At 38.3% G+C, this 71,544-nt stretch overlaps 4 protein-coding genes and 2 long non-coding RNA genes across 10 annotated transcripts in view; 2 read left to right on the forward strand and 4 right to left on the reverse strand.

Annotated features, from left to right (window-relative positions):
• Positions 1-6,469: 6,469 nt before the first annotated feature.
• On the reverse strand, positions 6,470-8,161 carry LOC144707057 (uncharacterized). Its single transcript, XR_013582394.1, has 2 exons — positions 8,023-8,161; positions 6,470-6,691 (listed from the first exon to the last, which is right to left on the reverse strand). It is a non-coding gene; the product is annotated as an uncharacterized LOC144707057 (long non-coding RNA).
• Positions 8,162-8,182: 21 nt separating this feature from the next.
• On the forward strand, positions 8,183-9,054 carry LOC144707056 (uncharacterized). The gene is made up of 3 exons (XM_078580180.1): positions 8,183-8,671; positions 8,773-8,834; positions 8,907-9,054. Exons 1-3 carry the CDS (start codon positions 8,183-8,185, stop codon positions 9,052-9,054), a joined length of 699 nt encoding a protein of 232 aa, XP_078436306.1.
• Positions 9,055-16,860: 7,806 nt separating this feature from the next.
• Positions 16,861-41,010, forward strand: REV3 (recovery protein 3). Of its 5 annotated transcripts, none has more exons than XM_078579966.1 (23): positions 16,861-17,188; positions 17,274-17,356; positions 17,888-17,939; positions 19,144-19,190; positions 19,281-19,387; positions 24,083-24,125; positions 24,617-24,685; positions 28,926-29,081; positions 29,177-29,315; positions 29,421-29,512; positions 29,591-29,923; positions 32,324-33,275; positions 33,905-34,138; positions 34,218-34,570; positions 34,707-34,852; positions 36,082-36,658; positions 37,196-37,342; positions 37,437-37,712; positions 38,307-38,414; positions 38,493-38,698; positions 38,782-39,085; positions 39,505-40,128; positions 40,657-41,010. In XM_078579966.1, exons 1-23 carry the CDS (start codon positions 17,053-17,055, stop codon positions 40,828-40,830), a joined length of 5,358 nt encoding a protein of 1,785 aa, XP_078436092.1. In that variant the 5' UTR covers positions 16,861-17,052; the 3' UTR covers positions 40,831-41,010. The 5 variants fall into 5 exon arrangements, with proteins under 5 accessions (XP_078436092.1, XP_078436093.1, XP_078436095.1 ...); XM_078579967.1 differs by having other exon boundaries at positions 29,001-29,081; XM_078579969.1 differs by lacking the exons at positions 39,505-40,128; positions 40,657-41,010 and having other exon boundaries at positions 38,782-38,875; positions 38,947-39,084.
• A 2,544-nt stretch (positions 41,011-43,554) lies between these two features.
• On the reverse strand, positions 43,555-47,147 carry LOC144706890 (uncharacterized). The gene is made up of 3 exons (XR_013582340.1): positions 46,979-47,147; positions 43,978-44,049; positions 43,555-43,813 (listed from the first exon to the last, which is right to left on the reverse strand). It is a non-coding gene; the product is annotated as an uncharacterized LOC144706890 (long non-coding RNA).
• Positions 47,148-57,768: 10,621 nt separating this feature from the next.
• LOC144706975 (zinc finger (Ran-binding) family protein) lies at positions 57,769-62,378 on the reverse strand. Its single transcript, XM_078580080.1, has 5 exons — positions 61,686-62,378; positions 61,450-61,567; positions 60,261-60,610; positions 59,674-59,772; positions 57,769-59,595 (listed from the first exon to the last, which is right to left on the reverse strand). Exons 1-5 carry the CDS (start codon positions 62,273-62,275, stop codon positions 57,909-57,911), a joined length of 2,844 nt encoding a protein of 947 aa, XP_078436206.1. The 5' UTR covers positions 62,276-62,378; the 3' UTR covers positions 57,769-57,908.
• A 6,502-nt stretch (positions 62,379-68,880) lies between these two features.
• The window catches only part of LOC144707235 (plant intracellular Ras-group-related LRR protein 2-like), a 2,805-nt gene continuing 141 nt past the window's right edge, over positions 68,881-71,544 (reverse strand). The window contains exons 1-3 of the mRNA XM_078580382.1: positions 71,307-71,544; positions 70,518-70,684; positions 68,881-69,699 (exon numbers count right to left, since the gene is read on the reverse strand). The exon at positions 71,307-71,544 is cut by the window's right edge and continues 141 nt beyond it. Coding sequence (XP_078436508.1) covers positions 69,030-69,699; positions 70,518-70,684; positions 71,307-71,544 — 1,075 coding nt within the window. The 3' untranslated portion in view covers positions 68,881-69,029. The remainder of the gene's footprint in view (positions 69,700-70,517; positions 70,685-71,306) is intronic.

Consider the following 71,544-nt stretch of genomic DNA (forward strand, 5'->3'; position numbering starts at 1 on the left):
TTGCCAATTGAAATGTCCAATCATCAGCTATTAATGATTGGCATGATCACAGAAGACGAGGGGATCACTCACTTAGGAAACACCACGTGTACCTGTAGGACAAAAGTACAAAACACTATTTCTTAACTCTTATTTAATCATGGCATTGCAACGTGTCACCAGGTCACCCTCTCTTTTATATTTCTTCCTTTCCTAATGAATGACATTCTGACGCATGTCATTCATGTCAAAAAAAGGGGAGGATTCCCCAATGATTGCATAACATGGTCTTTGTTTTTAATCAATCCTGATGGTACACGTGCGCCACATGTACCACTACAAATTGTGACTTTTCTTTCTACCTTTTTTTCATTATTTTTTCCTCCATCTATGAATCACATTTATTGCAATGTAAATAATTCCATTTTTTTAATGGTCCACATCGCCTCTTGGGAATAAAGTATACCAGATGTCAAATAACGATTAGAGAATTATAGCATCGTGATTTGTAGTGTCATAATTGCGCTTTTTGTATTGATTAGCACATCTAATCATTGCAGTCCCTTTTGATTGATCTCCATTTGATGAATCGAATGATGACATGTGGTGGGCACTTTTTTAAGATGCAAATACATGAATCATTCATTGTAAAATAATAATAATTTATAAAAATAAATATATATTTTGACATAGAAAATTTATACCTCCATAAATATAAGATCAAATAATTCATAAAAATATATTCCAAATCAGGAAATTAATTTCTTAGAGAATATGATGTCAAAAAATTCACTAAAATTCCATTACATTCAAAAAAATGAGAACATCCCTTTAAAAAATAAATTGAATCATTTAAAGTTCGATAACTTGATAATTTAACCACATTTATAATTTTTCTAATGAAAAAACATGTGTAAAATTCGCAGAAATAATTCAATAATTTACGAGGTTTCAGTAAGGAAGGGAACTTTTTCACTTTTGAGCCTTTCCCACTTATACTTCAGGATCAAATGCCTCATATGAGTGATGATGATTTTTAAAACGTGGATAAATAATGTTTACATGAATTTTCATGGAAATTATGCTTGAAGGATTTGTGGATAAAACATTAAATAAAAGCTTTTTAAATATATTCATATTTTATTTGTAGACAATGAAACTAATACAATTGTTTACAATAAAATTTTATATGAAAATATATGTATAAGAAAATGAAATTATTTCGATATCTTTCATCATTTTGGACCTTCAAAATGATATTTTTATGAATGAGCATGACAACTTTAATATGGATATGATTATCATGGAATGATATTAAGTTCCATTTAAAATTTCCATCCACAACCATGATATTGTCTCTTTGAAATGTTTAAATGAAAATTTAAGAATGAGTACTGATATTATAAACGTGTTTAAGTGGGACATTTACACTCGCTCCACGGCTATAAACGCTGATGAAAAGTCCACTTAATAGATAAAAACCCCGTGGGTGGCATTTAGGGCACGACTAGATAGGTCTGTGGCACAACCTTAGGGCTGGCCATACCTAGCACCATGTTTTTTGACAATAATAATAATACTAAACATTTGCAATGAAAAAAACATTTTTCATCACAAAATTTGAGGTTGATACAATTTTAGGATGTCAACCCTAGAGGGAATTCATAAACATTAAAAAAAACATGAATCTATGTTAATAATAAGAGAAGTGAGAAAAATTTGTTGTATAGTTTTTCATGTGCATTCATTTGTTTTTCATGTGCATTCATTTCTATCCTATCATCCAACATCTATCAAATTAAATTGCTTAATTTTTCCAGGTGTTTTCATAAAAACATAGATATGTATGTTTGTATATGAAATTAAATGATTTTTCATTAGAATCTCATAGCATGATTATATTATCTTTCATAGAAACTTTTATTTCAAGTTGGTTCGGTTCATTAAATAATTATTTTATTTATGATGTCTTACCTATTTTTTGTTTATTTTACCCATATCATCTACATATATTCAATAATCAACTTTTAATCTCACTGATAATGGGTTTTTTTTCTCATTGGCCTGACCATTTCATAAAAATGAGAACACATTTATGATTTGGAATTGATATAAATGCCATGATATTATAACTTATTGATTCATGTGATAAAAATTAAAAAAATAGTTCTTATAAATACAATATAGTTTTATTAGTTTAAATATGTGTCACCAAGTGTCATATCCATATCCATTTATATTTTTTGGGGATAAATTCATGGCACCTTTTTATTGATATATATTGATGATTGAATAATTAATGATTATAAATGAGTTGTCATCCTTAATGAAGGATATTTATTTTGTGGGTTTAATTTCTGTTACATGAAATGTGGTGGTGGAGGTAGAAAACTAAGAAAAAAGAAAGATAGAGTGGGCACCATTGTTGCACTTTACTTGAGAAAAAAAAGTTCCATAATGAGGCCATTATTTAACAATTTGAATGGCAAAATGCAGAAAGATAGAAGCTGAAATGATTCCAAAATAGTCTTCAACAATGTAGCATGAACCAAATCCACACCTGAGTTGTGGAACTCAACACAAAATCATGAGAACAATGTGGACTTATGTGTGGAGAGAAAACAATGACTAACATATCTCTTAAGTTTAGAGCTCAATATATGATGATATAGACGAATTTTTGGGTCCAAAATTTATGGTTTGAATCGTCTGATCAATACACCAAATCCTAGATATCTTATACTCCTTTTGGAATAATAATCACATAAATTCATTGGCGTGACGAGATATATTAGCTTGAATCAAGGGCCCCACCACAATGCAAATAGAGGTAGAGTCGAGACTCGATATAGATCCACCCACTCTTCTATGGGAGCCTAGGTTAATCCGTTTTTTCAATGTCTTCTAGAATGAAGTTATTATATTAGATATTATTAAATAAATAAATAATCAAACCCATATTTGATCATATCCATTTTTCTCCTTCCTCTCATCTTGGGAAATTCGAAGATGTTTGATTTCACACTGAACTGTTAGTTTCTATCATTTTCTTAGTTTAGGTGGCCAAGGAATAACCTGTGGGGGGGGGTTTGAATTAGGTTCTCTATTTATATTATATTTTTGTTTTTAATTAGCCTAGGATTTTTCTACCTAAGAAATGAGGTAGCAGAAATGGGAGACACATTTTTTTTAGACAGCTTAGGATATTCGGGGGTATCCGCCCTGAGGTGATGATGTGCCTAACCGAGTTTGTGTGAATGCCCCCCAAGAAAATCACTTGGAAGTAGGGCTGAACAAGTATACCAAGAAAAAAGGAAAAGTCGATGAAGCTTTTTCGTCCTCAACCCTCAAAGGGTTCCACGGAATGACGTTGCTTGATCTACTTCAACTTGGTCCCCAAAGCCGTCTTCTTATGGCCCCCAAAGCCTTAACCTGAGTCATCATAAAGATATATTAGTAACATTATATTTCTGAATGATGTATTCTCCACGACAACACTTAGTATTGATGGCTACTTAAAATAGAATTCAAGAAAATGATCGATTTTAAGTATTTAACCAAGAATACTTTTATGTCAAAATTTTATTAATTCAGAGATAAATATTCATAAATATAACTATGACTTCCCTTCAATAATAACTCCTTGTTTGTGGCCGTTCTTTCTTCAGGAATCTTCTCCTCCACCTTTTTCTTTGGATTAAATCTTGATTCGCATTTGACCTTTGAAGCTTAGAACTCAAATATCTTTTTCAATCCTACAACAACTGCAATGATTCCACCTGTAATGGTTTTGTAACACAAATTTTCACAACTGTTATCTCACACAAAGTTTTCATAAATAAGTCTGATAAATCTCCAGAGATCAATCTTTCAATGTCCTTAGTTTACCACTCCATTCCTCCGTGTCCAAATTTAATCCTCTGTAACTCTTTCCAAACTTAACCAAATGATGTGATTCAATTTTATTTGGTTTTGTATGGATGTTAGCAACAATTCGTATGTTAAAAATTATGCAAAATATAAAAGTATTTTTTATAAACTTATCATAGGGTCGAGGATGTGCAAAATTTGGATCTCAGCCTTCTTTTCTTTGAATCTTGAAATACCCTGTACCAAAAACCACGGTCCAAAATCCTATGGACTTGGATTGATGTTAGAAACAAATGATCTCTTAAAAGAATGCTCAAAAACTTCTTCAAAATTACTCCAGGAATTGAGAGATCTCTATAGCTTTTGGATTGCGATTTTCAAAGGGCAAGGAGAAGGGGGTTTGAAATTAGTACTCAGACTGTATATATGGACTAAGATATCTGAAAAGGTATTATGGTCATCTGTCAAAATTCCAAAATTCATATGCATTGATTATGATTAAGCAATATAAAATAATAATCATTTTAATTTTGATTTTATATATTTATAATTTTGCCATCAATTCAAAACACCTTTCAAGAGTTAAGAGCAAAAACTAACCATTATGCTAATGATTTGGCTTTTAAAATAATCTTAAACTTTTAAGTATGTTTACCATATAATTTAAATAAAGATATCACCATTGGATAATAATATCTTCATATAATTCATTTTCATTAAATCATTAGTAAATTCAGCCTTAAATACTCGAAGGTAATAAATAGGATTTTGGATAAGTTATTCAGCAAATCAAATGAAGAAAAATTCACACAAATACTTGAAAAATGTTAAAAACTATGCTTATCTTCATGTCATAAAAAATACAAGTCCTAAATGCATGATCTGACTTGTTCAACGTATGGTCAAACTATGTAGCCTTTTAATATATCTAAAGCTCCTATTTTATATTCACATACAATCAGTCAACTACTTGACCGAAAGCCTATTGTGCTTTGACCACAACCCATATGGAGGCATGCATCACTCTGAACATTCATCAAAACACACATTAAAGGAATGTGCCAAAAATGCCCTTAAAGCCTAATCTTCACATTTAATGTGAACAGGAAAATCTGTATCTGGATGTCAAAGCACGATAAAATTTTGATACGATAAAATTTATTTTACTAGATAGTATATTAGTATTCAGATCAATCCAAATTTCAGTATATACATTGCTCTCATTTCTCCCTTCTTGGGTAATTGAAAGGCCTTTAATCACCCACTCCTTTGCACCTTGTCATTTCTATCATTTGCTATGAGCATGATCATTCTTGTATATAGATCAAATGTTATTTTTAGAACTTTATTTCTCTTATTCTTGATGGATCCCCATCTCACTGATATTCTCACATTTGTCATCTCAACAAGAATTTGGAGTTTATAAATATTTTGACTGCTTTCAAACAACAATGATATACAAATGAAAATGGTATATCAAAGATACAGTTGACAGATAAGGTCATTGGGCACGGATGACATCTCACTTATAGTGTTTTTATTTATTCTAATATCCTTTCGTAGAGAAATGTCACCAGGTCAACGTTTTGATTGGGAGGTGTGAGCACTTAGAGACTTACACAAAGAAATGTGGGTCAGTATATTTCCATGACAGAACTAAAGGACTATAGAGTAAATATCTAGAGTAAGTAAAATTTTAAGTGCCAATTTTAGCGTCTCTGACGAGTTATCTTCTTGAGCTAAAAAAATGTAAATGGTATTAATGACACGACAACATGATTCTCCCCTGTACTGTCTAAGGGCGGAGCAATGATGATGGTATCACTTGGAGACAATTGTGCCTGTCTTGGAGGTGGAACTGAGCATTAATGACAGTAGTGGTATTCAGAGTTTCAGGTGGAAACCTATACCAAATTGGGTAAAATTGGGTGAATGGAGTGGGAAATAGGGTGAAGGGCGTAAGAAAATTCAATTGACATTCACCTATATCTTTTATAAATTAGTCCATCTGGATAAGGTATGGATTCTCCCATCCATTCTTATGGGATGACTCATTAGATAGGACACATGACATCAGGATGATATAAACAGCAATGAGGTAATAAATTATGACATCAGGATGGATGGGGTTTCATAATGAACCAAAGGCAAAATGTCTGCCTCATCGTATACCAACATTCCCATTCAGTCACTCAAGTAACACAATTCTGGGAGAATAAGGAGCATAGGCCCAAGTAGATAAGCAAAAATTTAAACCCAAAGCCAATATACCACTTCGCATTTGGCATTGTTTTGATATTGGAGTAACCTACCTGTAATCTATCAATATAATTACACCCTTGTGAAGAGAAGTATAACTTCAACAAGGCTCTTGATCCTATATGAATCCAACTACAAATCACTAATCATAGTTTCGATTCTGTATCTAGAAAAATAATACATGTTTCATAAAAGTCAACTAATGATATCAATAATTTAATTAAACACGTCCTAAATGAACATAGCTTTCACAATACAAACTGAAATAAACTCTATTTTGATCCTAGAAACGAGAAATGAATGAAATGATGAAATGTAATATGTTAGAGAATGTTTTTGTTTTAGGCTAGAGAAAAAAAGCTAAAAAAACATATATGGGATACATGAAAACACTGATCTCTGGCAAGCAAAATGTTCATCAATTAAACACAGAGATGATGTACCACACATGCAAACCTTGATTTTTGATTTAAGATGACCATGGACATCTCTTCTACGGAACTCCCAAAAACTCAGGTCATACCCAGAAACAGAATTCTCAGGCAGGCTGATCATAGAGCAGCAAATTAATGAATTTGTATTCCTACAAAAATTAAATCAATAAGAAAATTATTAAATAATCATGATCATGGATTAAATCTATGATCCATCATGCTATTTGGGGATCAGAGACTGGAAGGTGCTGGGAATGTGGAGAAAGAAAGTAGTGTTGAGATGAGTGAGAGAGATTGTGTGTGATGACTGCACAAGCGGCAATGAGAGGGTGGCTGGCTGATTGGGATGAGAATGTGAGAGAAGTTGGGAAATGGTGGACAGATCGGTCAGAGAGAGATTTGTGTATGCGTGTAGGGAGAAAGAGAGAGAGAGAAAGAAAGAGTGAGTGAGAGGGAGAGAGATAGAGAGAGTCTGTATGTGTGTGAAAGAGAGAGAGGGGGGGAGGGAGAGAGAAAGAGAGCGTGTATGTGTGTGACAGAGAGAGGAAGGTAGAGAGACAGACAGACGCAGAGAGACAGAGAGAGAGAGGAGGGAGAGACGCAGACAGAGAGAGAGGAGGGAGAGAGAGACAGACGCAAAGAGAGAAAGAGAGAGAGAGAGAAGGGAGAGAGACAGACAGACGCAGAGAGAGAAACAGAGAGGAGGAAGAGAGAGAGACGCAGGAGAGGGATATAGGGAGAGAGGGACAGACAGACGCAGAGAGAGAACGAGGGAGAGAGAAACAGAGAGGAGGGAGAGAGAGACAGACAGACGCAGAGAGAAACAGAGAGGAGCGAGAGAGAGACGCAGAGAGAGAGAGAGAAAGGGAGAGGGACAGACAGTCGCAGAGAGAGAAAGAGAGAGAGAGATAGGAAGAGAGAAACAGAGAGGAGGGAGAGAGAGACGCAGAGAGAGAGATATAGGGAGAGAGGGACAGACAGAAGCAGAGAGAGAAAGAGAGAGAGATAGGGAGAGAGAGACTGACAGACGCAGAGAGAGAGACAGGCAGACGCTGAGAGAGAAAGAGAGAGAGACGCAGCGAGAGAAAGAGAGAGAGGGAGGGAGAGAGAGACAGACGCAGCGAGAGAAAGAGAGAGAGAGAGAGGAGGGGGGAAGGGAGGGAGAGAGACAGACGCGGCGAGAGAAAGAGAGAGAAGGAGGGAGAGAGAAACAGACGCAGCGAGAGAAAGAGAGAGACGGAGGGAGAGAGACACAGACTCAGCGAGAGAAAGGGAGAGAGGGAGGGAGAGAGAGACAGACGCAGCGAGAGAGAGAGAGAGAGAGAGAGAGAGAGAGGAGGGAAAGGAGGGAGAGACAGACTCAGCGAGAGAAGAGAGAGATCGACACGGAGGGAGAGAAATATAGAGAGACAGTGACTCATAGAGAGAGAGAGAGAACGGGTAAACTCGCTAGTCGGTTTTCGCGCCGCATGGCGCGTACCTTCACTTCTACGTGCGATGAGATCTTCAACCGTGGCGAGCTGCGAGTGCTTTCCGCCCACTCCTTCGTCATCGTTAACCCCTCCTCCCAAACAATCCCATCAATCACTTAGAAAAAAAAACACCATATCTCTCTCCATCTCCTTCTTCCAACTTCCGTAATGGGTTGCAACGGATCCAAACATGTCCAGCACAACACCAACAACAACGCTGAAAATCCCCACAACCTTCTCCTACGAGCGAATCGCCTCTGTTCTTCCTTCTCCCGCAAGAACAAGAACAAGAACTCCCCTGCAGAGAAGGAAATCTCCGTGGAGGTACACCCAGAGATAATAGAAGAAGAGACGGTGGAGAGTAAGGATATTGACTGGAAGCTCTTCAAGAAGAACAAAGACCTACAGATAGAGAACTTGAGGAGACAGCTAGAGCAGTTAGCTGAAGAACTGGCCAGATTTGAAACCTGGGAATCCGTGGAGGAAGACACTCCTGATTCAAAAGATGAGGTAGAGGATGAAGATGGAGATAACCCGTTTCGGACTCCCAGCACTGGAAGAGAATCTGGTGAATTTGAAGAGGAAGAAGATGAATTTGAAGAAGATTTGACGAACCAGTTCCCTGTCTACGATGATGATCCATTTGATCATGTACAGGTGTGTTTTGATCTTCTCTAAACGAATTTAAATTGAAATTGTTTAGAAAAATTATCGTAAGAAGATAATCAAAGAATATGATGAAACTTATCTAAATGCAGGTTCCGACCGCCCTCGACGGAGATCTCGCCGTTTCTCATCTCTCCATCGAGAAGAGAGGACCGTAAGTTCTTCATTTTTTTCTTCGTTTTCCGCTTCCATGGCGTCGGAAGATTATATAGAGTGTGTCTCGTAGCTGGAGAGGAAGATCAAAATTAGGGTTAGGCGGCAGCGGCGAAGAGATGAAGGGGCGATCTCGCCATCAGCTGCGGAGCGGAAAGATCAAGAAACGCAGGAGAAAGAATCAAAGTAGAGGCGGGAAGATTATCAGCGGAACCGATTGATGAAAGAATATCTGAACAAAGTTTTATTTAAAAATCGTTTTGGCATTTTAGAGTTAGAACGGGCACGCATCTATAAATTATGATAGAACGCTGGTGAATAAAATATGGCGAATGCACACCACATTTTACTGTTTACGCTCTGGTAAGTTGTAAGACACAGGGTAAAACTAGGTTTTACAACTTGAATTTTAACATCATATGTTGGAAGGTAATGTCTTTTGCTTACAACTATATTGTTTGGTTACAAATATACATTATTTAGTAACTGGTAAGTTGGATGAAATGTCTTCATGAAGATATATTATTCGTCTTAACTGATATCTGGATATTGGAAGATAATACTGGATATCTTTTGCTACTGTACCGATATCTGACATCGATATCTGTCCTGATACTGGCATCTGCCTTTGTTAAGGGGGTCGGATGACGATTTCAGATGTCAGCAGTGGGTATCATTTTTTCTAATGTCCTACTTATGATTTTAAATATATTTTAGGTACTTTTTCTTATTAATAGGATATATATAAAAACATAGTTAAGTTAATTAATGTTGATTGTCTTTTGTGTATGAAAACAATAGTTTATTATTTAGTTAATTTTGTCCATAATATAAATAGTTTGTTATGTAATTAGATTAATTTGTGCACAGCATATTTCTTCTCTGTGAACAAAATAGCCCACTCAAGAAATGATGCAAGACATGCCACGGTTAGACTCACTAGGGAGCAACTTATTCCAGTCCGAACACAACTGTGAAGTTCTACATGGCGATTTATCATTCAAGGCAGTTCTAACATACCAGAGGGCTACCAACAAAGAATATATGGAGCTGCTATTTAATTTTCCTCCATATGGCAAATGTCTCATTTTAAAAACACTAAACCATGATATCAGCATCAGGTATCTGGATGTCAATAACCGAAATCTGGTTATCAGTATTCTGTACAATTAAATTTATTAGCAATTATAACCTTCCCAACCACAATTTATTAGCTCTTCTAGTTAGGTCTTCCACTTGAGTGTGGAAAGGATAGTCTATACAAGACTCCCTAAGTAAAGTTTCCATATAATTTGTTTTGATCTCCAAATATTGTCTTCCAATTTCTGGTACCATCATTTTCCACCATCCCAACCCCTTGGCCTCTATCCCAATATCCGATATCATTCAAATTCCCAGTAACCGTCCACTAGTGGATACCGTCATCTGAAATCATATTTACTTTTCAGATATCAGATATCAAACTGTCCCACGCTAGTGTGCATCCACATGATGAATTAAAAACTTATTGTTTGCCTTTAATAATTCTATCTATAAAAGGTTACCGTGATATTAAAAAAATTTCACCAATGACATGTGCATTCTTTTATTGGGGTTACATTCCCTTATCCCCATTTATCACTTTCATTGTCTTAATTTTTTTTAGCCTTATAAATGAGCATGATATATATCCATATTTTCACAAAGATGAATAATAAAGTGAATGACATATAGACCATATGAAACCGAGTATTATTGGGCTGAAAAGCACCAATGATCTTCTAGATCACTTGATCCACGTGTAACACATATCCTAATGGAAATTTGAGTTTATTTCTAGGGTACTGATTCCTACTCATTGTCTTCTAGATCTTGTGTAGACCATAGTGCATTGGAGTCCAATATTCGTTGACTTTGTGTAGGTGAATTTGAAACCCTTCTATTGACAATTTAATATAAATCTTAAATATTTCAATCTATCTGGCCTCTAAAATATTTCACTAATGTAGATGTAGATTTAGTTCTAGGGCCATAAGGCATTTTTCACTTTATAAAATAATCTTTTATCTAATAAATTATGGCATCCAAACCCTGACAAAGATGAACAAAATCAGGTTGTGAATTCAAGGCAGACTTATATCTGTATCAACTTTATTTCTCTACTTTAAAATTAAGTTCATATTCATTAGAATTATAAAAACAATCCTATTAAAAGCCAAAACAGACAAAACAATAATGAAGATGTAGCTAATCAGTCACAAAGTAAGAGAAAATTTTCCAAAGGTAATATAAGATGACGATAGATGAACTTAGGCACCTAGGAGCAAGAAATTCAGATTTGTGTTACGAAGTAAATTCAGATTTAGATTCTAAGAATTAATTTCAGATTAAGATTCTAAGAAGTAAATTCACATTCAGATTCATAACAATGTAAATAAAAACTAAAAAACTTTTGTACTCTAAGTCGTAGAACGGAAATAAGAGATCAAAGCTGATGCTAATTATATACTTATGATTTTAATTCATTGTTTAATTGGTAAATTTCAAATTTCATAAAGCCAAAACATTTATTTTCTTCAAACAACTGATATTCACTCTTGTGATCAGCCTGGATTAAATGGGAAAATATATTTTTTCTACATTAATATCTACATATTTCTAGAAGTGCATTATGATATTATCATATAATGTTGATTTTTAATCTGTAACACATCCTAAATATTCTTACTTATAGAGTAATCAAGAAAAATGAAATATTTGGATAGGATAGTACAATCTGCTCAGATGATATGGATGGTTGATCATGTACCATTGGTTTGGAGACACTATGGGGAGATAGTGGGTGCTCTTATGGAAAATATTTTATTTCACTGGTCCATACTAATTTTTGCATTGTTTTTGTACATATTTTCAAACCAGGTTGTTTTAACTTGATTATGTGTGAGTGGTCCATATTACAATATTTTATGTTGAAGTCAATGATATGAAATCATTTGTACATCATAATAAAATTAAATCAAAACAAACCTTTACAACCAAAAATTGAATGACAATCTAATCACTTTGAACATACTAAAATATGAAAAAAAATAATTCCCTTAATGAGTCTCTTTGAATTGCCCAGATGTTAGAATTCAAGATGTGTCAGCATAGTATTCGGTATGCTGAATCTCCGTGTCATCTTCTCAATCAACATTGTCATAAAAATATGAATACATTCTCACCATTCCAATTACTAAGAGATGGGTTGGGTTTTCTGGGTTTGGTGGATGAGATTGATAACAAAGTTTATTCTCTTGGTAAAAATTAAATTTGATGGTAATGAACCTTTAAATTATAAATGAGAAAACCAATGACCAAATCACCTTTGTGCAGAGTCCATGGTCAAATGATCCGTTGATTGTTTCTCTTTTAGTTGTTTAAATGTACATGTTGTGGGTGTATCCACATGGTCCTCAACATGTCAAATATACTCTATAAGTTTGCCAGTTTATTGGAGAAGGATATCCTTGTCATTCCAGTTTCACCGAGAAGGTAGGAGAGTTTTTTACTCACAAAATGTCTTTGGTATCGGATGTCTTAGGGTCAATTCCCAAACATGTTATAAATCAATCCGATGGTTAGTTAAGTATAATATCATCCATGATCTCATATGTATCCACTTAGTGGACTCTTTGTCTAAATAATACCACCTCTCCTTATCATATCTAGACTAATGGTAACAAGATCAACCATATTTCTCATATGAGTATTTAAGTGTTTTAAATATATTTTTAAGTATAATTAAAATACCTTCTCTTGCGCTTTTGTAGTGCCCTCAGATAGTTGATGGAGGCAAGAGTGAGTGGAGTGGAGCGGACGAAAGTGATACTGCACTGGATGCGACAGAGATGGTGGCAGATATGTGTCGACGAGCGGCGTAGTGGGGGCCAATGATGATGATTTTACCCTTGTCAGTGTGATGTAGATGGACACCAATTCACCACTATCTCAAGTTCATCTCCATCAACCATCACACGCAGTGCGAAAGCAATGGAGAAGGTATTTTAATTAGTATTTTCTATTATAAATTTCTATAAAATTTTCCAAAATGATGAGCGGTGGAGTTGGAGGTCGTGTGCATGATAGTGGAAATTAGGCTGTCAACGATGATAACCTAGGAAAAAGGACAAAGATGTAAGTTGGAAAAAGACAAAGATCACACTAACCTCATCGTCAGTTGCCCAATGGACCGAGTGGTATTTTTTCTTCACACGTCTTGATCTAAATGTCACTCCAACATTTCACTATTGCAAGCACAATAATGGAGCCAACCAATATTTTGAATGAGCAAATCACTTGGCTAGTTGTAATTAGGACCAAATCTAAGGCTGCCTTTTTTCCAAAAATGGGGGGTTTCTAGTTATAGATCCAATATATTGGATGGATAGAGGAAAATGTAGAACTAACCCTCAAAATTTCAGCCTGAAAATCCTTTATCATTAGATATCACCGTTAAATTTGGAGCAATCTAAGCCATCCAATTTTCTCTCTTCTCTGATTTTCTCTCTCCTTTGAATTGTATGGCGGTTTGTTAGCATGGCATAAGCTTCTAGGAGTGAAAAATTAAATTAATTCATTTAAAATATTTAAATAAATATAAAATTATATTTCTGACTTATAAAGTTATTTTATTTATAAATTTAACTTCAGAAAATTCCATAAAATACTGGAATATTTAGAAAAATCAGAATATCATTTTAAAAATATAACAAATCCCTTAAAATATCAATAAATCTAATTAAATATTTTATGACTGGTAAAATTATTTTACCAATGTCTGAAAATTATTTTAAAATATCACATAATCAAGAAAAATTGGAAATTCATTATAAAAGTGCAATAAACGATTTTAACCATAAAGGACATGGATTAATGATCATTCCAACAAAAATAAGCCCATAAAATGTAAAAATCATTATTAAAAATAGCATGTAATTTATGATTATCAATATACCTTCTATCTTGCCTAAAATGATTAGATATATTTTTTTTAGGATGATCTTATGATTTTTTCGAAGATTTATTGGTATTTTATGGTTTTTATCTGACGACATACTCTTAAAGATATTATTTGTCTCAGTCAGAATATTTTTTTTAACAAAATGTTGACATTATGTTCATGGAGATATTAATTCTGATTCAGAATCAATATTTTTATATATATTTATATTTTATTTAATGATTTTTAAATGCTTTTCTGGTCTTATTGTCCCAACCTTTTACATGTCACATTCAGTTTGATACAATAGTGACCGATCATCACTCTTTCATAATGATTAGCACAAATATTCATTGTGAAGAGATGTTATTATTACATCACAAATCACAGTGCCATAACGGCCAATGATTAGCTCACACCTTTTTATTTTTTCAAATCGATTGGGTGAAATAGACCAATTGAACAAGACTGAATTTAAATTCCAATAAATGCGATTGTGAGAATGAGGGAAAGGTACATGCATCAGTGATAAAGAAGCCTCAATTTTAATGCAATGAATGCTATAAAGTAAAAAATAACGACGTATGTATGTGGCATCACCTTATTGGCTGAGAAGGGAAGATACATAGACTATGCTCTACAAAGTGCAAAACCATGAAACACATTTAATTAACTTAATCATAACATTTTTAAACTTAATGGCGACAGGTGGGCCATCATCATTCGACAAAAAAAACAACATGTAGAATGGCATGTGATGATGCATGTCCATGTCACGTGTAATATTTATTTAACTCTTTACTACTTCATAGAGTACACATGCCAACTTTTAAACCATCGATCTTGGATGACGTGGAAAATGGCAGCCAATGATTGTAGTGATTTTTTTGAGAATTTTAAGGTTATTAAACCAAACCCTCAATGAATAAAGGTGAACTGACAATGGTGCTAATGAGGAGAGAGAGTATTTAATCAAATTAATCGTCATGATTGCTCCAATTTCAAAGCATAGTATCTAATGAATGCTCTAGAATAATGAATTTTTGAGAGAAACTTCGTATTCCTCCCCTCTTTCAGTCTTTGCCCTCATATCTAAAAATTAAGGTTATATCACTCTAAAAGTCATACCTAAAATTGCTTCCTATATTTCTGGGAATTTTGAAAGAGACTGAGTTTTAGAGATCCATAAAGTTGTTCTTGTTGTACTGGGTGATTAAGGAGGAGCAACAAAAAAGTGGACAAGCTTACCTACAGCAACAAATCACTCTTGTCTTGGTAGAACGCAAGGACCTAAGATAGATCTTCTTGCCTTATATTATTTCATGCTCATTGTCGTTATTAACATATGTCTATATTTATGTCACATCTCACCCTATCATCACATCACATCCCTCTTTTTCATCGCCTCATACCGCTCATCATCACTTCAGTTTTTCATTTCACTAGTAATCCCATCGGTATTAAAGGCTCACAGCATTCACATCCATTCACATACTAACACTTGCAAGTATCTCTCCGTCCGCCTTTTTCATTCTGTCACCACCTTATGTCATCATCCATGTATTTTTCCCATATTTTATCTCTCAAATATCTATCAAATATCTTCTATAATTATTATTAATATATAAATGTATTATCTTCATCTCTCTATTCCACTCATCCAACTATTTCATAATCTATAAGTATCCTGTCTCAACTTGTTAATGACCACCCAAAGACTTTCAATTCCTAATCACCCGTCCATGTGGAGATGATCCTTATTCATTACTATAGTGATCTATCTATAATTTTTTTTGATTAAACTCAAAAGCCAACAATGATATATTTACCATCCCAATTTTAGGTTTATCATCAAAGTAGTGAAAATATCAAAGAAGTAGTTTTCTATATGAGATAACCCAATATATGAATTTTTTCTTGACATGCTTACTCAACTTCCAACAGTCTTCATTTGCATGCTATAATTTCAAGTTCATCCATTAGGAAAAAAACCTATTTTCCGCCCTAAGTCTTGATCAATACTGATCATACCAGTACTAGTACCTATTGTGCACGAATGCAGGGGGACAATTATTTCGTCCATGGAAGAAGAAATTGTCGCGTCAGGGAGACAGCACAAATGACTGGATGCAAAATTGTCTGCCGGTGTTCACACGAGATGATATTTTTCCACAGGACAAAAAACTTTGGAAGGTGGATGTGACTATTTTTTTGTCCTGTGGAAGTCAAGCGGGAGCCGAGAGGGAGCTGAGAGCCCAAGAAGGAAAGTTGAGGGGGAGCCTAGAGCGCAAAAGGGAAAACCAGTGTGAGCGGAGCGTGAGCCAAGCGAGAGCTGAGAGGGAAAGCTGAGCGGTAGCCGAGCATTCGAAAGGGGTGACCAATTTCTTTTTCCCCTGACAAAAATGTCTCGGATGGGACAGTTTCGGAAGGGACAAAATGTGGTTGAAAATATTTGGGATGAGACGGTTCTGACAAACTTCTAAAAACTGGGACGTGGGATGGGACAACTGTCATCCTGTTTTGGACAATAGTGCACAAGTGTTCGCCCATCCCAATACTGACATCAGATTATGGTATCGGGACGGATGCTGAATCGGATATCGGAATTCACATTTAATATTAAACTCCGAATCCCATTATCCCATATGGAAGAAAACAAAATTTCTGAGGTGTATATATTAAACTAGGTATTAGGAGTTGTTAATGTAAATCATCTGAAATCATGATTAATATTGATTTTTTCTCTTGATGCCAGATATCGATATCCGGATATCGGATTCTAGTATCCGGTATCTGAACTCCGCCTCGTCCTTAACGGTTCAATATCCATCCCAATATCCGTTCTACACATGACTGTCGGTATTCGTTCGATATCCGATATCCGGTAGCAGAAACCTTCCCGATTTTTTCCGGATATCGGATATCGGACGTGCACTATAATGGTACCTACTAAAAAAAAACATTTCAAATAATTTTTACATTTATGAACTATAAAGATGAGAACGAAAGACTAAAACAGCCAATTTAACTGATCAAAGTTCTTAGTATTTATACCTTCTTTCCCGGGTTTACCGACAGAAAAGTCAGGTTTTCCAGTTCGTCGTGATCATCCCTCTTCCCTCGTGGTTTCGAGCGTTGATCCGAGTGCTTGATCCGATTACTTGGCGTAATTTCAACAGCGAAGTGTTTCTTATCGAAATGTTTCTCAGCGATTTTCTTTTTGAATGAATGAAATACGTATCTTTGCTATCAAAAGGAGATGGCTTCTGCAGAGCCCTCGACGCCACCTTCTCCTAGCTCTTCGAATGTCTTCAGCATGCGTATTGTGTCTCTGGACTACTACATGGCAGCGCCAATCCCCGGTTTGGACTTTGGTGAAAGTCCGTGTTTCAAAGGTTATTGCAACCCAGAATTCTTTGCACATTTGTTGATTCTTTGCTCATATGGCTGCTGGCCACGGTTTCTTGCTTTCTCCGGCAGGTAGGAAAGTGGAGGAGGTACCCGTAATCCGGATTTATGGCTCTACCTTGGCAGGGCAAAAGACTTGTCTGCATGTTCATCGGGTACTCTATCTTCTATTCGTTATTTGGCATTCGTAGTATATGTATTGGAGTTATTGATGTAGTATGGTTCCCTACATAATAGGTCTGGAGAGTATCCCGAATAATTGCGATTTTTATATAAAGTTGCGATATTTAAATGTCCATTGTTTTCGTGCCAATCACACAGAGATACGGAGTAGTGCCCTGCTTCCCAGTTTGATTTCTATTCTCGATTGTTTCTTTGATCATTCAATTGAACTTAAAGCAATAGTGATGCGAAATGCAAGCCACCATAACACGGAAATGAAGAATTGATGGCTTAATATAAATGAAATGAGCGTCAGGCCATCATAGAGTGCTCACAACCATGTTATGTGTTTTTCTTCATACCAGTCGAACCAAAACCTAAAGACCAAGTAACCTCTCTTATCTGAGTTGGACCCTCTAAGATTGCTTTGTCGAAGTTACAAATATTCCCTTTTCTTCCTTCTGATGAGTGGATAATTGTGAATTTTATCACTTTCTTAACTGTAACCATTTTTTCTTCCGTAGGCGTTGCCTTACTTATATGTTCCTTTTTCTGAGCTCCAGATGTCAAATGAAGGTAGCCTTCCCTCTTTGATTTTTAGACACCCTTTTTCTTCCTGTATCTTTTTTTAAAAATCTATACATACATTTCTTCCACTATATTTGGCAATCTTTAGAAAGTATCTGTGGATCATGTTTATTTTGTACGTATTAGATTGATTGCTCATATTATAGTATAATACTCTCTGACTGGGTTCCTCATCCCTACATCCAGCATTTGTATACCCTGAACCCTCAGCATTTTTCTGGGCGCCAATCATGTTGATTTATTCGTGTGAATTGATCTTTATTTTCCCCTTCCTTGATACTTAGAGAGATGATTGACCATATCATTGTAGATATTTCCATTCCATTGGTTCAATTGTTTTATATGTCCTGCTACACAGTGACACTTGGGGTCGTATCATTTGCTTAAAACCATATTCTTTTCCCTGAGGATAAGGCACAAAGATCACTGCAACAGATACTATCCTGTCAAGTAGCTTTCTATCCATGCATGGTTTCATAACAGCGTATGGTACAAAAATATTCTGTAACAACTGAATATCTTCATTAGAGGTGTTCTTCGTTTTAGTGCAGGTATGGCTGAGAATTAGTATTGCGTTATAATATATCCTGGGAAATTTAGTGGCGCAAGACTTAAAAATATACCTCATTTTCATATTGATTATCCTGTCCGTTAGATTTCATTTTCTTCAAAAAAATACCTCATTTTCTTTGAGGTTTTGATGTATTTAGAATGTCAAGATTCGATTGATTCAATCTCATGTTACTTTTGGTGCGCAAACTACTTTTACTCGAGCTCATTTCATCTGTCCAGTGCTCCTCCGTACTATTGAAGTTTTGTGACGGGAAAGATCCTTTCATTCCGAGAGAATATAAAAAATGTTTACGTTATTTCAAAAATTATCTTCGTCAAGAGTTTTTTAGATGAAGTATCGGGAATAAGACGACCCACATACACAAGTGGGTTTGCTGATAAATCGTAACACCAGATACAACTTTCTGCATATTTTGGTCGTTTGAGGGATCATTAATATCTAAAAGTCGGGATGTCTTGACACTGATAATATGGAAAATCATCTTTGTTTGAATAAAAGTTGAAGGGATTCATCCCCTATACTGTTGAATCATTGGTTATCACCATTATTCTCGACTCCAGATCAGCGAATAGAAAATTTCATAGAGTCTGATATTACATTTATCTGCGTATGACCTAGAAAATTGCACTCGCGAAGTATCTGGTGCTGTTGAAAAGGCATTGCAGGTATTATATAGTTCTGTGATGTTTTATAATAGTGTTTCTCTTTCTGAGTGGATGGCGACATTATTTGACTGTAACCATGTCTGCTTTTAGGGTAAATATGGATCAAAGAGACAACATGTGCATGGATGCTGTCTTGTCAGAGCAAAAAAGTTTTATGGATATCATTCTCACGAAGAATTATTTGTCAAGATATATATGTATCTTCAGAATTTTATGATTATTTTATTTTGCTCTTTACATGCTATATTGTTGTTTGTTTTGGAATCTCTTTCCTGTACTTCAACGAATTATGTAATTTGATTCATTGATTTTTTTAAATTTGGACATAGCTTAGCTCATAGAGTATTTTGGGGGAAGGCTAATTTACGACTTAAAATCAGTTCTTTACTCTAAATGATCCTCTGGTGGGGACATCTCTTTAAATTCAAATTTGAATTGTTCAGTTCTAGGGATGGATGGAGAGAGCGAGGGGAGAGGGATGAGACACATCCATATCAGCCTTGGGAGTAATTTGAAATTAGTTTTTTTAAAGAAAATAGCGACTATTATCCAAGTACTGTGATCAACCTGATGTTATTAAGATTATGGATGTTTAGCTCACTAGATGACGAGAATGTTCCCCCTTCAATCCGTCCTAAACCAATATGAAACAAGACTCACCACATCATGAATAATGCTGTCTGTTGAGGCTGTCCTTCCTTTAAAAGGCTTCTTCAAAACGGTGCAGCCATATCTCCCATAGCACTGCAGGTCTTCTTCATTATGCCATCCTCTTGGAGCTGCCTCCCATGAGCGAGCACCAAAAGTCTTCGTCTGAGGTGACATCCACCGTTGGGATCTGCTGTGAGGCCCATATTGCCTGACGAACTGGCATGCAAAGAAAAGGTGGGAACAGTCTTCCTTGCCCTTTGTGTACATAGTGCCCTGCCAAGGCATCCAGGAACATTCCCTTCCAGAGGACTCTTGTCAACATTCGCCACCTTGGCAATATCCATCCAAAAATCCACACCTCTAGGGGAAATGTTTGTTTCCATAGAAGGTACGTGTTGTGATGGCTGTTGAATCCTCTGACAGTGCCCCTCTGATCTTCATGAGGGCATCTCAGATGGAAAATAGGTGCCTCTCCACTCGCAGCCATCTTGTGCCTTTCTTGAAGGACTGTTTAATGCCCATCCACTCTTCTACCCTCTGATCAGACAGATCTGTTTAAGGTCAGATTCCATGTGTCATCCCAGCACTCCTTACCCATGGTATGGGAATTCTGTGCAAAGGCAAACATGCTTGAAAACTCCTCTCATAGGAGCAGACCAGTATCTCAGCCAATATCAAAGCAAAGATCCATCCCGAGTTTGGGGCCAAAAATTTATCCCAGCTCATCCCCAAGCCATAACTGTCGTCTGGGATGCACAGGACCATGTCCTCCTCCGAACTCATAATTCTGCGCACCCATTTCATTTGCAGCGGCAGGTTCATAGATTGCATATTGAGAACCCCAACCTCTGTCACTCCTCCGGTCTGCTTACCACATGTCAGGAGATTCCCGGATTGCCCGGCAATCTCCTATACAGATTTCAATCATGGGTGCCAATTTGCATCGGAGAGCCATCAACCCATCAATGGCTGGCCCAGGTAGGGCATAGATAATGACCCAATGGATTTTCCCAGGGCGTCAGAGCATTGCTCCTCATCCGATGATAACCCAAACCCAACATTTGCGAGTTTGGCTCTATTCTTGTGTAGACCTGAAAAATCTGCAAATATATCTAACAATGTGGAGAGATTCCTAGCTTCCTCCTCAGAACTTCTGTGAACACTGGTGTCATCTGCGTATTTAAATGATAGGATGACTGTTGGGTAACTCGCAGTCTGGGAATGCCTCAACAGGTCATGTGCGCATTGTTGCTTGGTACATGTAACCAGGAATGAATCAATTCCCTCTCTGATTACCATTCGCCAAGACTGAAAAGGAATGGAAAGTGTTGAGTTATGTTGTACTAACTATGAGCCTAAGGCCATGTAAATGTAATAAACTAACTCTAGGCTCATAATGAAACTGCTAACACCTCTAGAAGACTGCTAATGGACCACTGGAAGGCCCATTAGCAGCCCTGTAATGGTCCCTTAAGGACCATTACTCTCCCACTAAGGGCCCATAAAGGGTCCCTTAGTGAAGGCCCACTAGGGGCGGAGATATCAGGCCCTTAGTGGGCCTGATATGGTCTGGGCCTGTCCTAGACAGGCCCAGAGTCCAACGGCTATTTAAAATAGCTGTTGGACAGGCCCTCCAACGGCTCCTTTTCAAAAAGGTAGCCGTTGGAGCTTACTTGTAAAACAAGTAAAGGATTACTTGTTTTACAAGTAAGCCTCCTAACTACTTGTGAAAGGGTCTTTTAGACCCTGGATTTATTTGTATAAAAGGGGAACTTCAGTGCAGTAAAAGTCACCTTTTCAGCCTCAACCCTTGTGCACTCTCTTTCTCTCTCTAGACTTTCTCTCTCCTCCGAATTCTGCTGTTCTACAGAAAGTAATGAATCGCCGCAACCATGCCACCCACTTGGATGGGAAAATCTCTCTTCCCCATAGAGAACCACAAAAAATTGTAATAAAGGGAGTTAGATACCTTTTCAATATAGACTTTTCTAATGATGCCCTTGGTCCCCTTTCTCTGCCATGGTGCGAGGACTTCACCTGCTACAGCTGCGCCTTCTGCCAGCTGCCTGGTGGGAATGAAAGCTGACTGAAAAGCGATTACTGTATTGCAGATGCTTTGTTTTGTGGATCTGCACAATGGCCTTGAGAGCTAAAATATGGTATGCTTTGTTTAATGAAATTTCTGTCAATATTCACATGTAGTGCAGCACAGGGATTGGGACAAAGGTAGGCTGCAGGGTAGGAGACATTAGAAAATGGTCACGAGGCAGAAAGCAACGCAGATACATCTAGTCGTCTGAGACTTATGCTGCAACATCGTTCTACATTATTGCAGGTGACTTAGGGAGATGTAGATGTGGATAGTGATTGTTGTGGATGATTCTAGAACAGGGGCACGGGGCTGCTGTTGTTTGAAGATAATCAGTGCAGAAGTGCCATCTGGCAGAGTCGGTGACGGTGTGGTTCTAGACGGTGACAAAGAGTGTGGGTGTTGGAAGGACATTGTCTGGATGCTCTGTATGATGCATTACTGGGCCACATTTGCAAGAAGTGCCAACCCGGCATTGACCCACTAAAGGACAGGCCTTTTAGGAGCCAAGCAATGTCTACAAATAGAGAGGAAGATCATCCTCTCGAGGCAGCCTGATTGTCATCATGAGTTCTCTCCAGCATTCGGCTCTCTTCCTTTCTTACTCTGTAACTCCTCTCCCTGACAACAGACAACCACTCCTGTGGAAGGCGGCAGATGAGTACTCCAGCAATGTGCCATCCTGTGCGCACTCCTCTTTTTCTCTCTTGTCTACCCACGACTCATTCTGCAGACTATTATCACTTTGTTCCTCTCCCTCTCTCAATCATGCGTCTACATTGGAGTCTTGATGTCTTTGGGAATGTATTACATTGTTAGCTGTGCCCTTTCTTTCTCTCCTAATCACACTGTAAGTCGGCCAGATTTATATTAGTGCCCCACAATTTCTTTTATTTTCTTTTTGTATTGAGTAGAATATTCAGTGAGTCAGCAATTTATTTGTCATGTGAGAAATAATACACTTAAGTGGTGGGATCCACATCCAGTGTGATGGTGCCAGTGTTTAAACTGGCCCCAGACTGAACATTGTTAATTTATTTTCAGTTCAAAATCGTAGCCGTCATTTGGAGAAAAGGTGCCAGTGGCCCTGGAGCTTAGGGAAGGTTAGAGAAATGGAAACCACTTTTGTTGCCCAGTATTGGCTGGATTACCTGCTGAGAGTGGCCGGACTGATGGCAGTGCTGCTTGAAGCAACAACACTGGATGGACAGCACCTGTTAGTGGTGATCCAGGACAGGGCAACGCTGGAAGGTGGGCATAAGATGGGTTGGTGCTGTATGGTGTTCTGCCTGATGATTGTGTCTCCAGGGATGATGCTGCCTGAGCTAACCCGTCTCCGATACCTTGTAGAAGGGCCTATACTATCTATGACTAGTGGACCTTAATGGTGGAAGAGTCATGGGCCTCTATGGGGATCCATTATAACCAGTCCGTTCCCATAAGGGCACCACTATAAAACTAAGAACTAGAAAATAGAGAAAATTAGATGAAAAATACAACAAACATAGAAATGAGATATCAAGATAGTTCACAGTCTGAGAAAAATGAGATCAGGATCAAGTTGAGACAAAGCCTTCAAGTGAATCGCTAGATGGTCACCAAACGGTCGGAATGGTGAAAGGGAAAACATAGACTTTCGTAATCAACAGATAGGTTTCATTAAATTTGAAGGAGGAAGGCAAGGGAGTGAATATTTCCCAGTCCCAGCTTGATACACTATGATTGAACTCTTGAGGCAGTTACATCCTTAGCAAAGATGTCGTCATTCTGATGAGGCAAAGGAATATACTGTGTGCTAAAGTGTCCAGTCTCAAGCTTCTCTCTGACAAAATGATGATATATTGCAATTTTCTTGGTATGGTTATTTCGAACTGGAGCAGATTTGTTATCAGTGAAAAGGTGAACTGGATAACCTCAGTCCACATAATTTGGATGAACAGAACCTCACAAAAGCCTTCGGGTAGTGCTTTGAATTTTGCCTCTATGCCATAACCAGCCCCAATCTGTTTTAGTCCCTTGTCGAGTTCAAGTTTAGTGTTGGCTGTTATTTTCTCGACTAACAAGTTGTATTGTAGTAATTTCCAACTGTAGAACTCTAATGCTTCCAGTCCTCTGACCATGTTAGTGATTTCTTCCTTGACGAGTCCCATAGATACCACCCTACAGATGTTGGTAGAGCAGCTGCTCTTCTGCTGGTATGTAGCTGTACCTACTATTGATCTTCTTTGCAGCAATAATTTTTGTAAACCTGTCTTATTGAATTCTCTGTTTAATATAATTCGATCCTTGCTTTTTTTTTTACGTTTTGAATGCTTAAGAAGTTGGTCGGTCAAGCACTTTCCATGTGAGTGTGATATTTATTTCTCAGGATACTTCGTCCTTTCTTGGAAATATCCTAAGAACAATAGAAACTTTCAAGTAACTTCGTGCATAAAAATATTACATCGAAATCCTCATAAACATTATGCAAAGGCTGTAATGAGGAAAAAGGGGCGTGCCTCTGCCTAATGAAACCGACCATTGGATAATGAATGGAGCAAAATATAATGAGTTCTCCTTACGATACCCTTTTTTTCCCTGGAGGCCATCTTTGTTTTATTGTACAAATACGAACGATTCTCTCCTTTGAATGATTGATCGATTATTGAAAGACTTACTTGCACATTCTTCTCTTCTGTTTTGTCAGTCAGGGTCTGTGCTGAACATAAGTATCCAGCCCTACGAAACTCACATTCCATTTCTTCTCCAATTTATGGTATGTATTTGGATTGTGCATGTCTTTCTATTTAAATAGCATCAGGTTGAGCACCATTTGGCTGGTCTTCCTTATTTTCTTCAAAAAAATTGATATGTATTTGGTTGGCATTTGAAAAGCGAGAGGACAATTGTCTGGACTATGATGATTAGATTTTTGACTTGATGAAAGAAGTAAATATCTTTCTTTGCTTCATTTTTTTGTATTAAATTTTTATTGAAGAAAATAAGGAAGACCACTTTTCATATTAATTTTCTTCTTATTTTATCTTTGGGGAAGATTCCAGTTTGTCAGCTTGGCTTTTTTATTTCATTTCCCATTTGTTTTCTATCTTTACAACTTTTCTTGGTCGAGACTGAAGTGGATCCACTTCTTTTTATTTACCATTTGTTTCCCATACTTGTAATTTTTTGGGTCCAGACTAAAGTGGATCCACATATAATTCTTATCTGGTCTGCTTTTTAGATGTGATCCATCTAAGAATCTCCTATACTAAGGAAAACCATTATCTATTGGAACAACTCGTTTTGTGGCTCCTTCTCGTTGGCGGCTATAGTGGGTCAGGTGGACCAACCAGAAAGGGCTATGACACACATTGTATCATATGCCATGCCACGACAAAGAAGACTGCTATTCCTCTCTTGCCTCCCACTTCACTTGCATCATAGCTGACACAGGAAATTGCTATTTTGAAAGAGGGAGGATGTATTGTCATGACTCCCATGGTTAACTCATGTATCAACAAGCTCGACACAACAGGAAGGCATGGCAATTCTGGGAACAGGCGATCTGTTCTAAAGAGTCAGCATATCTTTGAGGAATGTGTGACAGAACTTCTCGAACTGGTAGACGACCTGGTAGCAGAGGGTGGCACAAATTGGGTTTGTGCACAGTGAACTAACTTCACTAAACGTTCAACCCCATATTTTATGGGGTTACAAAGTGGGCCCAATATAAATGGGCAAAACTTGAGGCATCGATCACAATCTCAATCCACAAGACTATTTTGCAAATACTATAAGAAGTCCAACCATAATATTTAGCAGTGTTGGAATTTGCATGGCAGACCAAACCATCAGGGTTGGGCACATCATTAGTTTCATGATGAAGGCAAAGATGATGATATTGAGACAGTAAAATACAAGCCAGTCATAAGACAAGATGGTCTGAAGAATCCACAAAAGCGCAAGTCTGATGAGATAGTCAGCGTGAAAGAGAGTTGTTAGTCTAGATGTTCTGATTGGGTCAACCTCGATGATCTGATCTGGTGATAAACTATTCTCTGACCATATGACGCCCCATTGATCAGAGTTTGTCTCTAATTCTATATGCATCGATTCAAGTAAAGTTATTATGGCAGGTGGGGAGCTCCTTCCAGTTTCTGGTAAGGTTCAATACACATCAATAAACTTTGGTTTCTGAAGATATATTAACATGCACCATCTAAGGGCTCAACATATTAAGATTTAATTCAGCCTGTTGCCTTGAGGAAAGGTTAGAGAACTTCTACTCAGAAGATGAAGCATCCCATGCCCAACATGGTGAGCAATGTCGACTGTCGTCTGATTATCTCATGTTCCTTACAAAATCTGGATGATGGCGTCCTGGCCAGAATGGTGGCTGTGGAAATTGAGATGGATGCCCTCATGAAAGAGACCTAGAATCTTGTACCTCTGCAGGCAGGCGAACGATGGTGGCATGTAAATAGTTGTATAGCCTAAAAGACAACTCAAATGGGTCATTAGAAAGGCATGAAGCCAGACTAATGTCCAAGGGCTATTCCCAGACATTTGTACTGGTGGGTGGTATCAATCCAATAATTTGGCGAGAGAATATGATCGATATGAATCTCAATAATGCCGAATGTTGCAATATCGTTCACAGTCGAGGGAAAATGAAGATGAATGAGAAGTATGCTAGAGAAGAGAAGATAGGAATTTCAGGAGGACTCTTTGAGTTCTCCCTCTGGTTGTCAGGGCCGATCCTGCTCCGCCAGCCCTTGCCTAATCTGGCAACTGAACTTCTTGAAGTTAGCTTGCCCTGCTTATTTCCCGCACCCTCTTATTTATAGCAGATCTGGCATGTGCGTGGTCCATGCAGGTCTTGTCACTCATGCCTCCTCTTCTTCCTTTGATAATGCTTGGAGAAGAATCGTTGCGTATCAGTGGCCAAGCTCAACATTGTTTAATTGCACTTGCATGTCACTTAATATGTCAGCTCCGCCAATGTGATGTTAAAAATGCTTTTCTGCATGGTGACTTGAATGAAGAGATTTATATGGAATCCCCTCCAGGATATTTTACTCAACATACAGGAAGAAAAGTTATCTTTTGAAGAAAGCACTGTATGATCTGAGACAGCCATCCATGGCCTGGTTTGGGGATGCTGACCCCTGCACTGAACAGTATGGGATTCCAACAATGCAATTGGGATCATATATTATTGACCATAATATTTCTTCAAAAAAAAATATTTTTGACCAGAATATCTAATTCAGGGGGGTGGTCGCCCTAATGGTATACGTTGACGATATTACCTGGTAATTATTAGTCTGTGTTGTTCCTAAGTTATTCCTATGTATTTTTTGTTTTTAGTATATCCATTGTAAGTGAGCTAAGGTGTATAATTGGCCCAGAACATTTAAATCTTCTTTTTTGAGTCACTTATTTCCACGTGTGAAATTTAGTGATTAGTTAATAGGGCCCAGGCTTGCATTGTAAAAGCCAGTATATAACTGGCTGAGAGAAATACAATGACGACTTTTGCATTCTTTCTTTAGGGTTGTGTCTAACCCTCACAGGACTGTTGACTGGCAGCTGCTGGAAGAAGAGAGACAGATTAGAACAACAGTGACGGTGGAGTTCAGGCATTTATTGGCCTCTTTCAGAACTTGTTGACATAAAGTCTCTGGGGCATTTAAAATACCTCTTGGGCATGGTGGTCGCCTATTCAGACTATGGTATCTTTCTTTCCCAGATCTAGGGACATGGTGATGTTTGAGTGCAAGCTGCCAATGTTCCAACTGATCCTAAACTCAATTTGAGAAATGATGGAGACAGTCCTGTGAACAAATAAAAGTATCAGAAACTAGTTGACAGGCTTATATATATATGAACCATGGAATACCAGACATTGCCAATGCTGCTATGATTCTGAACCAATCATGCGTAACCCATGGGAGGCACATGCAAGTTGCAAATAGAGTACTGGAATACTTGAAACGTACAGCTGAGGATGCACTGATATTTTAGATTGGTAAGATTAAATCATTGGATGTTTATAATGCTGCCTGACTATGAAGGGTCTATCATAAATTAATCAAACGCTTAGAGATGCCATGTGGTTCGCTTATTAAATGTTGTCGGCTGACTATGAGGTGATAATTTTTTTAAAGTCTATGAAATGTGATAATGTGTCAACAAAGTACAAATTTATCCAATGCTCCCACATCCTACTCTTCCTCTGCTCCACTCCAGTGCGACCAGCTCCTGCCCCTGTTTGCTGGGGCTCAGAAAAAAACACAAGGGATATTTTTTTCTCCACGTTGAGAATAAATAACATTTTAAATGTTTTCCGCTAACAACAAAGAGAAGATAAGCACAAAGGAGGCCAGTGAATCACTTCTCACACGTGGAACACTTATTAACTAATACACCTAAGAAAATATCAAAACGAAGACTGACTAAAAAATTATGAAATACGGTTGAAACGTACCTGTTGTACAAAATGTTATAAATGTGTGCTTTTGTTCAACGACATGAGAGGTAGTTTCCTTTTCTTTCTTTTTCTCGCCAGGTATGATAACCATAGTGTTGAAGTGGAAGGCACTATTCAATATATTTGAAAATAATCTCTTTTTATTGGTTCGTCTCAATTTAGTTTCCTGAAGCATCTTGCTGCATCAAATTGTCTTTTATCCAATGTTTTTAGAGCCCAGACTTTGGTCAATGGGTCCTTCTAGTCTTGGAACTCGTACCCATCAAGACATGATACATATTTTAATTTTTTTCAGCTGCCACTAATAAAGCGAGTCATGATGTTGACCTGTTCTTGGAATTATTGTTGAATGAATGATTTCGATTTTGGGAATCTGTAGGCGTTCCACTGATAATATTGGTCTTATGATATCTGTCATTTCCTCAAAACTTTCTCTCTCTAAATGTTTTTTTTTTGAAAAGTCTCACTCTAAATGTTGATGTCATTGGATGTTTACTTATGTTTTTACTCAATCATTTTTTAGATTGATTGCAACTTGTACGGAATGGGTCTTCTGCATGCATCTCACGTTAAGTTTCGCCTGCCATTACCTGACAAGGTTTTGCCTAAAGTAGCTCTGAATAACTTAAGAGCCGGCTTGGTGATGGAGAATTCCAGCACCTCTTTCGCCAGTTATCAGGTTACCTTTTGGATTCAGAAAATCATATTAGTTATTAGTGGGATGAAAATTCTGTGTTATCTGACGCAATGCTTAATGTGACTACATTTTCTTAGGTAGGTTTTAGCATTTGGCTGTCTTCCACTGTCCCTGAAGCATGGACTTGGACAGCCAGCGATAAAGTCTTTCCAGATGATAAGAATTGCACGACTAGGCAAAGTATTTGTGAACTGGAGGGAGATACTAGCATTGATGGTCCGTATCTTGCATTTCTGTTAATGTCTTTGGTTGCCATCTATGAAATTCTAATATATTTTTTTAAGACATGTTTCAGTACCTCTTTTATTTTTTTACCTGCAGACATTTTAAACCAATGTGCCAAGATCTATACATCATTCTCCCAAACTAGCCCAAGTGCAAAAATGGTTCAGTCACTTGTACCCATTTGGGAAGTAGGTTCATGTCACCTTTTAAACAGCCAACTTTCTATGTATTACTGTTGCTTTGTCTTAACTTTGGACATTATGCAGGAAGAGCTTGAAAGGTCAGGATTGCAAGAGTATATTACATCTCCAGACCTTTGCAAACCTTCCCCTGAATCTGTTCTTGGAAGCATGTGGGATGGGTGCCAGTACGAAAATACTCTCTCTGATATATTTTCCGACGCAGAAAAGAAATCATCTTGCGTGAGTTGTCCTCTGGATGACAAGACTACATTCGAGCTGGCTTCAAAGCTATTTCATGATAGCTCTTTAATGCCTGCAGAAGGTAACATGCTGAGCCCTTCCGGTACAGAGCACGTACAGATTTCCCAAGTGTCATCTTCACAATCATTGGCAGCCATCAGGGAGAGAAGTATTAAGGTGGGGTCATCTGTTAGCTCTAAAATTTTATCTTGGGCATAGATCCGGGAAAAATGAGGGAAAGGTGTCGTGTATTTAGTAAATTAAGTAATAAACCATTTCTTCAAAATATTTTATTTATATGCTATTTATCAATTTTTTACTTTTACATAAAAAAGTTTTGTTCGTTTTATGTTGATTTCTTCTGCGGATTGATGGAATTGGGCAACTCCTGGGTTGAAATGGTTTCCCCCTCGAATTCATGACCCACATTGTTATTACATGAATGCTCAATATCCAGAAACTCTTTTCTACAAAAAAAGCCATAAAATCACCAAAGTTTCAAAGATGGTTTGGCACTACCTTCATCACATTAAAATCTGTGTGGTAACCTTTCTAATAAGTCTATTCTTAAGCGTCCCCTTTCTTCTGGAGAACTGGGAATGGCTGTAGAAATCCATCAGTAGACAGAATGAGAAATTAGTTCTCTTGACGGATGGGTTAGTCTGCTTCCATGTCCATTCATGCCAACCAGATTGAAGGGCTTGCATCATTCGAAAGGAAAAAAAGTGTCAAGGACTCTTCTTATGGAGCCCTAGTGGGACTGCTATGGAGTATTAGAGAATTGAATACAAGAAAAGTCACTTTATTACGAAAATTTATCTGCTTAAGTATTGAATACACAGGGCAATACACGAATGAGATCTGTTTAGATTCTGATGGGCTGGCATCCTGGAAAATATCCATAGCCTACTTCTGCAGATTGAGGATGAGACCTTTTTTGACTGGATTTGTTGAGATCGTCATTAGAAACCTTGTTCTGAAGAAAAAGCTTCCACAGAGAGGCCAGAGTGATTATCCCTCTAAAATAATTTAATCATTATAGAAACTGCAGAAAATATAGCAGGAAGAGGAACTTGAAAAGAAAACAGAATCCTTCGAGCAGGGTGCTCAAACTTCAAGATGATCCTACTCAAAATACACAACCACGACCATAGAGTTTGTTTCAGACCATAACATGACTCCTTTAAGACTAGTCTTGGCGATCAACAGAGATAAACCCAGGCAGCTGTTCCAACTTGTCTTTTTGAAAACTCTGTTCCAACTAAATTTACCCTGGCGGTCATTCCACATTAACTTCTTCCTGTATGTTGTCCTGCAGAGGGACATACATTTGTTATCAATTCACTTGTTTCGAGTCATTTTTTGATGAAGACTATGACAGAGTGCAGCATCCTTAATTTGTTTTGACTGAGTGGTGTTACTAAAATTGCTGACATGCAGTAGGCACTACTAAATGGATAAACACAAGTGTGAAGGATAGTTTCCCCGTCAAACCTTGAATCACACTGTGGACCAGTAAGATCAGGGTGGTTCATCGTGGGGGAGTGAAGCTTCATTCTTGGACCTGAAAACTATCTGGACGTGACAGCCTAGTTAAACTAATACTCATTTAATAATGTACCCAGTGCAGAGGGGTGGTCTAGCCAACTGTTATTCACTTAGACCATCTGATACGAATAATGGAAGGGCCGTTCCAAACCTTGTGCCTTTTTTAAACTGCTGAGGACTAAATAACTGCGGTTTTTTCTCTCTAACAGTTCCAAGAATGTCTCAAAACCAACCTCTTCCCTATTTTATCAGGGGGACTTGTAATGCTTGATTTGGGCACAACTACCAGTGCCACAAAGGGCTTCATAAGCATATTTTGGCCTAACAATCCAAAAACCCCATCATTGATGCCACACCTTTATCTTGCCCCATTAAACAACGTAGTCCTTCAGGTGGTAAGTAGTGATCCCGGCTATTGTCACTAGTACCTCCCTAAATCTCATACTTTGTGTCCAGTATCCAGGACGCTAACAGGCTTTTGTCAATGTCTCCTTTTGGTTTGGTGGTTATTATTATTCATATTGAGACTTGATGTAATTTTTATTCTGTATAACTTTCCCTCAAGAAGGGACAAGGAAACCAAGTGTTTAGTTTGGTATCTCTCCTTCTGCCCAACTCTCATGATTGCGTGGGGGCGATTCCTCCTGCTGCATTGCTGTCTGCTCCATTTTTGTTTATTTGTTATTTGATTTATCATCCAACATGTCTGGTGGAGTTCAACAGTTATGTGGCCTATAAGACGCATCTGGATCCCAGTTGCATTATTTTACACTTAAAATTTATTCATTATACTGAAGTTTGGTTGTCCTCTCGAAAAGCATAATTGGTGGTTCAATTTTATTTTTGTACAAAGGTCCCCTTCTCTTCAGGATAAGTTTTCAAAATTTATTATAATTCCATTTTTAATCGAGATAACATGAATAAGATGCCCACCATTTGTCCCTTAGGGTTACCAGTAATTTATTTCTCGTGAGAGGTCAATGGGGAAGAGTGTAACGTGTAGTTTTCTATTTTGGGATTTTTAAACAGGGTTCAGATGCAGAAGCACTCGGGCTTCTCAGTTGGTTGACATCCTCAGAGGCTGTTAGTACTGACATTTTAGACGATGAGCTCCTCTCTGAAGCTATTTTGAATTCTCAGTTACTCTCAGATACTTATGAGAAAGCATATGAGAAGGCCCATTTGGAAAATGAGGTTGCTTCACAAAAAGAATGCCAAGACATACTTGACTCCCTTGAGGATTTTCAGTTTGACAATCAGGATGAAGCCACCACTTCTGCTGTTGGCGATACGTTTCTAAAAGTGATTCCTCAAATTGATGGCAATAGCGACGACCTAAACGATTTCCCTCGGGTTGGTAAAACTTCCAAACTTGGTCAAAAGAGAAAGAGTGCCTCTACTTCAAGTTTCTCTGAAGAACCCACAGGTTTAGGGTCTGCAAACAAGAAAAAACGATGCCGTTCGTGGAATCATCTGCCCATTTCTAGTCAGCAAATGAGGACTGACGCTGTATGCTATTTAAACGAGCAGAGACATAATACTGATGGTGCTTCTTCTTCGCATATTGAAATATTTGAAGCTTTCAAGTCTGAAACTGGACAAGAGATTGAATTCAGTGAAGAGAGAAGAGATCCAGATGATTTAGCTAGAGACCCGGTGAGAAAAAATTCTTGCAGTCAAAAAACCATCCCTGGTTATGTAAACTTTGTATCGATGGATGTAGATGTAGACCTTAAAACAGATCAACAAGAGCATGATAAGCCCGCTTTGTTGGCTTGTAATCTTGTAAAAAATAACAACACGTCTCCTTATGCTTGTCATACCACTTCGACTTATAGGACAACGACTTGTTTAAACCAACATGGTTTTATTGAGATGACCTTGAATCAGAGGCCTCCAATTATATTGAGAAGCAGTGATGTCTTCGGAGGTTCAGAACTCCCAAGGGATATTATTCAGAATACCTCTAGCCTGTCTCACAGTATGTGAAATTTTACATTTTATCATCTTTTTTTCTTCTGAATGTGACATTCTGAACACCTCAAGCCTGTCTCTGAATTGTACATTGTAATGTATTTTCAGAATCTGTTTTCTTGCTTTGGTATGGATATTGCCGTCATACAGTCATTTGGTTGGACTTGAGGATTTTAATGTCTCTTTCATCTGAGCCAACCGACAAATATTTTCCATGATTCATACAAATATAACATTTTTGGATCCAGGAAAACATTGGCCACAAATACTTAATAAATCTCTGTAACCTTTTCTTTTCTGACTCTGGGCTAAAGAGCTTCTCAGTGTAGATGAGATATATTGTTTAATTTATTTTTAGCTTGACCATGCAAGTTGATATCTTTTATAAAGTTACTTTTGAACATCTATATTATCTTCTTTCATCTGCTGTCTTCTTCAATGGGGGGCTTTTATACTTGCACTTGGTTCTTTCCACTTGGGACACTATATTTGTCCTACCATGTATTTTTTATTTCAGATGAAGGTAACTAAAAGACATTTAATTACGAAAACATGCTTGTTGCTGACGCTGGGGATTTTCATTGTGAGTTGTATGACACATCTTCTAACTCCCTAAGACTTGCCATTTTTTCTCAGTAATTGATGAAAGAAATCAAGTCCTTGGTTTTCCACCGTTTTTTGGCGGGAGTGACGTTGATGAAGGGGTTCATATGTCTTATGCGGGAAACCTAGATGGTATTCCCTTGAACTTTAGGAATGACGGTTCCTTCTCCTACCTGTTGACCTTTGCTCTCAATCCTCCATCACGAAAATCTGTTGACCAATGGCTTCTGGTACAAAAGAAAAGTAGTGGATCAGACCCATTGAACGGTATGAGGAAAAAATTCTGAATGTTAAATTTGACTTTTATGGCGTTTAGTTGTCCCTAAATCTTACCCGATGTGTACAGTTTCAGAACTTCCGTCAATTAAGGATGATTGCCCTGGTAATCTCAGTGAATCTTGCGATGGTTATTATCATGATAATGAAACGATGGAGGATGAGGTTCTAGAAGATACTGTCTATCCAGATTCAAAAGGATCTTTTAAGTTCTCTAGTCGCTCTTGTGAAGAGGACATGATGAATCATTTGGGTACTGGCGCATATAATGTTGAGTATAAATTATCGGCAGAAAATTTCTGTGACTTCTCACAGATTACTGGGCAAAATGAAAAGGCCAAACTTACTCCTTTGAGTCAAATCGGGTTCCGTGATCCTGCGAGCTGTACCAGCAGGCAAAATCTCACACTTCTCAGCTTAGAGGTATGAATGCTGTGATGAAGATTTCTCAACTGGAAGATTGAGGCATATATGTCCTTTCATTTATCCAGTTAATTTTGGATGTTTGCTATGATTGATAGAAATTTCTCTGTTATATGACAAATGCTTCTTATCACAGATTCAGGCAGAATCCCGGGGAACACTTTTACCTGATCCGAAGATTGATGCGATTAATCTAATTTGTCTTGCAATTCAGGAGGATACTGGTGATAAGATTAAATTTTATGTCATTTCAAGGGGTCTCGATGTGGCAACCTATGATAGGTACGGAAAAAAAGTTTCTCAACTTTGTTCCTCTTTTATTGTATCTTAAGTTGTTCAACCGTTGTTATTTTCTTGCACCTATTTGGTTATGGTTGTGAAAATTCCTATCGATTGAGTGATAAGTTCTATTCAAATAAATACATGAGAAGGAATAAGAGGAGGGTGGTTGACGATCACCGTTGACCGAAAACAGATCAAGACAGCAGAGTGGGGATGTGTCCCTATAAATAAGGTCGGGTGACCAGGTAATAGATATTGAGTAGTTTCTTGGAGGACAGGTCGACGGTTACATCGTCATGAAGAGTCTGAGGCAGGGAATCGACCTGCCCATGGCGAGGGAGTCTTGAACAAGCGGGAGTTTCACCAAGGCATGAGGACGTCCAGATCAGATCCAGGATGGAGCTACCGAGAGGAGCGGGAGCCGTCCAGATCAGATCCAGGAAGGAGCCTAGCTGAGGGAATATAAGACGTTCAGATCTCGTTACTCTGTCGCATTTTCCCTTATCGTACAGAAACCTTGTGGAACATCGTGGAATTGAAATCAAATATTACATTGATACAAAGTTAGCGTATCATAGAGCTAACCTAAAAATACAATTTTAAAGTTTATTTTCTAAAATTCACGTTGTGCAAAATTATTCACTGACAACCAACTTCCATTTTTTTGTGATGCCACTATTTCTTTCTTATATCTTTTCCTTTCTATTTGAGGTTGAATTAGTTCCTTTTCTTGTTAGCATAACGTTTTTTATTACTCCATCTGGATAAATTGAATCCGAGCCCTTCCATGTTTACATTCACAAGAAACCTTTTTCCTATTTTTCTTCTTGGAAACGATTCCTTTTTTCGTCACTGGCGTCAAATCAAGAATCTCTCCCCTTTGTTTGTGATATTTATGCTTGACAGTTGAGGGCGTATAGAATGGCTTTATGCATTTGACTATCAGATATTTTTACGCGTGGCTATATAGCTAGAAAATGAAATATTTTGCATCTCATGCTTACATCGATGAGAAAACTTGGATGTTTCATCTTTTGATGCTTTATGAATTAATCTATCAAATTGCGCAGCAAATACTTTCACACTTATGTTAAGATTTCCAATAATCAGCGGTGCAAAGCCATGATTGCTGCAGAAATGAATAGTCGTTTAAATTTTGGCCCAGTTATTTAAGTCAATTAATTAAATTAATGCCGACGATGCATAATAATTTTCCTTTTTATTTGCAGAAATATTGTTGGTATTTGCGGCTGTGAATTCGTCTCATTTCCAGACGAACAATTGATGTTAGATCACCTGGTGAAAACTATAAATTTTCATGATCCTGATATTTTCCTTGGCTGGGAAGTTCAGGGTAGCTCCCTCGGCTTCTTGGCCGAGCGAGCTAGGCATCTTGGCATGAACTTGCTGAAGAACATTTCCCGGACACCTGATTTTGACACCAAGCGTAAGGTGAATAAATCAAAAGAGAATTATAACTCCTCTGCTGCCAATGAAATCACCTCAGAAACTGTTATCGAGGTGGCCATTGAAGATGAGTGGGGCCGTACGCATGCTAGTGGTATACACGTGGGAGGAAGAATCGTCCTTAATCTTTGGCGGCTGATGCGCTCTGAAATCAGGTTGAATTTATACACAGTTGAATCAGTGGCGGAAGAAGTCTTGCGGCGGAAGATTCCTTGTATACCCTGCTCCACCCTAAACAGCTGGTTCTCGAGTGCTTACCCCAGGGCGCGCTTCCGTTGTATTACATATGTTTTAGAGAGAGCTCATCTTAACCTTCTGATATTGAATCAGCTCGACATGGTTCGTTTTCAACACCACGTTTTTCGGTTTGTTTTCATATCTTAGTATGATTTCAGAAGTTTTCTATGATTTTAGCCGAAGGTCAGTCCATTGTAAGAGATTCATTCCAAATTGGTCTGTGCTTGTTGGTTGTTTAATGCTAGTTGGTAGGATCCCGTACTCTTCGATGTCAACACATTTTCAACATCATCAATGCTTGTTGATATTGACGAATTTGCGGTTGATGATGACGATAACTTTGACAAGGTTAATGATGGCAGTTGATACTGACGATGACAGTGTATCAATGATTGTTGCTGCCATCCATTAGCTTCCAATTTAGTGAAATGTCATCACCATTGTCATTATCAGCCGACATAGTTGACGTTGATGTTGATGATGACAATGACATTGCGGGAGATTTTCTTAAAGTATGGACGGTTGGCCAGGAAATGTTGAAACATAATAATAAGACGTAGTCCAGTTTATGAATGTGACCCACTATACTAAAATACTTCTCAAAACTCACTCATGCTATTGAGCGCCTCTTCACTGTAGGTCAACCGGACGTCTGAGCTTGCTCGGGTGTTTGGAATTGATTTCTTTTCTGTGATCTCCCGAGGCTCTCAGTTTCGTGTGGAATCCATGCTTCTACGGTTGATGCACAGTCAAAACTGTCTTGCCCTTTCTCCTGGATACCAACAGGTCTCTCTCTCTATCTTTTTCTGTTGCTCTACAAGAAGTGTTCCAACTTCTGTTGAAGTATAAGTAATATTGAAAGAGATTGATTCTTTCCCAGGTGGCTGCACAACCTGCGATGGAGTGTCTGCCTCTTGTGATGGAACCAGAGTCTGGCTTTTATGCTGACCCTGTTGTTGTCCTCGATTTTCAATCACTATATCCCTCGATGATAATTGCCTACAATCTCTGCTATTCCACGTGCTTGGGAAAAGTGTTTCCCTCCACAGGCAACGTACTGGGCGTAAGCCCTTTCTCTCTTGATCCTCATGTTCTTCTTGGTCTCAAATCGAACACAATGCTCTCTCCAAATGGAGTCATGTATGTCTCCAAAAAGGTATATTTAATTGGGAATGTTATTAGCATTTGTCACCTATGCTTTTCTATTAGAATATAAATTTGATTGGGAATACTATTAGCATTTTTATGCTTTCATACTATTCCACTTGAGAAATGTTGCGAGTGATACGGAGAGATTTTATTTTTATTTTTTGAAGTCATCACAAAATGGCGGAAGACTGCATGGAAGTTAGTTGATGTTTTTATTCCACACTCTAACAGCAAAAAGCGGGTTAATAATTGTTAGTTTTCCTAATCTCCTCTCTTCTCGACAGCCATGAGCCATCTGTACTTTTAGAGTCAGAAAAACAACCCATTAAAAAATACCAAAGGTTCTATTCTTATTTTTCTCTATGCCAGTTATATATACTGGCTATTACAAGGGGGGCCTGGTCCAATTTAACTTAAGCTGGCCTGATCCCATACCAGAGACAAAAAAGGTTTTAAACGTTGTGGGCCACTTATCATAAACATACAAAAAACAACAAACTAAAAATATATATATATATATATTTTTTCTATTTCACTCTGTTATCGTGGATACCATTTCTACATTTGGGCTATGTGTTTTAGTCTTTTTACTGAATTCCAGGTCCGCAAGGGCGTGCTACCTTGTCTGCTGGACGAAATCCTATCCACCAGAGTGATGGTGAAGAAAGCAATGAAGAAGCTTACTCCGTCCCAGAAAGTTCTCGAGAGGGTAGAGGGTTGTTTTTCCCGTGTTTTCGTATTGCATTGGCTGGAAAAATTTAAGATACCAGTTTTATTTATTTTGCAGATTTTGAATGCCAGGCAGCTGGCTCTGAAGCTCATCGCCAATGTCACATATGGATACACAGCTGCCGGCTTTAGCGGTCGCATGCCATGTGCAGAACTCGCTGACAGCATAGTCCAGTGTGGCCGCAAAACCCTAGAAAGATCAATCTCCTTCATTAATTCTCATAGTAAATGGAACGCTAGGGTGGTGTACGGTGACACAGACAGGTTCCTTTCATCTCTTTTCTCTACTCTTAAACATAATTTGCTGTAATTGCATAAATAACACTAGAAAATGGGTCTTTCTGCAGTATGTTTGTTCTTCTTCAGGGAAGGTCAAGGGAGGAGGCGTTTGATATTGGGAAGGAGATAGCCCTGACCATCTCCTCCATGAACCCAGAGCCGGTACTACTGAAAATGGAAAAAGTCTACCACCCCTGCTTCCTCCTGACCAAGAAACGTTATGTCGGCTACAGCTATGAAGGCCCCGGTCAGGACAAACCCACCTTTGATGCAAAGGGCATTGAGACCGTCCGGCGCGACACTTGCCCCGCTGTCGCCAAGACTTTCGAGAGATCCCTCCGCCTCTTCTTCGAACAACAGGATACCACCCAGGTAGGGTTTGGCAGTGTCAACTGTTGCATCAATGTCACTGATCAGTTGACGATGGTGACAAATTTTGGATGATGGATGGGTGATGGGAACAAAATGCCAATTGACATTGACGATGATGGTGTTGATTCACAGTCAATGCTGTCCATCAATGTCCACCATTGCTTGTACTAAGTTTGTTCACAAATCAACCACATCTACATCATCAACTGACATTGACAATGACCGAATTTTTAAATAGTCAAATGTGGGCCGATAACTTTGATGGTTGTTGACATTGGCAACTGAGAATACATCAACTATCATCGTTAACCCCATACATCGTCATCATCATCTGGACATGCAAAACCCTTCAAGGGTTTTTCACCCATTCTTTCTCTATTGACGTTAACGATTGACATTCTATCCTTGTTGGTTGGCAGGTCAAAAAGTATCTCCAGCGTCAGTGGGGGAGGATCCTCTCTGGGAGGGTCTCTCTCCAGGACTTCATATTTGCTAAGGAGGTGAGGCTTGGGACTTATAGCTCGGCCCCCACTGTGGCCCTTCCTCCGGCAGCCATCGTTGCCATCAAGGCCATGAAAGCTGATCCGAGAAGAGAGCCTAGATACGGGGAGAGGGTCCCGTATGTGGTGGTCAATGGTGAGCCTGGGGCCCGCCTGGTTGACATGGTGGTTGACCCTTTGGAACTCCTGGAAGTCGACTCTCCTTACAGGCTCAATGACCAGTACTACATCAACAAGCAGATCATCCCTGTTCTCCAGAGGGCATTTGGGCTCATCGACGGCGTTGACCTGAGCCGCTGGTTCTCGGAGACGCGGCGTCCGCTGAGGCCTACAGTGGCCAAGCGGCTTCCCCTGGCAGGCCCACTGAGAAACAATAGAATCGATCGGTATTATCTATCCAGGGACTGTGCTGTGTGTGGCAGCCTGGTCAACGGGCCTGCTCTGTTGTGTCATGGTTGCTCCAACAGAAGCCCATCACCTGCTGTAGCCATCTTGACTGGGAGGACATCCAGACTAGAGCGCAATCTCTGCCATCTGTCTGAGGTTAGATGTACCCAGATGTTTCAATAATCCGTATCTGAACTCTCTCTCTCTCTCTCTAGATTTATCTCTCTTTGTCTATGTTTATGGTAAAGTCCCCACTAGGACTACCATATCAAGCAGAGGTGCCAAATCAGAGTCTCATGCGAGTGGAGACTCAGAAAGGCATGAAAGGCCATTATGAAGTAAAGGTGATCTATGTCTGAGCTATAAATAAAGGTGCTGGTTATGGAATAACCATGTTTTGGATCATCTGGCAAGAAAGGTTATTAGAACCTGAACGGGAGATCTGCCTGCCATATCTTGGAGGATGAAGCTGATGCAGCATACCTCGACTCTGCCAGGCGAAATTGATTCGCCCCTCCATCATTTCTGAAATTTCCGTTCTTGCTTCTTGTCTGTTACTCTTTGAGATTGTACACGGACGTTTCTACCTTTTGGACTCATTTCAGAATCCACATTTTAGAAATTATACGATGTTTCGGTTGGAGAATTTCAGTACACTAACAGTTTTATCTCGCTCTGCTGCAGATATGCCAGCACTGTGGTGGTGGGGATTGGATAGCTGAGGGTGGGATTAAATGTGACTCGCTTGCATGCGCTGTGTTCTTTGAGAGACGCAAGGTGCAAAAGGAGCTCTTGTCGCTGTCAACTGCTGCCGCTGAGGCTGGATTGTATCCAAGATGTGCTCCAGAGTGGTTCTAACATTCAGCTGATCACTTGTAAGTTATCTCCTCTACTACACCGTACCTTAATGTTAATTTGTATATGATCGTTTGTATCCAAGATGTGCTCTAGAGTGGTTTTAACATTCAGCTGATCACTTGTAAGTTATCTCCTCTACTGCACTGTAGCTTAATGTCAATTTGTATTTGATCGTTTGTATCTAAGATGTGCTCCGGAGTGGTTCTAACATTCAGCTGATCACTTATAAGTTATATCATCTACTACACCGAAGCTTAATGTCAATTTGTATTTGATCGTTTGTATCTAAGATGTGCTCCGGAGTGGTTCTAACAGTCTGATGTAAATTTTTTTTTGATGGATTGTATACAAGATGTGCTCCACAGAGGTTCTAACATTCAGCTAGACACGGTTGTTCTGCTCTGTTCGTTTGAAGCGAACAGAAAATTCGCACAAACAAACCGCACAGGGGTGTGTTCGGTGTGCTGTTCTTTTTATGTGCAAAAATTTGAACAAATGAATAAAATTTGCACAACCGAACAAAATTCGTACATCCGAACAAATTCGCAGAACGGAACAAAATTCGCACAACCGAACAAATTCGAACAAGCGAACAAATTCGAACAAACGAACAAATTCGAACAAGCGAACAAAATTCGCACAGAAAGAACATAATTGTTTGGAAATTGCATAAAATGCTATAAATTGCAAAAAAATGTTATGTATAAAGTATAATTTACTACGAATAATCTAATTTAGTATGACGTTATCTTAATTTACGAATCGCAAGTCATGAAACACCATAATCAGTATAATATATTCAGTATAAATATAACCGTCATTAAATCTAGTGATAATGGCATTAATGCCATTGTTGTAACTTAGATTTAAGAAAAAAAATTGGAATGATTTAACGAATTCATTTGGCAATTTAATCAGAGGAGGAGATTGTGCTGAATTAATTTTCGTAATTCATTTCATTTCATTGGGTGACATAACTGAATTCATTCATTCTAAAAGGGAAGGAATTAATTCATTTAATAGATTTTTGAAAATTAATCTCATTAAAATGACATGCATGAAATAGAGTGTACTTCCATATTTTCTAGAACTTGGTGTCACACGGTCAAATCCCGTGCTAGGTCTCTTGCTCAAATTTGGCATGTGCTGGCCTCAATGTTCAGGGCAAAACACTAAGCAACCTTGATCTCTTGTAGCGGAAGCTTTGCAGATTGCTTAAGATCGCATAGAAGGGGTTAGAGGAGATGGTGGTGTTCAGCACCATCAGGGAATAACGTCATTGCATTTATATCATAACGAGTACATCATCATTGGGGATAATTACATGGGGGAAGACGAGGGGTGATACAACGAACGAGACGAGGCGCTTTGCGCCAAGGTAATGTAGCCACACCGCCTCAGGGCCACCGTTCCGCGCGCGCACGCCTGCTCTGCCGCTACACAAGTGCGCCAGCCCGGCGCCACACGCCCACGGGCCTGGCGATCACACACGCCACCCCCCCCCCTTGACGATCACACACGCCCCCCCCCCCCCCTTGACGATCACACATGCCACCGGCACCCATGTCAACACTCTAGCGCGCAGCCTGCGCGACGCCGCCGCATTCGGCGCCCCCGAGCTGGGCGTTGTGCGCCCAGCACTACCCGCAGAAGCGCTATGCGCCCGCTGTGCCGTCTCGGTGCTCTCTATGCGCCACATGCCTTAGTCTCCTAGCGGGATGTCTCCTAGCCCCGCGCCCCGCACACGCAATGCGCGCGCTGCCCGCGCGGCCGCTGCGCAGCACCCCGCACAACTCCGCGCGCTGCACCCACAGCACGTCGCCCCGCCTACACATCCCGCACCTGCGTGCAGCTGCACCTGCGCGCAGCGCTTCCCGCTCCCGCGCATAGCGCTCGGCGCTGGTGCGTAGCGTTGGCGCTTGGCGTTGGCACGCGGCGCTTGGTGTGCGCGCACACACACTAATCAGCCCGCGCGCCCATCACGCGCGGACCATACCTGATCCGTCCCACCTTGGGCGTAGACGGGCACGTGCACAGTCTGCAGTGTATCATCACGTATAGTGACAATGGCCTAAAAGATCAGGTATTTGGGCATCGCTACCCATAATGACTCAATCCTTTAATGTCGTGAGCCGAATTACACGGACACTCCTTCCCAATAAGCACGCAGGCCTCTGGGCAAGGAATGCAGCCTAGTTAGGGGCCTAACACTTGGTTAGAGGGTAGAACGATTAGGTTTCAATAAAAATATATTTAGGTATTTCTACAATAATAATATAACTTTTGTTAAGTTCTCATACGGTGACAAATTCAAGATGCCGTTTTTTAAAACAAGTGTTAGTGTTACTAGTTTTGTCAGGAAAGGGAGAGGGAGAGGGAGAGAGAGTGAAAGATAGAAGAAGAGGGAGAGCGTGAGGGTGAGGAAGGGAGAGGAAGACAGGGCATGACAGTGATGGTGAGAGTGTGGGACAATGAATTGTAGAATGAAAGGGATATCGAGATAGAGAGATGAAGATAAAGGGGGGATTAAAGACAGAGAAAGGGAGATTTTGATAGATAGAATGGGGAATAAGAGATAGAAACAAAATCAAAGAATTAGACGGATAGAGAGAATTGAAGATAAAAAAAGAGAAGCTCAGCGAATGATAGAAAGGGAGAAAGAGATACTTAGGGAGAGAGAAAGATGGAGAAAACTGGAGACAAAGTTAGGAAATGAGAGAAAAGTAGAGAGGAGCAATAACTGCCTTCAAAATAAGTGGGGTACACCATGTCTATTTTGAAGAGTACGACTCATTTTTTAAGGAAAATAACTGTCTTCAAAATTGAAGTCCCTCTGCAGACCCAAACCTTCAAAATTCCAGTCAGATTTCTGGCTGGGTATTTTGAGCTGCAGAACTAGCTTTCTGCCTCCTGGCCGAGTATATCTTTCGGCGATGGTTGAATCCTGAGTAGCGCCCTCAGGCCGATGACGAGCCCTCCTGTTCTGCACATGTAAAGAAAGAGAGATTTAAAGACGGAGTTACGGAATGAGAGGAAAGTGAAGAGTTTAAAGCAAAGAAAAGAGAGAATCAACTAATTTGAGAGATATAAGGAAGCGAGACTCAGAGATGAAGATAAAACCATAGAATGATAGAGAGAGGAAAAAACCAAATGAATCTCGCATTTAGACCACAGGATTCTTCCATCATTGTAGGCGGTATTGTGTGCTGGAGCGCTAATCTGCGTGTTGAAAAAAAAAGAAATAAATTGACATCACATGATCATAGTTTTTGTTCGCGAAGGCAAAGATAAAAAGTAGAGCTCTCTATACAAGACAACGAGCTAGGACAGCGTCTTACCCGTCGGTGCATTGAGACGTATGTTAAATGTTGAATGGAAAACCATAATCTCCGGACATTAATTTCATAGATACTTCATCATAAAGTGATTTGTCTATTGAGTTTAAAGAGAATGAAATATATATAGAAATCAGTGTATCTTGAAGGACAGTCATAGTTCAAAAAAAATTCTATCACTCTCTATTGTTCTCTCGCTTTTTTAATCTTACCCGGTGGCAACACCTTATTGGATCAAGTTCAATTAGATAAAAACAGGCCAACCATGACATCAGTCACACTGTTGTATCAACTTCATAGCTCGGATCATCTTACGGATCATTTGACCAGTCCACTAGATTGGTCATATATCAATCACACTGTTCTTTTTCTCGTTTTTTATCTGGGATAAATTCTGCACAGAAGACCTCCCCCTCTGACACGGTTAAATGAATCCCCAACCGCAGGGAAGGGACAGGTAGATATCAGAAGAAGAAGAAAAATTATAAAGGCCCAAAAAATAACGAAGAGAGGTGCAAGGCAAATAGAGAATATTAATATGTATATAAGGTCAGAGGATATGGAAGAGAGGCATAGGAGAGATTTGAGAAAATATTGGAGAGAGAATTGTAAGAAAGTGAGAAATAAGAATCTATTTTAAAAATTAAAAGCTCAAAGTGAGTGACAAATAAATAGACTGATATGAGAGAGAAATTATAAAAGAGTTTTAAATATAAAAGCCCAAAGAGAGACTTTAATCAGCACCAAATCCTCAGCGCAAAACCCTCTGGAAGATCCACAAATATGAAAACCCAAAACAAAACAGAGCCCGTGAAGGCAGACAAACAAACAGAGAAAGAGAGAGAAATCGGATAGCATACCTTCAAAACAAAATCAGAAGCCCAAAATCCCAGCAAAAGATTCATAAATACAAAAACCAAAAGAAAAATGAAGACAGGTACAGAGTAAGAGACACGAGTAAGGAGAGAGAGAAAGAGAGAGGAGAGAAGAATGGGTAAATAATCATAAACATCAAAATGCTAAACCCAAAATCCCTGTAGGAGTTTCATTGAAAACCCAAACAAGGTATAGAGAGAGAGAGAGGTACAGAGTACAAGAGACACGAGTGAGGATACAGAAAGAGAGGAGGAGAGAGAAATGGGTAAATACTCATCCACAGCAAAGTGCAAAACCCAAAATCCCAGTGGGAGATTCGTAAATTTAAAAACCCGAAGAAGCTAGAGAGAGAGAGGTACAGAGGGATAGACAGAATTTAGAGGAGAAAGGGAGAGTGAAAGAGAGAGAGGGGAGAGAAATGGGTAAATAGTCATAAAAAGCAAAGTGCAAAACCCAAAATCCCAGTGGGAGATTCATAAATTTAAAAACCCAAAGAAGGTAGAGAGAAAGAGAGAGGTACAAAGGGAGAGACACAATTTAAAAGAGGAAGAGAGAGAAAAAGAGAGAGAGAGAGAGTGGAGAGAAATGGGTAAATAGTCATAAAAAGCAAAGTGCAAAACCCAAAATCCCAGTGGGAGATTCATAAATTTAAAAACCCAAAGAAGGTAGAGAGAAAGAGAGAGGTACAAAGGGAGAGACACAATTTAAAAGAGGAAGAGAGAGAAAAAGAGAGAGAGAGAGAGTGGAGAGAAATGGGTAAATAGTCATAAAAAGCAAAGTGCAAAACCCAAAATCCCAGTGGGAGATTCATAAATTTAAAAACCCAAAGATGGTAGAGAGAGAGGTACAGAGAGAGAGACACGATTTAAAAGAGAAAGAGAGAGAGAAAAAGAGAGAGGGGAGAGAAATTCTCGTACAGACCAAGGACTACACGCTGGTTCCTCACCCCGAAATCAACAAAAATCAAAAGCATGAAAATGGAGAGGCCTTCAAGATTTTACTGGCATTTTCTGGTCACAAGCATGCTCTGACCAGTACTAACGGGTATAATGATCGCGTGGCCGAGTGCCAGGAGGCTGCAAGGGTTCTTTTACAGTAAGTGTCCTGCTGTACTCGTTCTTCATTCAAGGAAATTCCTCATAAAATCACACTAATATCAAATTAACCATCTGTTGAGGGGTCACGAAGTAAATAGCTTCAAATGTTTCAAACGAGACGAAACATCTTGATTTTTCATTTCAAAATATCATACTCCAATCAGTTAGAGATGGGCATCGATCGAGTAACTTAATCTTACTGAATTTGATGAGATTCCGAGTAAGTTATGGTGTCCTTTCCCTGCGATCTGCCCTTCTTGTGACCGAGGTTTTCATCTTCGTAGAGCCACCGGAAGCGGAGATCTCGAGCCGCTGCTGTGCAATGGTAAGGACAGTATCCTCGGAGATTTCAACTCGACGCTGAACTCTTACCTTTTTCATTGCCCTTCTCCTGCGCAGTTGACAGGGAGGCATACGAAGCTCACAAGGTGCACTCACACGGTCAACATATATCTGCCTCTGTCCACCAACATATCTTATCAATTGATTCTTCTCCGCTTCTGTTGAAACTAGATTCATAAAATCTAGTTTCATCATCGTTCCTACGTTAAACTCGCTCAGACGACGAAAGAAGATGATGAAATCAGAAATCGGCACCATCATGCAAGCCGCAGACGATGTTGATGACGATTATGACGACTTTGTCGGATGAAGATGAACATAAGGGGGAAAAAGAAAGAGGCAGAAATCTAACAAATGACTCACAGGAACGGCAGAGGAAGTCGAATTTCCTAGAGAATAATCACCGCAGTTCCAACTTCCAAGCAAATGCATCGATTCAAAAAGCTAAAACGAGACATACAAGATTGATTTTTCCCGCAATCAAAAGGGCGAGGATACCTTCAAATGTCGGGAAGCTCCGTGATTGAGAGAGCAGAGAGAACGAGAGAGAGACTCGAGAGAGCTTTCTACAGGCCATCGTCGAGAGCTTGAGAGAACGAGAAAATGAGGTAGAATGGGGGAGGCAAAGCGGGAAGCATTCCTTCTAAGTTCTAAGTTTCTTAATTTGTATAAAATACTTTACAAATAAATTTTCACAAATCGAACAAAGCGAACCGCACACGGGTGTGTGCGAAGTTCTGTGCGTTTCCAGATTTGTTATGTTCGGAAATCCGAACATAACAAACAATTCGCTCAAGTTCGCACCAAACGAACAGAACTACCATGTCTACATTCAGCTCATCACTTGTAAGTTATCTCCTCCATTATCCAGGTGTCCTCAAAACAGAAAGTAGTTAACGAGTCGGTAATCAGGATTTAAAAATGTGACGGAAGAAAGGTCTTAATGCTAAAATGTCCTACCAATTTTAAGAAAAAGTTGAAAAAGAAAAATTACTTTGTTATTGGTTTTTTTTCTGACTATTCCTTTTAAGTCTTTGAACAATAGATGGCCATGGGATATCCCAGTGTTTTCACAGTGACATATATTGAGTTGTTAGAAAGCCTAAAAATACAAAATAAAAACACAACGTAAGAAAAAAAGAAGATTTTTATGTTGACTCCATTTTTTTTTAAGTACGTTCAATAATAAAGTAGAGAAAATTACTAAAACAATGATTCACTTTCCCTTAAGGAGGCTTTTTATTGTTAAAACACTTTCCAGAATTGTGGAAAGAGAAACCCAAACATACCTTGTCATGTAGTAAATGTACAAATGTTCGGAATACCGTAATCAACCTCTGGATATTATATAAAGACAACTGTCTTACATTAGGAAATACCGTATGATTATGATTACAGGCATTGCGTGTGATAATGTTGAATCATAATGCCAGTGGGTAACCTGAAAATTTACTCATCATGTAGTTTTCTTTTGTTAGGAACACCTGTGCAGACATCTTGGATGAAAATGGAAAAAGTGCCAAACAGGACTTATATTTTGCTGATAAATGACAAGTCTTGGTGAAGACAATTGCAGTCTTCAGCAGAGATACTTTTGCAAATATGAGTGTACTTTAAAATACTCCATTGAGATGTTTTGGTATGTACCAATTATTCAACTTAAGATCAGATGAGAGAGGATTTGATTTCTGATCCTTAATACCATCTGAAAAGCAATGCTGATAATATTTTATTCGCCTTCAACTTTGAGATTATCTCATAATCGAATTCTAAGAGGTGAACTTTATTTGCATTCATTCAACCTGAGCTCTAGATGTTCATTACAAAACAAGATAATATGATTAAATCAATTATTAGATCATTTCTTATAAAGACGTGGTGTCAGTGTTAATTGATAAAACTGAAATTAGCAATAAAATATAGCTCTAAGGTTTTAATTTATGCACAAATTTTATAATAATTTCCCTAGTGAGCATAGAGTAAACGTTGAATCCATATAGATCAGATAATGAAAAAATAAAATTTTGGCTAAAAATTATTGTTTGGATTTTTAATAAATTTTAATATATTTTTTATTTTTATGATGTGTTGGGAATTACTTTTCATATAATAATTTAATTAATATTTTTGAAGATTTTCAAATAATTTGCGGGAATTTTTAAATGAGTGGGATTTTAATAATATACCTTCACCACATTTTATGGGAGCCAATCATGGGGGCACTTGCACTCAAGGTGAGGCAGCTCAGGGCAGTGACATTCGGCAAGTGATGGTTTTGGGAGACAACAATGGAATAAGGTCAAATTGTGTGGTGGAATTGTACGAAAAATATTTTTCCTGCTACAGGAGGCTTTTTTAGGTGTAGTCAGTGGCATAGAAATGAACTGGATGTTCAAAATTTTCTTGAATCATAACCTAGGAATAGATAATAGATAAACAGATGAAGACTTAAGAATAACACATTAACATTTTGTCATATTATTTTGGGCCCTTTACGGTGTTCTTTTTTCTCATCCAGATCAGAGGATTTGAATCACTGCTCTCTTGATCTGACACCCTTAGAAACAAGAAAATTAATCCACTAAGGCCGCCAACAATGTATTGGTGCATAACTCAAGGATATGATATAAATAAAGGGGATGCAAGTTAAAATAGAGAAGCCCAATGTTATCAGCCCTTGGATCTAATTCTTATGAATTATGGGGCTTCCGTATCTTGGATATTAACCTTGGTTGACATTTTGATTTATCTTTTAATTCAAAATAAGCTTCAAAGTCAAATACTGGGGTTAGTTCCACAAATCTGAATTCTGTTGGGCATTGTGCCCTTATTGAATATTGGGCCTCCTATTCTGATCTAGTTCAATCATCTCATTATGTCACATTGGCATCCATAATTTAATATTTTATTTTCCAAAATCCTGGATTTTCATTAAAATCCAAGACAAAAGTAATAATATCCTATTTGGTTCAAGAGATAACTAATATATATATATATATATATATATATATATATATACTATGTACCTAACCTTTTTCAGTAGATTATCTATGAATAAGGGTTAATATTTATTCCGTTACATTGTTGAAAATAAGGGAAAAATTCTGTTCGTAGGAACAAAGAGAAGCAGATATATTCTATACCCGATAAGTAACAATACGCAATGGGGAATTGGTTTTATTTGTGAAAACTCAATGCATCAACACTGTGTCCATTATTTTTAAGGATCCCCTGCTAAAAATTTTATTTATAAAATTCCGTATTTCTGTCTGAACCTTAGAATCTCTGTATTAAATAGGAGAAGCAGAAATAAAATTTCTGACAACAAACAATAAATTGATTGTTACATTTCCATATTAAAGTCAAATATAGTCATTTAATTTATTTATTTTTAATGCCCATTGGTGTTCCAAAAGTACCTTTTCAGAGTCCTGGAGAGGAAGATGCAGTTTGGGTTGACGTATAGTGCGACTTGTCAGAGTGCTTTCGTCTCTCAGTGTCAGTGTCGGCCCCGCAGAGTGCTTTCGCCATTGGTGTCCTTTCCGATCTCTACGCATTTCACCACTCCACTGGAAATTCCCTCTGCCCCTACCGTACTCCAAGTGGGGTATTTCTTTGCAAAATTGTGTTCAATTTCATATGTGGCAATTCCGCCAAGATCTCTTCGTTAGTTGGGGGAAGAATCGGCATGAATTGGATTTTTTGAGGAATGTATCGAGAGAGAATTTGATTTGGTTAGACCCTAAACCCTAAACCCTAAAACCCTAAACCCATTTCATCAGCTCAAAGTAACTGATCCCACTTATGTATTCTTTCTCACCATTATCCTACTCTTCTTTCAAGATAGGTGTGAGTCATTTTCCAAGTCCTATGCACAGGATACGTCGTCCTCACCTACCTCATTATTCCCACACACTTCACATCCTATAATTTATTTTCCAAAAAGTAAGAATAACACTATAAGAGTCCTAAAAAAGACTCATAATCTTAGTTTTGCTCCTGTTGTAGAAACAATTCCATGCATTCCAGAATAGCCTCTTTCAAAAGGGCTTCTGCTTCCGAAGTGAATGTCTTGGTGGAAGATATAATTTCTTGGAACTGAGGTTTATTCTTTTTTAAGTAGGTACGCAACTGAACCAGAAATTTCCTTACCTTTCCAAGTTCTAACGAATCAAGATAGCCATTTTGCTTACTATAACGAAAAACCACGACAACGAGTCACACACTAAGCATAGCAATTTTACCAAAAAAGTAAATGAAATTTTCATTTATCCCTATAGAATTAATTTAATCTTTGATTGGTAGTTTTATAAAGAGACTTGTAATATAACTAAAGGTATATTAATTAGATTATTTGCCCTCTACAAATATCCAAATTTTTATCCCTAATACTCCATAGATAGTTCGAACAAACACTTCCACTGTAGTGTTCGAGTGGACCCTGCTATTTCCTCTCGAACCATAATTATATATTATACTTTAAATAGATTATGGAATCATTTTTTTCTCTTGAAATACCTTGAATTCAAATTTCTACACACGTCTTTTTTTAGGGGGTCTTCATCCATTGTGTGGCATAGGAGTCACATCACGTACAAAACTTAAAAGTATACCACTTCGACGAATAGCTCGTAATGCTGCATCTCGTTCGGGCCCTGGACCTTTTATCATGACTTCCGCTCTTTGCATCCCTTGATCGACTACTGTAAGAATAGCATTAACCGCTGCTGATTGGGCAGCAAAGGGTGTACCTCTTTTTGCGCCTTCGAATCCAGAAGTGCCTGCAGAAGGACCAAGAAACCACACGTCCCCTTACATCTGTAACTGTTACGACATCATATTGTTGAAACTCGCTTAAAAGTAATAATAATCTCATTAAATACTTTAGGACTCAATAGGTAATGTTTATTTTTCAATTATATTTATATATAAATAAAAAATAATTAAATAAGGCATAGACATCAAATACCCCCCAACTCAAATCATTTTAAGCCCCTCAGGAGTTTCCTAGAGGAGGGTACACATGATGTCGTAAAGGTGTACATATTACTTAGCTTAGTCCAAAGAATTCTGAAAAAGAGAAAAGATAAAAAGGGAGGCCAGGATGTTCCTGAAGATGAAAGTTGGAAACTGGTTTTCTTTTAAAAGAAAACGATGGTTACTCATTAGAAAAAAGACTGATGAGAGAAACTATATGTTTTTGCCGTTCTTGCTAAGGCCATTTAAGTTAAATTTTTTTGGCGTTCTTGCTCCCGTTCTAAATTTTTAGAGTTATCTCTCTCTCAATCCATTTCTGTCCTCTCCCTCTCTCATCAAAACCATTGGAATTTTTACTAAACTTATCAGCATTATCTCTTTCTCTCTCAACCCATTGGTGTTTTCTCTTTGGCTCTGATCCTTTGGCATTCTCATCATTATCTTTTTCTCTTTCTCCCTCAACCTTTGGCCTTCTCTCTGTGTCACACATCCAAGCTTCTCTCTGAGCCTCTGGCTGTCTAAAATTCTATGCCTCACTTATCACTTGCTGAAATCATGTTGGGTGGAAAAGCTCTTGTTGATTTCTTTTTGTGAAGATACTCAGAAAAAATAACTCCTGTGACTGCTTCCTGCACTGAAATTCTGGTGAAAACACTCTCAAATCTTTCAACGTGGAATTTATGGTGATTATTCTCATTTCTTGTTCCTTGTGCATTTATATGTACATATCATTATTATTTCGTGTTTGCTGTACATTGCTATATGGTGTTTTTCCCTCATCTCTTTTAGGAAATCCAGATTCATGATTTGTTATAAATTTCATTTTTACAGTTTAAATATTGATTATCTGTTCTTATGAAAGGTTCCACTGATCCGAATATAATATTACGATTACCCACACTCATTTGAAATTTCTAATCAGAAAACTTCTTTTGAAATATTCAGCTATGCTCAAATGATATATTCTCTAAATTTTTATTCTTAAAAATTATGATCTATGTGACACTGACATTTATTTTACTCTTATCAAAAATTAATTGGGTTGATTCATTGAAATTATTATATTCCATATTATTTTTTATACTAGACTGTATAGTTTATGATTACCAGTTCATCTTATTTATCATTCAGTCTTGAAACACTCTAATCCGAATTATATTTTACTCTAATTTAAGCCCCTTCTCAATGTTTTTCACTATCCTTTGCTCCAAAAATTCTGAATTCTTGTTTTTTGGGTCAACAATAGGATAAACTGTTCAAGGTAGAGTTCTTTAAACATGCAGCATTTTTGGAATAACATTATTCCAAACTTAGTTAGATGCGTGAATATTTTTTTAAGTAAACAGAAATTCAAAAAATACTCCCCCTTTTCATTTTTTTTGCAGAGTTGTCTATGTCATAGAAGTAACACATTGAAAAAATGAATAATTTCAAACTAAAGAGGGTAAATATATTTTTCTTCATACACTAAATTGATTATGGATGATGATACAACGTTCTAGGAATCTACTAAGTTTTAAAAGGAAAATTTCTGAAAGCAGAAATAAACCATAGCATGCAAAGAAAGGAATAAATACTAAATAAAATAAACAACAAAATCTCACTATTAACTTTATTGCAAAAATATTTAAAGGGTAAATTTGATGCAAATAAAAATGAAAGAAATATTCACTCATGGATTTAAATATATGAAAGAGATGGTCAATAGATGATAACGTGTAGTATTGAAAGATTAATATGATGATATTTACAAATTTATTTGAATTAAATTGTTTATATATGTTATCAAGCCTAAAATGATTAAATCCATCTTTAGCAAGATTGTTTGAATTTGTAAGAAATTTTAGGGATTCTTAGGATGTATTCTGAAAGAAAATAATTTTTTGATTCATAACATAATTTTTTTACATTATATTCATTAAAAGTGAATTTTATAAGTCAAAATACTTTTACCTATATTTTTGGGGTTTAGATTTAATTTTATATAAATTCTGAGACAATTTTTGGGCATTTATAATCGTCATGCCATGTGTCATTGCTCGATTCCTCAAACAGCGACTACCTAACGACTATGGTTAATGATTGGGGTCAGCGAATCATTTAAGGAAACCGTTATGACATTGTGATTGGGCATGCCATAATGACATTTATTACTAATGGTTTATCTGTCATCTTTTTCTTTTTTCAGAATGACGTGACCCACTGTAAAATAGAAGTGTTTTTTTTGCAATAAATGCAACACAGAAGACGGGACTTGAAAACTTAAATTGATCATCAATATTCCCTTTATCTAGTCCACAATAGCGGCACGGGTGATGTGTTGTGAGACATGTGGCCCCATATGTAAATGTGGGGCGCTCATGTCTCATTCTCATTCACCGATAAATAGGTGTGTGCTGCTATGGCACACACTAGCAAACTGGCACGTCATAAGTCTTCTTCCTCTTTTAATCTTATTATTATAAATATACCATAGCTTTTTGTCTTTTTCAGGAGGCGTCACATGGCTTTACAGGAGTGATAAGTCCACATTTAGGGTTTACTGTCATTATTTTAATTCAGACTTAACCAACAATATTTATGAAAATTTTCACTTAAATATTATATAATTAATATAGGGCAAGGGGTCGATCCATAGAGAGGCAGAAATTTAATTTCAAAATTTTTCTCAAGCTTGGAATGAAGGATATGATTTTAAAAGTGAGAAATAGAATTTCTGGCATTTTTATGGATTTTTAGCTAATTTATATACTTTATTATGATTTAAATTGAAGCAGAAAGACAAAGGAAAAAAAAATTTATTTTCCACTAATTTTCCTAATTTTAATTAACATCATAAATAAAAAATAAATAGTTTTAGAATTTTCAGGAATAATTTAAACCAAAAACCACTATAAATATTAAAAACGAGAGTTAGAGATTTTTTAAGAAATTGTTAGATGTTAAAATCACTAGAAATTAATTATATTAATTTTAGGAATTTTTCCTGAGTTTTTTGGAAATTTTAAATGAAGAAATAATTGTTCCTAATTTTTTTTTATTTTTCCTAATTTTTTTCTATTTTTTTATAATTTCTAAATGTTCAGAATAGAGAATTAACCTGCTTCAACAATCGCCGGCAGCGACAACAGAGCGGCGGCGTCGGTAGAGCGACGGCGGCTAAGTCCCCAGAGTGGGTACGCCCCTCTGTCCACTGAGCATGTGGCTGTGTGTGCGTGCGACCAGCGGGCAAAGGGCAACACTGGCGTAGGGCCACCGCCATGCAGCGCATACCAGCACACACAAGCGGCAACAATGGGAAGAAATCAGGATTTCTTAAGGCAAAACTGATTTTTTAATGCAATTTTTTTGGGGATTGAAATGGGAACTGGTGGGTGAATCTAGAGAGAGATAGGATATTAAAAGCCTTACAAAGAAAGAAGCTAGATCTAAAGAGAAATAAAGAAACATGTATAGAGAGAGAAGGTCAAAATGAGGAGATAGAGGGAGAAAGCTAAAGGGGGTAGAGGGAGTTTGAGATGGAATTTGAAGGTGCAAACGAAGGAGATTTTTTTATGAAAATTTTAGGGGATTAAATAGGGACATGTATGAACAACCTCAATGCAAGTTTACTGAGCCCTCAGTGGTTCCTCTCAAGTCTCGATCCTTATAGTTTTCCAGGATCAGGCATTTTTGAACCCAAACAAGAGATGGGATTAAGAGAAAACTTTAATAAACTTACATTAAGCAGGTTGAACAACCTGGATTCTGAAATATGCCTTGTCCTGATGTCCAGCCACTTTCTAGAGCACGTCCATAAAGAGCAAAAATGACGGAGAAAAAGTGTATTTATACATTGGAATAATTACTAAAATACCCCTTTTGGCATTTTCTGTTTTATTTTCTCGCCATTTTGCCTCTTTTTCTCCATTGGTTGAGAGCTTCCCCTTGTAATCTTTAGCTTCTTTATTTGTAAGGCTTTTGATATCCCAATGGGCGTGCCAGGTTGTGGCCCATCTCCCTCAAACCTCTCTTTTTAGGCCCACAACACCTTTTGCTCCTTTCAAGCCCTTTTCGAGAATCACTTATCTCTCAAAAATTCTCCAACTCTTTAAGAATTACCATCTTCTCATTTCTGTAAATTTCTGCACATGTGAAACTGTAGAATACTCATCAGCACTAAAATTGATTGGCCTTAAAGAAGTCAAGGAGTTTAGTTAATAACCATAATGTGCAAAAAATAGAATTTATCGCTAGTGCATAAATATTTATAATTCATGTGATAAGATGATAAATTATAAATTAATAATACCAGAACATCTAAAATGTATGTAAATATACATGCATTTACCATGTTATCAGGGAGCCATTAATCAAGAATCAAGAGGATAAATCTAGGCCAATAATCACTTAAATTCTACTATTTATAGGCAAAAACCCTAGACATTGCACGGGGGCCGCCACACCAATGAGGAGAGTGAAATATTCATCTTTAATTGACGACTGAGAATCGTGCAACTTCCAAGCTTCATATGAGATGATCCAGAATTCTGATTGAGCAGAAACTTTTAAGGGTAGCTTTGTCTTCATGTTCTCTATACATTGGTTGGATCTATAAATTGAGCTCCAAATCCTTAGTAAAAAAATCTTTAATCTCAATTCCTCCTAGAGAGGCAGATTGAAAGCAAGTGAAGTTTTGAATGTCCATCATGAGTGTCTTGGTATCTTGAGTGCTTGGAGAAGGTCAACAAAGAGCATGGATGCTGATATGGATCAGGAAGATGTCTTGAACCTGGCGGAACATGGGGATCTAAAGTTAGTCTCCTGCCTTACATTGATCCATCTTCAACACCTTCATTAAGATATATCATACTCATCATCATTCATCCTCATTCCTATCTATCATCATCTACCATCCCCCTCATGTATCATCTACAACGTCACGATCTTGTCACGTGTCCCCTCTATTTATCTAAGAAACCTTAAATCGCTGTCTTCCTCCATTTTATCCATCACTCTACTCATAATTCCACTATCTTTATCACTATGTCTTTTACCGTCATCACTATCATGTCTTGAGTTTATCACTAAAATGTGAACTCATGATATTCTCACATCTACCTCCCTCATTATGTTACAACATATTATATATCAGTTCATAATTAGTCAAACAATGCCAATATTTATCAGACAACAAAACAAATTCTTAGATGAACATCAAATCAAACAGTATTTCATTAAAACAAGACTTATGCCAAAAAAATTATTTCCTTCATCCTTGAACCTTATTGTACTTATTTTTCATGTGTTCAACCTCCATCAAAACCTTAAACTTCTCATCATTCTTATTCGACTGCATACATTTCTTATTAAATGTCCATGAAAAAATTTAAAACTGAGTCCAACCTAATGGATTCAGCCAAAATTGATGGTTTGAGTTGGGATTCATAGAGTGAAATAAATAAAAGATGAAACAGACTTTCGGAACTAGAACTAAAATGCATGTGATATTTCCTTCTTACTCTCGGGATCTCTCTCTCTCTCTTTCTCTCTCTCTATCTATCTATCTATCAATCTATCTATCTATATAGCATTGGCTCTAGCTCCAAAGACCACTAGGAGAACGTTTGGCTATCCGCCTATTCAACAGCTATCCACAACAGTCAAATATCTCAACAATCAAACCTATAATCTTGTTCTCAGCTCAACGGCACTAATTACACAATATAAATACCAATGAGCTTGTGTACAGCTACCTAGCAGTGTAAAAAACTCAAAAAAATAGTCTTCCACCTCTCAAAAATCTTCACAAGCGAGATCCAATGGCAGAACTCAAATGCTAAACCCTGCAATTATTTCAAAATTACTGCCTTGAGTATGAATCGAACACAAAAACTTACCTGGGAGAAACTATCTGATGTGGAAAATGCAGCTTCCATCTGCACCTCAAGCGTGATCCCCACGAACAGTCTTTGATCTGGATCTTGCTCCGTGGACTTGGTCATATACAGATTTGTGGGTGGAAATATCACATGCATGTATAAGTTGAATCCTAGTGGTGTCATGCAAATTTGCATGCTCATAAGGTAACTTGAAAGACATGGCTCTAATCTCTCTATGTATCTATCTCTCTATAACTGTATGCACATGTCTACTTAAAATTTGTGTTTATCATCCAATATCTTTATCTATCTCACTATTTATATCACATTGAATCTGTCTCACCTTTCTCCCTTAATCCATTGCAACTATCTCTCTATCTATCTGCATGTAAAAACTCCATTTCAGTGTCTCAGTTTCTCACTATTTATGAGTGGCATTGATCCCCAATAAATGAAGAAATGAGCCTGAAATTTGTATAAAACTTAAAATATCAGAAATCGTCTTGCCAGACGAAGACATCAGCCACTGAATGAACGAGTTGGCTCGTTCAAAACGCTCATTTTAAAAGCACTCATACAAGGGAAGATTATTAACGTTGAAAGTCTCTTCGGCCATCAGCCCGCTGGTTCGAATGCCGTCCTTGACCAAATTCACCACGACCCAATCTTCCCCCTCGCCCACGGCCATTAAATCCTCCTCTTGATCTTCCCATTGCATGATTCCCTCTTGCGCCTCTACCATTATCATAGTCCATCTGATCATTGCCTTGTCTATTACGTGCTGTCCAATCAAATCTGCCCCCTTTACCCCCTCTGCCCCTGCGATCATCGCTACGACGACCCATATCATCATCATCATCGTCATCTAGATGGCTGAATTGCCCACGGCCTCTAAATCCTCCTCTTGCATCATTCCCTCTTGTGCCTCTCCTGTACTCCATCCGATCATCTCCTGGTCCATTACGTGTCATCCGATCAAATCTGCCCCCTCTGTCCCTGCGATCATCATCATCATCTAGATGTTGCGAAAATCGCCCACGGCCATTAAATCCTCCTCTCGCTTGATTCCCTGTAGTGCCTCTCCTGTACTCCATCCGATCATTGCCGGGTCCATTATGAGCCCTCTTATCAAACCTCCCCCCTCTGTCCCTGCGTTCATCATTACGAGGATTCCAATCATTGTCATCGTATCTACTGGGTCTGCTGCGTTCTTTTTCCCCGGAACCATTCATCCTCCTCTGATCTAATTTTCCCCCTCTGTTCCTATTGTCATTACTATGATCATCCCAATCATCATCGCTGTCATCATCGTCGATGTCATCTTCGTCATCCTGACCAAATCCTCTGGGTTTTCTGTGTTCTATTTCGCTGGCTTCGTTCATCCTTCTCTGATCGAACCTGCCTCTGTCTCTGCGCTCATCAGTATGACCAGCCAAACCAGCATCATCGTCGTCGTCGCCGTCATCATCATCATCATCATCGTGAAGCTGACTTAATCTGCTGGGTGTGCTGGGTTCTACTCTCCGGTTGTTTGTACTCCTCTGATTGAATCTACCCCCTCTGTCCTTGAGATCATCACTCTGACGGGCCAAATCAACATCATCGTCGTCATCATCGTCGTCGTCATCGTCATCATCGTCATCCAGCTGACTATATCTTCTGGGTCCGCTACGTTCTCTTCCAAGGACTTCGCTCATCCTAGAACCATCCCTTGCATGGTCAGAAGAAAATCCAGACCCTCGCTGTGTGACTTTGCCATGAACAGATGCAGATCTTCCTCTCTGTGGCTTGTTTAAAAGTTGGTCATCTTCCATGTCAGTATCATCATTGTCATAGTCACTACCACCAAAACTATCATGATCACTCGATCCCCTCGCACGCTGAAACTTGGGTGTATCATCAATCTCATAATTATCCACGTCATCATCTTCGTCATCAAAATCATCAAAGCCAGACCTTGGGGGATCAGATGAAGGCCTACCTCCACTGATTCGACCCTGGGGGGGATCATATTCAACTCTTCTAGTATCTGTAGGGTTCCTACCAGTCCCTGGAGGATCTGCAAATTCAAAGGCTGCCACGTCCGCCCCATCTGACTCGTCATCATCAAAGTCAAAGTTCCAAGCCTGAGGGGATAGCCCCACCAGTTTGTCCAGAGAGTTAGGCTTTGCCCTGGGCTGCTGGAAATGGGCCTCAGGCCGGGGCATCTCCTCTGGGGGACGTTGATGTTCGCAGCGAAAACAAGCCATGTTCCGCCTGTAGTTTAAGAAATTACACCTGAAAAAAAATAGACACATGTACTATTAGAATTGAAATTTTCCCATTAGAAATGTGTTATTGGAATGGATTACTCACTGGGGACATTCCCATTCGCCTGGGAGAAGCTGTCTTTTTGGGCGTTTGGCATCGCATTGCAGGCAAACGACATTCTTGGCAAAGTTCATGAAGTCGCACCTTAGGATACAATAAAATACATGGTTTTTGTGAGATGATGGCTAGAGTTTGCTATCATGGATGACAGTAACGAGAGGATAATGATGAGGCATATGTCCTTGTCATTTGATCATGCCAGGATGATGGTAATGATGATAAACTCATCATCGCCACTGTCCCTCATCTGCAACTAAGATGACAATGATGAAATCGTCATTGTCACTGTTATCTTCGGACAATGATGAAACCGGTGGGATGAATATCCTTCTCGTCTTTGTTCAACATGATGAGATGACGCCAATTAATTGTCATCATCCTCATCATTCTTCTGAGCCAGGATGAGATGATGATGACAAGATCCTTATTGTCATCATCACTTGTAATTGATTAGGATGACAATGATGAAATAACCATCAACATTTGTCAGACAAGCTAGTGACGGTGACGATGATTACTTGATCTTGGGACAAGAAACATTATTGTTTGATGGCTAAGCAAATAAAACGTACTTGGGACACAGCCAATCTCCCTTCTTCATTTCAATGTCGTCTCGGCCAACACGTCTTTTTGGGGGTGGTGGCTGCTTGACCTTTGGAGGCGGCCTCTTGATCACTGGTGGTGGAAGATTGGGGTCAATGGGAACTCCACTGAGTCTGGTGACATCATTTAGCAGCTTGCGTACGGTTTTTTTTATGCTCTTATTCTCCATGAGAACCTTGTTCTCGACCGAAGAATTTATTGAGTCAAACCCAAATGTCAGTAAGATGCGTATTACGTCAATTGTTCGGGCCTCTTCCTCTTTACGCGTGAGAAGAAAGCCGTTGTTACAGGAGCTCCTTAGTTTGCAAGAACTACAGACCTAGAACAGCAAAAGCAATGATTAAATGGAATGAAAAATATTTCTCTCCATATAGAAATAAAAATGCTCTTCACTTGTTTCAAATTGGTTTAGAAGGAAGTGAAGGAATGGGGCGAGGGGGTCCCTGAGCCGAGCTTCAACCGTTCAAGTATGTGCTAGTTTATGGGAAAACTTTATTTTCTTCGGATGATGCATCCCCGCCAGATAGGATCTAGTTTTCACATGCTAATTAAACGCCCAAGGCGTTGATCTTTTATTGGTAGGAGCAGGAAAATTTTAATGTTCAGGAGCCCATGAGAAATCCAGAAATTTCCTTTTACTGGTTGACAAACTCTTAGGGAAGCACGCAGTTTCGAAGTGTTCTTTTACGTTCTTAAAACAATGTTGGCCAGCGGATAAAGAAAGGTTCTGCGCTCGGAGGAATTATAATGAAATTTAATTTTTTTGAAAGAATATGATGAAATTTAATGAAACGAGATAATGATGAAATGCAAAAAAACTAACATCAAGAAAGTCTAGATATCATCCAACATTGTGAAGCAAGAGTATCCCCTTAAAACGGAGAGATATATCTCCAGATTTTATTCCAATCCTCAAGAAAAAAAACTTAGTGTATAATAGTTCTAGAGAAGCATGAAGTTTAACGCACGCGTTAATTTACTTTTACTGCCCATGATTCATACCCTTTCATGAAAACCATCGCATTACCAACACATTTTTACACGAAAATTGCATGAAATGTAAATCTGGTGAGTAAGATTTGCACAGTTAAAATTCTACAAAAAAGGCTAGCCTACTTTCTCGCTCCAATAATTCAAAGATTAAGCTGTAGTCCGTACATCTCCCTCGTCAAGGTGAGCATGCTTCCTCAGGAGCTTAGCAGATAACACCACCTTTCTATCCGTGCTAGGGCATCCGAACCCAACAAGAATCTGCAGATCTTTCTTCGACAGCGATCTGAATTCAAACCAAGCGCATTATCAGCTTCATCACCGGATAAAAAATCAAAATTTACAAAAAAAAATTTACTCAGATATGATCAAGAAAAGATTTTCTCTTTCGTTTGATCAGCTACCTCAATATATCAAATCGGTCCTTCCCAAAATTGAGCCCCGCCATACGAACTGTCGGCCAATCCCTGGTAAAATCAAAATCAACGTCATCCGCCACCTCAGGAAGCTCAATCGGCAGATTCTTCACCATTTGATCTTCACTAAGCCGACGATGATCGAAGTAGTTCTGATTGACAAGCCTCTCCATAAACCCAATCCACTCGGGCCAAGGATGAACCAGCTCAATCTCCTTCTTGAACAGATTCCCCACTTCCACCTTCTCATCTGCTTCCTCAGCTCCAAGAGTGTTCTCTTCGCCAATTAACCCATCTTTTTCTTGTTCTTGCTGCTTCTTGGATTCACGCCAGGCGCGTATTCTATCCAAAGCTTCGTCTTTGGCCCCGCGGGTACGTTCCATGGCGTCAATCTGATCAAATACGAACGACATGCGAGCTGAGAGGCCGGATTTGGGCTCAGAAAGAGGTGGGGAAGGCTGAGCCGAGGTGGAGAAGGGATTTTGGCAAATGGGTATTGGATTGTTCCTGATCCTGTAGTTTGAAGGCCATGAACTTCGAAATCGAAGGCGGGCAACGAGAAGGGAAGCGAGAGACATGGTAGAGAGGGAGATGGAGAACCAAGATGGCTACTTTCGACTGCCCATCGCTGAGTTCTACCGCATAAACCCTGGACTTGGGTTTTTGTGAGAGTGGCCAGGGTAGAACCTTATACTTCAACAAATTTCTTATGCAAAACTTCACTGTATGTCTGTATTTTTTTTTTCAATGCATTCTCCTCTCTGACAATTTTTCGTAAACCCAGTAACACCTTTTTTATTTTTCGTGCAAACCCAGTTCAAAATATTGCGTTAAAGAGCAAGATCAGAAGCTTCTTCTAGCCTTAATGAGTCTACAAATAATTTATTGAAATGTTGAACTCATGTACTATCATGTATACTAGTGAATCCATTTATGTAATTTGTATAGCTGTACGCTGGAAGACTGATTTTTTTGGAAAACAAAAAGTTTGTCTGGCTCATAATTCTCTTCTTTGTCAATTTTTTGTAAATCCAGTAACACTTGTTCATTTTTCTTGCAAACCTAGTAAAAAATATTGGGTGAAAGAGCGAGATAAGAAGTTTCATCTAGCCTTAATAAGTCTACAAATAATTCAATGAAATGTTGAACTCATGTATTATCATGTGCACTAGTAAATTTGCATATGTGATTTGTGTAGCTGTATGTCTGGTTTTGAAAACAAAGAGTTTGTCTGGTTTTGAATTTAAGGCTTTGCAATTCTAGTGGAGTTTGAGATGGCCAGATTCCACTTGATTTTTAATTAAGTGCTAGAAAGAACTTGATTGTTCTGATCCGTCTTCTCCCCATATTTTAGGATGATATTAATATCTTGAACTCTATTTATGGTTGAAATTCATTACGTAACATTAATGATAAATGTGTTCCCTCATTTAGCTTGTAGAAGAATTCACCTTATTATTGGCACATTATTTCTTTGGTAAGTACATTAATGTTTATGCAACTCTATCCTAATAATCGGTCTTTGCCAATGCACACATATTTTGTATTATATATAACATTTTTCTGCTGAAACCTCTATCTTGACATTATGCTTAATCATTTCATCACTAATCTCTTAAGTCATTTTATATTAGCTTTCTTGGAAGCAAAATACTTAGATTTTTACATAATCACCTACCAGTAACATACTAATTTCACTGTACCTCAAATAAACGTCCAACACTTGATGATTCATTTACAAAATATGAGAGTTTTTTTATAAGGCAGTCGCTTTATTTTCTTTCAGATGCAATTCGAACAGTCTCATGTGATTTTGTGAATCTTAAGTCACGCAGAAGTAATTGTTTCAGAATTATTATTGATGATGAACTGCTAAGTACATAGCTATAGTAAAGGATGTCAATGTGAACGCATTATGGGAGTGTTAGATGGATTGATTCTCACAGCATAAGGGATGGCTGGTATTGTGCTGTTGTGAGTAGACTTACATGAGTGGGTCTCCACCCACGGGTTGATCCATTTTAAATGAGATGATAACCTAATGTGTTTCTATGCTGAACACAAGTTTTCATTCATACACAAAAAAAAAGGTGATAACACAAAAAAGAATCATTCTTCTGTGTGACACAGCTATTGAGAACAATAAGTGAGATATCATATGTTATTTTATGGGATGTGGACAATAGAATTGGGCAACAATGGTTGTGTGAAATAATCAATAGTCCTACACAAGTATCCTTGAAGAATCATTTCTACCTTCACACATTTGACAAAAAATGTTAAAAGCTGGCCGATAACACACATAATTAATACGTTAAGATGATAATATTTACATGCTGATTCACATTAAATGGGTTACATATGCATGTTATCAACTCGAAATTGATTAAATTCATTTATAGAATGATTTCTTGAATTTTATGACTATTTATTATTTTGGATTTCTCTAATGTCCTTTTCTGCAAGACAATATTTTTTGGGTCGGAATATGATTTTTCCTTAATTTTTTGACATTATATTCATTACATATGATTTTTTTTATTGGACATAATATATACTTATGTATATTGTTGAGCTTTATATTTAATTTTTTATGAGTTATTAATGTAACATTGGTTTCTATTTCTTTTGTGCAATGTTTCCTTGTTTGATTCATTAAGAGACAACCAATAGATGATTATTGTTAATGATCGGTCACAGCCAATCATTAAATCTTGTTAATGATTGGTGTCAGCCAATTATTAAAATTAAACCATTATGTCACCACGATTAGCAATGCCATAATAGTATTAATAACCAATTCTAATATGTTATTATCATTTAACTGCAGATAACGATGTGGCCCAATATAAAGGTGGGATGCATGTGTGGACTGAAATTGGCAAATCTTACAGAAATCTTTCTTTAATTGTTTGACTGGTCAACAAAAACAACGCGATTGACATCTCATGAGACACATGCCACACACTTGTCCTTTAATTAGTTCCTATTGAAAATGCGTTGATGTGGTGTGCTGACACACTGCTATGTCAGGTGCGTATTCCTTTCATTATATGAATATTATTATACACATAATATATATCATTATTCCCTTTTGTTTTTTTCTTGAAAGGACACATGGTGTGACTAGAGCCGTCAATTGAGGATGATGCAGAAAAATCCAAGCCAATCGTCACATTTAGTGCAATGATAAAGACAAAACCCTAAAAAATGATGTGACAACGTTGATGAGGATGAGGAGAGAGAAATCTTTGGATTAAATCAATGACTATGAATCGTCCAAATTCAGGATTTGATATCCAACAATCCAGAAGGCAGATTGAGCTCAAGTTTTGAGGGAAGCTTCGTATTTCTCTCCTCTTTCCACTTAAACTTTCTAAAAAAATCTTTATGATCACTTCCTCCTAGAGAGGCAGATTGAAAGAGAGTGAGGTTTTGAAGGTCAATGAAGGGTGTGCTCAGTTTCTTGAGTACTTGGAGAAGGTCAACAAAGAAATGGGGAGGCTGATCTGGATCAAGAAAATTCTTTGATCCTGGCAAAACTTAAGGATATAAAGTTAGTCTATTTTGTTACATTGATCCATCTTCAACACATTCACTCAGGTTGATCATATGCATCTAATGTATCACCATCAATCAACATCCACTACCATTCATCATCTACGCCATTCATCATCTCATCATGTGTTCTCTCCTCCTTTTAATGCATAAATCCTTCCTCACTCATCTTCCTCCAACATCTTTGCCTCCCTTAAACTCTCAGTTCCACTCATCTAAGTCGCATCATCTCACCAACGTCTCATCATATGTATCATCACCCCCTAGTTAAGTACAGAGTACCTACCATCTCATATCACCATTCCCATCGTGTCATTACATCTTACTATTTATGTATCCTTTCTCATTCTACCCAAATCACTATCTAGAGATAGTTAAATCCAGAATATCCATTCCCTACGGAGTTGAGCTGTAACCATCCACTATCTAGAATTACTACATGAGTATTGGCGTAAATTTTCTTGATTAAAATCAAATCAATAATGACATAATTTTTTATCTAATTTTGAGTTTATCACTAGTGATTGCGTAGCTGAAAAGATTGTCTTGAGAACATAAAAAGAATAAGGTGATCTAGATGCCTATTTAAAGCTGTCATGTTCTATTTGATGCATCAATGGCAGGACTGAAGGCACAAATCCTCTTAGAAATGATGTCCATTTGAGCTTGCATCCCAAGGAGGTCACACAGATCTCTAATATTGCATGAAGTTTATATGTTAATCATAAATGGGATATTTCTTTAAATGTGACCTGTTTGCAGATACCTAATGCCCAGGTTTTTTCTTTCACTCTTCCTTGATTGACTCTTGTTTAATTTAAAATATGGTTAGTGCCTAGATATTAGATATCCTAGACTTACTACATTATTAATTTGTTTCTCATTTATCTTTATTATTTCATCTCATTTTTTTAAAGGCCAACATGCGAGACACTCTTAAGAATATCGTATAGATCTCAAAAAGATTTCGTAAATAGGTCAGAAGCAAATAACTACATAATAACTCAGTTTTTTACAATGTAACTGGGGAAAAATAGAAGGAATGACATAATATTTTGATAAAAGCCTGATCTATTCCTTTATTTTTTCTTGGGAACTTCCCTATTATAGGGGGTAAAATTTAGACAACCACCTTATCGAGTGTCTTAGCCATAAATGCCTTTACTGACTAAATATGATGATAAAATAAAAGGATAAAACCAAAATGATCACCGTCATAAACCTCTTTCCCACCTTAGGCATTGAGCTTCCTCAAATCAATTCAACTTATCATTTGTCTCTTTAAACATCCATCCAGGCTTCATTGAAGATGCACCTCAGGAATAAAAACTTAATTCTGTTATTGATAATTCTGCAAGTATAATACAAATACTCTAACTCAAATGATCAACTATTTTAACTAATGTTACCTCCCATTTCAAATCAGTTCTCTCCTTATATCAATCAAAATTATTATTTTGACAATACGATAATTTATACTATCCTGAGTTATATCCAAGAATACTTTTTTACCACTTACTTTTTCCCCAATATATTTTCCTAGTTCTCTTTTTCCTCATGAAAGAAACCTCTTCCCTAGGTCACATTATTTCAATTTCAAATGGTTCCAAAATGATTTTCTATCTCAATGTAACTCTTAATATCAATATCTTGATTCTCTTCATTCCACAAATTTTTTGTATAAACTTAAAATACTCAACTCATTTTCATTGAACTCAGTATCATTTTGTACTTCCTCAAGATCTCAACGTAAGATCAGATTCTAGAGTTATCAGTCTCATTTTAATTCAAATCCCAAAATCTCACTATATAATCATCAACTACTCAATCAGAAATGAAACTGATACATGAAGTCCCAACTAAAAATTCAGTATTAAGAAGGGGATATGAATCTGAATCATATGTATATCAAAAAAATCCCAAAATCTCTCTGATTTATGAAAGAGAAAACTTAGTGGTTGGTCTGGTAATCCCCCCGAGGGTGGCAGTGTAGGCATCAGTTCAATATTGTTACCAATCTCACCTAGACATGGATAGATCTAAGGGCAACACCCAGCTTTAGAGTAGGTTAGAACAAAACTCTTAGTGCACTTTGGAATACGGTCTTTACTTTGTTACCTTACATACGACATTAAGCCTCTTGGCTATAATCTACCCCTTGCCTCCAACAGTCCTTTTCTTTTAGAGATGGACTAGGTTCCGAAGGTTCCGAAAAGTCTTCAAGAAAGAAAAAACCAAGGCTATGCTAAGTCGTACAGCCTATGCATAATAGGTACACCCATCTCAGGCACTGTTTATTAGTGGTGTAATAGGCAACCATTTTGTGCTGTTTGAAGGGGTGGGGGGCACTAGAATAAGCCTGGGCTCTGTCTTCGTCTTGACCATAAATTTAGTAAATCATTTAGTAAGCATATATATATATATATATATATGTAGAAAATTAAAACATATTTCAATGAAAAAATACACAAATTAAATATGGGAAGCATCAAAAGCTAAGCATTCATAAAATTCATCGTAAATTATGATTTATTATTTTTGTGCAAACAAAGACTATTTCACATGAAGTTAACCACACTTAACGCACAAAATTCACAGATTTGCATGCAGTATTCTTTATTCCCATTTGTAAACTGCCAGTCGCATTCATACATGAGATGTGACTCCATATAAGCTCACATAATTCACAGCACTTGCAAAATATGGCTTCTCCAAAACCAAGTAATGAGCCCCCTATTTCTCCCTGACAACAAAACCCTATATAAAATAAAATTAAATGGATCAGCTCTTTCTCCACGTGAAGCCAAAACACAGGCTTGAAATGGTGGCACAACCTTCTATAGAACTTGAATATGACTAGAGAGGAGAGAGAGAGAGAGAGAGTCACAGATGTAAAGGGATAGTCACAGAGGAAGAGAGAGGGAGAAATGTAAAGGGATAGTCACAGCGGGAGAGAGAGGGAGAAATGTAAAGGGATAATCACAGAGGGAGAGAGAGTCAGAGAGGAAGGGAGAGGAAGAGAGAGGGACAGAGATTAAACATCGACAGCTTAAAACACTTGGAGAAACAACTATAACAAGATATAACATAAGATCAATAGCTTGACAGGACTGAGAAAACATATTCTGCATATTCTAGGGCTTCTACAATCTGTTAGAGGATACTGTGGAGCTCACAAAGATTATGACAAAGACAAATTAGATCCTGGTAGCAGGGATATTCGCAGATCCTGGTAGAAAAAGAATCTCTCGTAGGATTATGTCAAAGAAAAATATGTTAATAGTATTTTGTGGGTCTCTAAGTACTTTTCTACATATTTTGTCAGCTTTTAGAAGGATCTCCATCTTAGACCAACTGTTATTAATGGGCCTCAAGAAATGGGCTACATTAGGGAGAGAGAGAGAGATGGAGATGGAGATGGAGAGAGAAACACAAACACAGAAGTAGAAAGAGAGAGATCAATAGAGAGAGGGAGACACACACAGAGGTAGAGAGAGACAGAGGTAGAAAGAGAGACAGAGGTAGAGAGTGAGAGAGAGAAGACAAGGCAAGAGATAATAATAATAAGAGAGAGAGAGAGAGATATTGAGCAAGAGAGAGGCCAATCAGAATTCAGATAATAAAATGATAAAAAAGATATATATATTTTTGAAAGAAGAAAAGATAGTGAACAAAATACTGTTGACATGCCGGCTCTTTCGCCACACGTTCCAAATGCACGCGCATGGCATGGCGTCAGAACCTCGATTATAAACATAAGAGAAGAGACAACTGTTATAACTGCTGGTCCAGGCAGGGATCTCTCGTAGATCGGTTCGCGGGGGGAAGGTAAGCAGCCAGAGTTCCAGAGACGCCAGAGACAACACCGCCGAGCCACGAAGCGCTTCGACCGAGCCAGCCATGCGGTGCTTCCGTCGCGCTCGGAGAAGAAGCTTCCACGGCCGCGGCAACAGCCTTCCTCTCCTCTTCCTCCAGCAACTCCAGCCACCTCCTTGACATGAGCTCTTTCACGGCTTCAATTCCCTCTTCAATAATCTCCGGCGGCGGCATCGCCATCGGATTTCCATCAAGATTAAGCTTCTCCAGCTTCTCCAGCCTCCCGATGGTGTCTGGAAGAGCATGGATCTGGTTGTTGCTGAGATCGAGCTCACGGAGGTTGATCAGATCGCCCAAGGTATAAGGAAGAACCGTTAGATCGCTGAAGTTTCCGCTGATGTCTAGGATTTCGAGGTTTGTCAGCTTCCCAATGGCGAGCGGGAGGCCACGCAGCTGATTGAAGCGGGCTTCTAGATGGCGGAGGGACCTCATTTCGCAGACGGAGGTCGGGAGGGATCGAATCTTGTTGAGGCTGATGCAGAGTTTTTGCAGATCGAGCAGCTCCAGGCCGATGTTCGTAGGCAAGTAGGACAGTTCGTTGAAACTCGCGTCCAATTCCACCAGCGATCTGAATCATAACTTCAAACTTACCGTCCAGACGACGTTGACCAATGACTTCATCATTTGTACATGTCAACTTCTGCGCCAACGTCATTGACCGCCCTCAATGATGTTTACGGTGACATCACCACCCTCAATGACGTTGAGGCAAAACTTTAACTTGCCTGGTATGTGACATTGATGATACCAATGTAAACAGTCTGATGGATGACTAGACATGGTCGTTCTGTTCTGTTCTGTTCGTTTTAAACGAACAAAAAATTTGCACAAAAGAACCGCACAAGGCCTTGTTCTTTGTTCTGTTCTTTTTTTTTTCAAAAACGAACAAAAATTGCACATTCACACAAATTTGCACATTTGCGCAAAACTAGAACAAAATTTGCACAAAGCAAACAAAAGAACCGCACACGGGTCTGTGCGATGTTCTGTTCGAATTTGTTTTTGTTCTTATGACTAACAAAATATACATAAATGAATTTTCTTTTTTTCGCTTTGTGCGAATTAATAGACCGAACAATTAGCACAAATTCGCGCAAAAAGAACAGAACAACCATGTCTATGGATGACTAATGATGGAAATGACTTAGTCACGTAAACTGTTTTGCGGATGACTAATGATGGGAATGACTTTGTCGAGTAAACGGTTTGATGGATGATTAATGATGGAAACGACTTTGTCAAGTAAACGGTTTGACGGGATTTGGACGAAACAGATGATGACCAGTCATCCGTTCCTCAATCCTAGTGGTGACAGATTTTAGATAACGATGACGATTTTTCATCATCGTCGACAAACAGTGCTAAAACTCAAGCAAAAGGATTAACCTGCAGCGGGAGATGGTTTCAGGGAGAGATCTGAGCTTGTTCCCGGAGACGTCCAGGATCTTGAGATTGACCAGCAGTCCAATGGAATCGGGAAGCGATGTCAGGAGATTGGAGGAGAGGCGTAGTTCTTGCAGATTTTCCAGCCCCGCTACGGCATCCGGAATGGTCTGTTGTGAGGCAGCAAGAACAAACCAGTTGAAGATATCATGGATTGGCTCGATTCCAACAAATTCACTCAAGTTTTGCAAGATCTGGCCGCACAGTTGGAAAGAATTAAGACGAAAACGATTAAGAACTGGTTCCATTCCGACAAAATTTTGACGGAGAACTCAAGAGAAGAATCACCGGACATCATGGATTGCCTCGATTCCAACCAATGCATTCAAGTTTTGCGAGATCAGCCAGCACAGTTGGAAAGAACAATCAGCAGAAAAAACCGAAGAATTAAGACGGAAAAAAAACAATAAAAAACTGGTTCGATTCCGCCAAAATTTCAGACGAAAAAATCAAGAGAAGAAACCAACAATCGTGAAACCTCAAATTGATTCTGGTACGAATCGAGGACGAGCAAGCCGCGGAGTGTCCCCAGCAAATTCATTCGAGTTTTTGCAAGATCAGGCAGCACAGTAGGAAAGAAGAATCAACAGAAAAAAAAACCCGAAGAATTAAGACGAAAAAAAATCAAGAACTGGTTCGATTCCCCAAAATTTCCGACGAAAAAAACAAAGAGAAGAAACCAACAGAACAATCAACAACCCTCCAACTGATTTTCAAAAAGAAAAAACAAACCTCCAACTGATTCTGGGCCAGATCGAGGACGAGCAAGCCGCGGAGTCTCCCCAGCGCCTCGGGAATCAAGCGAAGCCCGCGGGCAGAGAGATCCGCTCTCTCCGGCGACCTCCCGGAAGAATCAGCCTCCCGCAAGATCCTGACGACCTCCTCGTCCGTCTGCTCCCCGCCGCGATCAATCTCCGCCGTCGGATCGGAAGAGCCGTAGGAGAGGATGGGGAAGGCGCTGGGGTTTGGG

Source organism: Wolffia australiana, chromosome 8, assembly GCF_029677425.1.
Source record: "Wolffia australiana isolate 7733 chromosome 8, ASM2967742v1".
Taxonomy (NCBI): domain Eukaryota; kingdom Viridiplantae; phylum Streptophyta; class Magnoliopsida; order Alismatales; family Araceae; genus Wolffia; species Wolffia australiana.

What these genes read in the sequence shown, in the direction of transcription:
- LOC144706975 (XM_078580080.1), bottom strand. Translation starts at nt 62,275, where the DNA reads ATGTCTCTCGCTTCCCTTCTCGTTGCCCGCCTTCGATTTCGAAGTTCA. An exon ending in CTCACCTTGACGAGGGAGAT is followed by an intron (nt 60,611 to 61,449) that starts GTACGGACTACA and finishes TTGCTGTTCTAG; the next exon opens with GTCTGTAGTTCTTGCAAACT. An exon ending in GGCGAATGGGAATGTCCCCA is followed by an intron (nt 59,596 to 59,673) that starts GTGAGTAATCCA and finishes ATTTTTTTTCAG; the next exon opens with GTGTAATTTCTTAAACTACA.
- LOC144707056 (XM_078580180.1), top strand. Translation starts at nt 8,183, where the DNA reads ATGGGTTGCAACGGATCCAAACATGTCCAGCACAACACCAACAACAAC. An exon ending in ATCCATTTGATCATGTACAG is followed by an intron (nt 8,672 to 8,772) that starts GTGTGTTTTGAT and finishes ATCTAAATGCAG; the next exon opens with GTTCCGACCGCCCTCGACGG. An exon ending in TCCATCGAGAAGAGAGGACC is followed by an intron (nt 8,835 to 8,906) that starts GTAAGTTCTTCA and finishes TGTGTCTCGTAG; the next exon opens with CTGGAGAGGAAGATCAAAAT.
- REV3 (XM_078579966.1), top strand. Translation starts at nt 17,053, where the DNA reads ATGGCTTCTGCAGAGCCCTCGACGCCACCTTCTCCTAGCTCTTCGAAT. An exon ending in TCAGGGAGAGAAGTATTAAG is followed by an intron (nt 29,924 to 32,323) that starts GTGGGGTCATCT and finishes ATTTTTAAACAG; the next exon opens with GGTTCAGATGCAGAAGCACT. An exon ending in TTTCTCCTGGATACCAACAG is followed by an intron (nt 37,343 to 37,436) that starts GTCTCTCTCTCT and finishes ATTCTTTCCCAG; the next exon opens with GTGGCTGCACAACCTGCGAT.